The sequence below is a fragment of the Bactrocera tryoni genome, unplaced genomic scaffold (assembly GCF_016617805.1).
Source record: "Bactrocera tryoni isolate S06 unplaced genomic scaffold, CSIRO_BtryS06_freeze2 scaffold_11, whole genome shotgun sequence".
Lineage (NCBI taxonomy): Eukaryota > Metazoa > Arthropoda > Insecta > Diptera > Tephritidae > Bactrocera > Bactrocera tryoni.
In genome coordinates, this window is record NW_024395824.1 from 9,997,836 (window position 1) to 10,069,924 (window position 72,089).

Consider the following 72,089-nt stretch of genomic DNA (forward strand, 5'->3'; position numbering starts at 1 on the left):
TTAGCACATGAGACTAAAAATAATGTATGGTGCAGTCACTCTGGAATCATTGGAAATACTTTTACGGACTCGGTGGCTAAGGAGGTGTGCATCACTCCAACAACTACATCTGCCTTGTTTGTTAAGAGTGATATAAAACGGCTTATTATTCAACAAAGATCCACTAAATTGGCGCTTGATTGGATGAATTACAGACACCACTACTCTAGAATAAATTCAAATCGTATCAAACCATCCTTTCCGTCATCGCTTTCATCTAATTATATCATTCCATATATCAGACTTCGCATTGGCCACTCCATTATCACACGCTCACATACTAAATGGCACTCAAGATCAACCAATGCCCATTTTTGTGATTCAGATTTAAATCTATTGCATCTTCTGCAACATTGTCCAGCACTTCAAACTCATAGACTGTCAAACTTCAATAATACTGATCCAATAATTTTATTGATGGATCCCTCAAGCAACAACATTTCGAAAATCTACAACTTTTTGAAAGACAGCGACCTTCTTCGACGCATATAACATAACCAGTCGGCCGATAGCCCATGATGCTAGTGCTGCGTATTTTCTTAAGTTTGTATAATAATTGTATTATTATGTAAGCTTTTATAAAATAAAAAAAAAAAAAAAATAAAATATATGGGTTTTGGTCTGACATATTTTACACCCATTGCAAATAATTTTCTGCGTGTGTTTGTTGTTTTGCCGGCGCACCAAGAGGAAATATATACAATTCTTGCACCGTGCAAGGGTTTTGCAAGAGCAAGAGAATACTCATTAGAAAGGCAAGAGAGAAAAATAAAGAAAATAAACTGTGTGTGTAATAACATAAATATTTTCATTGCGTTTTAAGGAATGTTGTTGATGCTTGGTAAGTTTTATACATTTCAAAAGTAACTATACTTCAAAATAATAGGGGTATTCGCTTGCTCTTGCAAGATTGCAGATTGCAAAAATACTATACCGAAATGTACAAGGGCACGAGAGCACCCATTGCAGAACCTAGTGATATATGAACGGCTGATTCGGTCAATTTATTGTGAATGACTATTATGCATGGCTATTGCGAATTGGCGCACCTTCTGCATACATTTTTAACAAAAAACACTGTAACAAATCTTTATAATTTAAATAGAAATTATGAAATCTATTTAAAACTTACCTTCCTCAACAATTTAACGACGTAATATGTCTTTATGTAAAATGACAGCTAAAACAGGGTTGCAATTATATTTTTGCGTGACATTGCACTCAAATATACATGGGTTTTGGTCTGACATATTTTACAGCCATTGCAAATAATCGACATACATTGGCAGTCCTAGACACATGCATGAGTACTCCCAGGATGCGATGACTTACGTGCGCAATTATAGACGGCCGGATTTGTTTGTTACATTTACTTGCAATCCAAAAAAATGGCCAGACATTACGAATCTATTGCATCCCGGGCAATCACCAAGCGATCGCCACGACGTTACAGCACGCGTGTTTAAACAAAAACTCAGATGTTTGATGGACTTTATTACGAAACAACTTGTATATGGCACTGTTAGATGCTGGATGTACTCAGTGGAGTGGCAGAAGAGAGGTTTGCCCCACGCACACATTCTTCTTTGGATGGTGGAGAAAATTACACCTGACCAAATTGATGACATCATTTCCACCGAAATTCCTGATGTTGAAATAGATCCAGAGTTGCACGAAGTGGTGATGGCCAATATGGTTCATGGGCAATGTGTGAGAACACGATCCATCTTCGGTTGGTATGTCGGACAGTAAATGCAAAAAGCGCTATTCCCGTGCTTTTATTTCGGAAACTCAAACTGGAAACGACGGATACCCTCTCTATCGGCGTCGCTCACCCGCTGACAATGGCAGAACATTCATCACTCAATTGAAAGGAAAGAATTTCGTGGTTGATAACACATGGATCGTTCCATATTCGCCAATTTTGTCTAAGGCATTCAAAACACATATAAATGTTGAGTATTGCAGTTCAATAAAATCAATTAAGTATGTTTGCAAATATGTCACCAAAGGAAGCGATATGGCGGTTATGGTGTTGAGAACGAGATGAAATTAGCAAATTTCAAATGGGCAGATATGTGAACTGCAATGAAGCAATCTGGAGAATTTTTTCATTTGCAATTCATGAACGCCATCCTACTGTTGTGCATCTGGCAGCTCATTTGGAGAATGGCCAGCGAGTTTATTTCAACGCAGAGAACATAGTACAGCGAACGGAAATACCACCAGCAACCACTTTAACAAGTTTCTTTGCAACTTGCGCCAGTGATCCGTTCGCGAGAACATTGCTTTACTCGGAGATGCCTCGGTATTATACATGGAATGCATCGTCGAAGAAATGGTTGCGCAGAAAGAACGGCCATCCGGTAGATGGTTATCCAGGTGTTCTTTCAACTGATGCATTTGGAAGAATTTACAAAATCCATCCAAAGAACGATGATTGCTTTTACCTACGTTTGCTTTTGATTAATGTACGCGGTTCAACTTCATTTGAATCATTGAGGACTGTAGATGGTACCATTTGTGCAACATTTCGAGAAGCATGTCAACAATTGCAATTGCTTGAACACGACAGTCACTGGAATCAAATGCTAGCGGATGCAATAGCTTCTTCACCAGCCACTGCAGTTCGTACACTTTTCGCTATTATAATTTTGACATGTCAGCCTTCAAGCCCGCGTCTATTATGGGATACGTACAAAGAAGACATGGCAGAAGATATTTTGCATCGCCTGCGATTAGCGACGAGAAATGTCGACTTACAAATGAACGCTGACATCTACAATGAGGCATTAGTCCTTATTGAAGATTTATGTTTGCTTATGAGTGGAAAACTATTGATTGAAGTTCATATGCCGGCACCAAGTCGTCAAACAAGGGATTTAGTGAGTCGCGAATTGGAACGCGAGCGTGCTTACGATATAACTCACTTGCAACAACAAGAACAAACAAATGTTCCACTGTTGAATGAACAGCAAAGCAGTGCGTACAATCAGCTAATAAATGATGTAGATAGTGGAAACGGTGGCATATTTTTCCTCGATGCGCACGGCGGGACTGGCAAAACGTTAGGAACGTCTTTAATACTAGCAGCAATACGTGGTCAAGGTGGTATTGCATTAGCACTTGCATCTACCGGGATTGCTGCAACACTGTTAGAAGATGGAAGAATGGCACATTCAGCATTAAAGCTTCCATTAAACTTGCAAATACACGAAAGTCCTGTTTGCAATATTTCAAAGCAATCAGCAATGGCACAAGTTTTAAAAAAATGTAAGTTAATCATATGGGATGAATGCACAATGGCCCGCAAACGATCATTAGAAGCACTCGACCGAACACTGAGAGATTTGCGCAACAATAATCGTTGCTTTGAAGGAGTGATGATATTGCTGTCGAGCGACTTTAGACAAACACTTCTCGTGATTCCAAAATCAACAGCGGTGGATGAGCTAAACGCATGTCTGAAGTCATCGCATTTGTGGAGGTTTGTTAAAATCATTTCATTGACCATGAATATGCGAGTTTTGTGCAAAACGATAGAACTGCGGAGGTTTTTTCAAAAGAGCTGCTGCGAATCGGAAATGGACAAGTTCCGATAGATCCTTGCAGTGGATTAATATCGATTCCAACTACGATTTTCCAACTCACATCTAATAAATATGAACTAATCAGTGTATATCCAAATATTGCTCAAAATTATGGTAACTACGATTGGTTAAGCACGCGCGCAATTTTAGCATCAAAAAATATGGAAGTCAACGACTTGAATTGGACGATTCAAAATCAAATTCCGGGAGATCTGCGGTCATATAAATCAATCGATCGCGTTGAAAATGAAGACGAGGTAGTAAATTACCCAGTGGAGTTCTTAAACTCTTTGATGCCGCCCGGAATGCCGCCTCATAATTTGCGTCTCAAAATTGGGTCTGTAATTATTATGCTACGGAATCTTCATGCTTCCAAACTGTGCAATGGTACTCGACTGATTGTGACCAAGCTAATGGACAATTTAATAGTGGCAATCATTTTGAAAGGCCTGTTCAAGGGAGAGGAGTGCTTACTTCCCCGAATTCCATTAACTTAAACAGATTTGCCATTCCAATTCAGACGTTTGCAGTTCCCAGTGAAACTTGCATTTGCGATGACAATAAACAAGTCACAAGGGCAGTCGCTGGAAGTATGCGGCATAAATTTAGAAATGTCTTGCTTTTCACATGGCCAGCTCTATGTGGCGTGTTCCCGTGTTGGAAAACCTTCCTCATTGTTTATTTACGCCGCGGAACAGAAAACCAAAAATATCGTGTACCGTGCAGCCCTAAACTAAATATGTACTAAAATTATATATTTTCGAGACTCGATTAAAACTAATAAAATTGAATGAGAATAGTACAAACTTAATTTTATTAAATTGTCAACAAATCCTGGACGCGATGTGTCAGCATTATTGACAAGAGTAGTATTTTTCAAGCAATTAAATTCAAAAAGCATTAATGTACCCTCGAAAAAAATGTTTATCAGGCAGGTTCTGGCAATTCACTTCCGAGCAAAATTTGTAAAAATTTTGTTGAATTAGGTACAGAAGGTATTTTCCACAAAATTTCACTCGGAAGTAAATTGCAGAACCTGCCTGTATATCATGTTTCTTTATTTAAATTTTTTATCAAAAACAGTTCAAAAAACTCAGCAATAATTTTTTCTTCACTATTTTTCAATATTGGGAATTTGTCAAGGACAAAAAAGGCGGTATTTAAAGTATACACAATGAAATTAGGAAAAATCGTTCATATTCTATTAAAACCAATACCGGTGTAATTTTTGAAATGAAAAAAAAATCTATTTTGGGCAGAATGAAGTTTGCCGGGTCAGCTAGTACATACATATAAGTATCTGCTAGACGCTCGGTCACTTCCCTTCTAGCTTCGATAATATTTCGAATTCCCATCTATAACTTTGGGACATATTCTTAGATAATTTTTAAGGAAATTTAAGCAAAAAAAAATCGATTGTTTGAAGCTTCTAAAGCAGGCTCCCCCCTTAATAAAGATTTCGTATCAGAATTTAGTGATCTTATAAAAAATGAATTGGCAATTTGGCAAATGAAAAGTGATAAATATAAAAATAAAATTGAGAAAAATAAAAGTTGGAATAACTTATTAACGATATACAAAGAAATAGATAAAAGTGCTCCATTAGAAATAAATTCGAAGAAATGTTCCGCTTCCCTGTCGCACATGTTAACTCTGTGAAGAACGAACGCAAAATGGATTTGTGTGCCGTGTATGGGCAAATGAATTCATTCCGATCGAACGCACTTGTGAGCTCGTGTATGGGCACTTTTAGACAGCTGATTTTGAAATTTGTTTATTTATTAAAACAAAATTAAATAAAAATGGATAAGAGAAAATTATTAATGGCAATTTTAGTATTTTTTGAAAATCAATACAAATTTAACGAAAAAATTCTTTTATTATTAAATTCGTTAAAAGACAATAAAGTGCAATTAAAAGCAATACTTGATAGTAACTCGAAAAAAGTGTGTGAATAAGTAAAGAATATTAAATATATGGTTAGCAAACTGTGCGTTGTTTATTTTCTGCCATCGAAAAATATTCAAATTTGGTTTTGTTATAGCCCTGACAGACGAGCAAAATTAATGCGCATGAAGAAACGCTAATGCGCAGATGGATAAGAAAAAATTATTAATGGCAATTTTGGTATTTTTGAAAATCAATACGAGTATAAATTTATCGAAAAAATTCGTTTATTATTAAACATGATAAAATATAATAAAGTATAATTAAAAGCAATACTTGAATGTAACTCAAAAAAGGTACGCGAAAAAGTTAAGAATATAGGAAAAATGGATAACAAACTGTGCGTTCTTTATTTTCTGCTATCTAAAAATATTAAAATTTGTTTTTGTTAATATACTTGCACATAATTTAATTAGCAATATAAAACCGCTTACCTCTGATGCTGTAAACACAAAGTAGGCGGCAGACTTCAAGCGACATCTGTCAAACAATAGCAAAAATTTGCCATTTTTAACCAGTGTTGCCCACAAAAATTTGGTAAATTCAGCTAAATGCACGAAATTTTTGTGCATTACTAATTTGCATTAACATGGATCAATTGCGCAAGTTAATGCAAATTAAGCTTTGAGCAACGCTAATACGCATTGAAATTTTATGGTGACAGACGGCAGACTTGTGCATTTGGACAGCTGATAGTGAAATTTTTTTATTTATTAAAACAAAAAGTGAAATGATAGTGTGTGAAAAAGTGAAGAATATTGGAAAAATGGATAGAAAACTGTGCGTTGTTTATTTTCTGCCATCTAAAAATATTAAAATTTGTTTTTGTTAATATACTTGCACATAATTTAATTAGCAATATAAAAACTGTTTACCTCTGAAGCTGTAAACACAAACAAGGCGGCAGATTTCAAGCCACATCTTTCAAACAATTGCAAAAATCTGTCATTTTTAACCAATGTTGCCTACTAAATTCAGCCAAATGCACGAAATTCTTGTGCATTACAAACTTGCATGGGTCAAATGCGAAAATAAATGTAAATTAAGCCCGCTAATGCATATTAGCGCTGTCGTCTTTCAAGGCTATTATTGTAAAATTTCCTGATATTTACGTTTAAGGTTAACATATTTAACTATTTAAAGTATAAGCTATTGTTCGCTTTTATACACTTCACTCATTCGTTTGAATACATTTATTTCACTTTGTATAGTACAAAAATAGCTTTTATTCAATAATAAATTTTTTTTATTTCCATTTACTTACAAAATAACAACCGTTGCAAACTGACAAATAGCCAGTGTTAGCTAATCGACATCTTTGGTAAATGAACTGAAAGAAATGTAGGAAACAGATTATAACCTAATATAAGAAATAAACAAAACATTATTAATTTTTCGCGTGGATTTGATTTCCTCGTTGGCGGACTTCGGCCCCGCTTCAAAAAAATAAGACTGGTCGGATAAACACCAGGTTTTTTCTCGTAGAACACCTTTTTTCGTTGAAGGTCTCCGGCCGTGCTTTAAAAAAAAATTTCCCTGGTCGTACCAATACTATTCATTTTTTAAGCGTAGAACTCTTTTTTGCGTTGGCCGCGCTTCAAAAAAATCTTGGTCGGACGAGCTCCGCTGTGTTTTCATTTTTTTTTCTTTGCATTTAAATTCTTTTTGCGTTGGAGGCCTTCAACTTTAAAATATGAACCCCGTTTCGACCAACACCGGGAAAGAATTTGTCAGTTTGCAACCGTTCCTTTTTGTGTGAATAAATATAATTGAACAATAAGTTAAATATTAAATTAATGTTATTTTTGTTCTATATTTTATGAATTAAATGTGTATGCCATAGATGTCATCAAAAGGCGGTCTCTCATCCGAGGATGCTGGAAATTTTTCATTGGGAGCGTTTTTTACGTGGCGGGTCCCGAACCCAGCACACAACCTTGTGGAGGAGATGTTTCGCCTTCTCAATTTAGCTTGCTTTCAAAGAAATGTTTTTAAGCTACACAGAGGATTGGTCAAAGACCGTAAGTAGTGAACTGCTTGAGCCATATATAAAAGAATCGTTTCTGGCCACCCCAAGTGAATGCCGATCAGAGAACTTCCCTCACTTGTGTGAACTTCTACACATGACCCCATCCTCCAAGAATATATATAAATTTTGAAAAATAAATAGGACAGAGGAATGTTGCAATTACTTGTATTCAAAAAAATTATAAAAACTGAGATTTTTTCAGTTTTCATTTGCTTTAAATTTTCCAATAAATGGGTTACTTCTTGTAAGCAAAATGAATTTTATACTCATAATAAGTATAATTTTGGAATTGTTTTATACTATGTTCAGACCGAAAATTTAAAAGATTAGATTATATTTTAAGCATTTCATAACCCAACAGTGTTCTCACTGCCGTTAGAAAGATCAAAAAACAGCTGTTATTGTCATTCAAGAATTCACATCGCTTAATATTTATCAAAAGAAAAGATTGTCATATAGTAATTTGAAATAAAAAGACGGTTTTTTTTAATATTTTCCATATAATAGAAATAAGGGATGCATTTTTTCATTTGTTAAGTCGATTTTCAGATGAAATTAGATTCATTGCTTTAAAAAAAAATTGTTTGTTTACATTTTCTTCCCTTTGTAGTGTCTAAATCAGCTGTGATAATGTAACAGATTTCCAGTGCTGACAAGTAGATTGCGCAAAATCAGAGTCGCACAGAGAGATTTAGCGTGGATCAGTTTCAAATCATTTCAATGAAGTGATTTGGAACTGTCATTTTTGTATGGCGAAATCTTGATAAATTTTTAAGATTAGTGGGATAATCCATTCAACAGCCGAAATCGTGTGATTAAGTGTCGGTCTGAACATGGTATTACTTTTGTTTATTTGATTACTTCAGAACGATTAAAATTCCGTATCAGTAAAAAATATACATACAGTGTGCACGCATGCTTATGTCAGCAAGGAAGACACGATTGCAACCTTTGTGCTGAATACTTTCTTCGGCCTTTTGGCTTATAGAATTCGTTCGTTCGTTTAAACTACGGAGAGTACACGTCGTGTGCGATTTATTGCAAAAAAACTAAAAACGTGAAAATTCCCTTGGATTTATAAAAGTATGCAATTATTTCTTATTAATTAGATGTAATAAGACTTTGTGATAAGTTAGGTGTTTTATGGTAATTTCTTGATTTTGATTGTGACTACGTGACATTGGTTTCTTATAAATTATTAACATAAATATGGTAATAGCATGGTAGGGAGAGTAAGGAAAAACTAAAATTTCAATTTAAATAAATGTTATGTCTTTGATTATATTATGCGCTAAAACGAATTAAGCAAATAGTTTCTTCAAAATTATGCAAAGGTATGGACATTCACATGGAAAATCTCTCGAATCGTTCATCACCGAGATTGGTTTACGAACGAGTTAAATAAGTGAAGTGACAAAGTTTGGAGTATGCATCCATATTCTTTATGTTGATGATATATGTAAATGAAAGATGGACTATTACAAATATAGAAAATAGGCCCAAATTGTGAAAAATAACTTTTTTCCGTTAAAGCAACAAACGAATTAAAGAAGTACTATAACGAGTTATAATATTTACTCGTTACATATAGTAGTGATGCTTTCCCAAAGGAACCATGGTAAAATAGTAGTGCGAGAAGACAATAGTTAACATAACATAACGGCGAATGTTTACTTTAGTATCCCATTTTGAAGAGGTTTTGCGCAAAGGGTGAGGGAGCTGGTGGCTTGCTACCCCGCTCATTTGAAAGGTAATGAATGGAGCTTTTGAATAATAGCACCTATCCCCCCCTAGGGCCACGGGGGGCTCTACGGCATCCTCCGGGTAAAATTTAGAATAGCATCCCCGGATTTCGGGGATAAAATGGGTATCAGTGGAAAGGTGACGCTCTCCAGATCACGAAAATATATATATATAGTTGCCGCTAACTTATAGTTTTAAAGATATTTGCATTTAAAGTTGAAAAATTGACAACTTTTACATTGATAATTTGTATATTGTGAGTAACATTTTCACTTATATTATGCACTTTTCACTTAGTAACGCTTCACTATAACGTTTCTGTATATTAACTTTTTTAATATTTGTTGTAAATAAAGCTTTATTTTAGTTTCAATTCTTTGCATTTGCACAATAAGAAAAGGGTTGCCATGGTTATTTTTTTTAAGCGCGGCACGGAAAAAAATAACCATGGCAACCCTTTTCTTATTGTGCAAATGCAGAGAATTGTAACTAAAATAAAATAATTAAAATAAAGCTTTATTTACGACAAATATTAAAAAAATTAATATACAGAAACGTTATAGTGAAGTGTTAGTAAGTGAAAAGTGCATAATATAAGTGAAAAAGTAACTCACGATATACAAATTATCAATGTAAAAGTTGTCAATTTTTCAACTTTAAATGGAAATATCTTTACAACTATAAGTCAGCGGCAACTATATATATATATTTTCGTGATCTGGAGAGCCTCACCTTTCCACTGATACCCATTTTATCCCCGAAATCCGGGGATGCTATTCTAAATTTTACGCAAAATATTAGTGTTACCATATTTTGTAATGGAATAAAAATAAAAAAAATAAAGATTATAACGTCATAACTAAATTCATTAGCGTATGATAAGTAACGTAAAATCATTCAGAATTCTCATTATTTTGATAAATCCCGGTGTTGGATCGGACGAAAAGGAGTTCAACGCAAACACAGGTGTTGGTCCGACTGAGGGTTATTTTTTTGAAGCGCGGCCGAAGGCCGCCAACGCAAAAAGGAGTTCAACGCAAAAGAACTGAGCACGTCAAGGTGATGGTCCGACCGAGGGTTATTTTTTTTGAAGCGCGGCCGAAGACCGCCAATACAGAAAGGAATTCTATGCGGAAAACTAATGTGTTATATATTTCCTGTCATTAAGGTATTATTTGTTTTCTTTACTTCTTTTGGTTCTTCTGTTAAATATGAACGTAAGGTAGCACGGATTATTAGCTAGAATGCAACCCTTTTGTTATTGTATGAACAAAAATAAATGAACAAAAGGTAAATGTTGAATAAAAGTTATTTTTGCACTATTTAATATGAAATAAATGGTTAGAAACGAATTAGTGAAGTGCTAGTGGATATAAAAGTTAAAAATATAAGTATAAAATCCATTATAAATGGCATTGTATATAATTGAATTTTTGAACTTTAAATGCAAATATCTCAAAAACCATAAGTCAGCGGCAACTATATGTATATATTTTCATAATCTGGAGGACCTCCTCTATCCGCACATACCCATTTTAACCCCGAATTTCGGGGATGCTATTCTAAAATTTACCCAAAAAATGTTTATAGGTGTTTTGAGTCACCCTAGTATTTGGGTTGGGTTTATTTTAGCAATTTTAATTTTTTTCATGCATTTGAGTTTTTTTTTATTTATTTTTATTGTTTTCAATCATTTGTGATATGGTAACACTTATTATTTGACAACACGGAACACTTATTGTTATTGTGCGTGTAATAATATTTATGTAAAATATAAAATGCTTATTTTAAGCAAACATCTAAAATATTAATAAAAAATAAATATGTAGAAATATTGTAGTGAATTGTAAGTGTATAAAAAGTGCATAATACGGAAGAAAAACTAACCATAATTCGAGAAATTGCAAAATTAAATTTGCAAAATTTTCAACTTTAAATGCAAATATCTCGAAAACTATAAGTTTGCGGCGGCAATAATTATATATATTCTTAATCTGGAGCATCAGCAGTATCCAACCGTACCACTTTTAACCCTGAAATCGTGGGATGTTGTACTAAAGCCGACCCTTTTTTGCATTACTTAATATAAAATAAATGATTAGAAACGAATTAGTGAAGTGTTAGTGGATATAAAAGTATAAAATTTAAATATAAAATGTGGGAAACTTTAGTATACAATCCCACGATTTCAGGGTTAAAAGTGGTATGGTTGGATAGGCCTGATGCAAACTTATAGTTTTCGGGATGTTTGCATTTAAAGTCGAAAATTTTGCAAATTTTATCTTGCAATTCCTCGATTTCTAGCAATTATTTATTTCATATTATGCACTTCACTACATTGTTTCTACATATTTATTTTTCAGAAATTATTTAGTTATTTGCTTAAAATAAGCATTTTATATTTTACACAAATTTCATTCCATGCACAATAACAAAAGTATTCCGTGTTGACAGATAATAAGTGTTGCCATAATTACACATTCATCAAACGAATAAAAATGAATAAAATAACTCAAACGCACGAAACAAATACCATCTGAAATAAATTTTCCATTGTAATAAAAAAAGTGCTTAGGCTTATAAGTAGGTATGTTTAATTGCATCTAATAAATTGACAAAAGGATCATAATAATTATTTGCAATATTTTTCCTCCAAATATACTCAAAAATTAAATTGAATCAATCAAACACGTGTTAGCGCGTGAAATGAGCTTTCCAAAAAGGTATAGTATGACCCGATGCGACGAATAAAACTAGAACTACGCGCTTTCAGCGACAACTAGCGAAAATACCGCAAGACTTTTTTGACAACCTAATATTTTTAATTTGAATACTTCTATATATTTTTGAATTTGTATCCTGGATACAGTCATAAACGCGGAATTCAAATATAATGAATATGAAAATAATTACAAAACGGGAAAAAAATAAACGGTACATTGTTTATTATTAACAATACCCGTTATAGAAAATGTAGTTTAAAAAGGGGAACCGCGGAATTGATAAATGTGAAGATAATGACAAAACGGACAACAAAAAGAATGGTACCTTGTTTAGTTGTAACAATATCCGTTATAGAAAATGTAGTTTAAAGAGGGTGATATACCCTATTTAACATAACTTTTAGATTTCCTTTGTGCATTGACAGCCTTCGGTCGTGCTTAAAAAACACCCTGGCCGATCCCACACCAAAGTAACCATTTGTGCATTGGAGGCCTTCGGCCGCGATTCAAGAAAAAATAACCTAAAACTCCTTTTTGAGTTGGCGCTTCGAAAAAAATAACTCTGGGCGATCCAACAACGGGGTGAGTCAGGTTCCTTTTTGCATTGGCGGTCTTTGGCCGCGCTTCAAAAAAATTATCCTGGCCGATCAAAAATCATGATATATCAAGAAAAGGAGTAATGATTTATGTATTTGGGGTATAATCCTATTTTTTATTCATTTTAATTCGTCTGATAAATCTGTAATTATGGCAACACTTATCATATGTCAACACGGAATACTTATGTTATTGTGCATGGAATGAAATTTGTATAAAATATAAAATGCTTATTTTAAGCAAACAACTAAATAATTAGTGAAAAATAAATATGTAGAAACAATGTAGTGAAGTGTATGTGCATAACATGAAATAAATAATTACTAGAAATCGAGATATTCTTATTCTTAATTGGCGTAGACACCGCTTACGCGATTATAGTCGAGTTAACAACAGCGCGCTAGTCGTTTCTTCTTTTCGCTACGTGGCGCCAATTGGGTATTTCAAGCGAAGCCAGGTCCTTCTCCACTTGATCCTTCCAACGGAGTGGAGGTCTTCCGCAGAACTTTTCTCTCGAAAACTCGTAACGTCAACTCATCGGTTGCTGTCATCGTCCAAGCCTCTGCAACATGTAGCAGGACGGGAATTATGAGTGACTTATAGAGTTTGGTTTTTGTTCGTCGAGAGAGGACTTTACTTTTCAATTGCCTACTCAGTCCGAAGTAGCACCTGTTGGCAAGAGCAATCCTGCGTTGGATTTCCAGGCTGACATTGTTGGTGGTGTTTACGCTGGTTCCAAAATAGACGAAATTATCTACAACTTCAAAGTTATGACTGTCAACAGTGACGTGAGAGCCAAGTCGCGAGTGCGACGACTGTTTGTTTGATGACAGGAGATATTTTGTCTTGCCCTCGTTCACTGCCAGACGCATTTGTTTTTCTTCCCTGTCCAGTCTGGAGAAAGCAGAACTAACGGCGCGGGTGTTGAGGCCGATGATATCAATATCATCGGCATACGCCAGCAGCTGTACACTCTTATAAAAGATTGTACCTGCTCGATTAAGTTCTGCAGCTTGAATTATTTTCTCCAGCAGCAGGTTGAAGAAGTCGCACGATAGGGAGTCGCCTTGCCTGAAACCTCGTTTGGTATCGAACGGCTCGGAGAGGTCCTTCCCGATCCTGACGGAGCTGTTGGTATTACTCAACGTCAGTTTACACAGCCGTATTAGTTTTGCGGGAATACCAAATTCAAACATCACGGCATAAATGCAGCTCCTTTTTGTGCTGTCGACAGCAGCTTTTGAAATCGACGAGAAGGTGGTGTGTGTCGATTCTCCTTTCACTGGTCTTTTCAAGATTTAGCGCATGGTGAATATCTGGTCGGTTGTTGACTTTCCAGGTCTGAAGCCACACTGATAAGGTCAATCAGTTTGTTGACGGTGGGCTTTAATCTTTCACCACAATACGCTCGATAGAACCTTATACGCGATGTTGAGGAGGCTAATCCCACGGTAGTTGGCGCAGATTGTGGGGTCTCCTTTTTTATGGATTGGGCATAGCACACTTAAATTCCAATCGTTGGGCATGCTTTCGTCCCACCATATTTTACAAAGAAGCTGATGCATGCTCCTTATCAGTTCTTCGCCTCCGTGTTTGAACAGCTTGGCCGGCAATCCGTCGGCCCCTGCCGGTTTGTTGTTCTTCAGGCGGGCAATTGCTATTCGAACTTCTTCATGGTCGGGCAATGGAACGTCTGCTTCATCGTCATCGATTGGGGAATCGGGTTCGCCTGCTCCTGGCGTTGTGCATTCACTGCCATTCAGCAGGCTGGAGAAGTGTTCCCTCCATAATTTAAGTATGCTCTGGGCATCGGTCACTAGATCACCTTTGGGGGTTCTACAAAAGTATGCTCCGGTCTTGAAACCTTCTGTAAGCCGCTGCACTTTTTCGTAGAATTATCGAGCATTACTCCTGTCGGCCAGCTTATCAAGCTCTTCGTACTCACGCATTTCGGCCTCTTTCTTCTTCTCTCTACAAATGCGTCTCGCTTCTCTCTTCAACTCTCGGTATCTATCCCATTCCGCACGTGTAGTGGTCGATCGTAAGGTTGCGAGGTAGGCAGCCTGTTTTCTCTCCGCTGCGACACGGCACTCCTCGTCGTACCAGCTGTTCTTTTGCACTTTCCGAAAACCAATGGTTTCGGTTGCAGCTGTGCATAAGAGTTTGAAATGCCGTCCCACAGTTCCCTTTTACCGAGTTGTTGACGAGTGCTCTCAGAGAGCAGGAGTGCAAGCCGAGTAGAAAATCGTTCGGCTGTCTGTTGTGATTGCAGCTTCTCGACGTCGAACCTTCCTTGTGTTTGGTGGCGTGCGTTTTTTGCTTCAAAGAGGCGAGTGCGAATCTTAGCCGCAACAAGATAGTGGTCTGAGTCGACGTAGGACCTCGGAGCGCACGCACATCTAAAACACTGGAGACGCTGGAGACACTATCACAGCATGATCGACCTGGTTGGTAGTTTTTCGATCCGGAGACAGCCAGGTAGCTTGATGAATCTTCTTATGCTGGAATCTAGTACTACAGATAACCATATTTCGGGCCCCGGCGAAGTCGATCAGCCTCAACCCATTTGGGGATGTTTCGTCGTGGAGGCTGAATTTACCGACCGTAGTGCCAAAGATACCTTCTTTACCCACCCTGGCGTTAAAGTCGCCAAGCACGATTTTGACATCATGGCGGGGGCAGCTCTCATAAGTGCGCTCCAAGCACTCATAAAAGACATCTTTGGTCACATCGTCCTTCTCTTCCGTCGGGGCGTGGGCGCAAATCAGCGATATGTTGAAGAACCTCGCTTTGATGCAGATTGTGGCTAGACGTTCATTCACCGGAGTGAATGATAGTACTCGGCGACGGAGTCTCTCTCCCACCACGAATCCAACACCAAACTTGCGCTCCTTTATATGGCCACTGTAGTAAATGTCACAAGGACCTACTCGTCTCTGTCCTTGTCCCGTCCATCGCATTTCTTGTGATCGGTGATGTCAGCCTTTTTTTTGCGAGGGCATCAACCAGCTGGGCAGCGGCACCTTCCCAATTAAGGGACCGGACATTCCAGGTGCATGCCCTCAAATCGTAGTACTTATTTCGTTTGCCGTGGTCGTCATCAAAAGGGGGGTCTCTCATCCGAGGCTGCTTTTTATTTTTCAATGGAGTGTTTTTTTTTACGTGGCGGGTCCCAAATCCAGCGCACAACCCTATGTAGGGGATGTTTCGCCTTCTCACATTAGCTCGCCTTCGAACGGATGTTCTTAGGCTACCCAGAGGATACTTGGTCAAAGACCGGAAGTAGTGAGCTGCTTGAGCCATGTGTAAAAGAATCGTTTCTGGCCACTCTCAACTGAATGGCGATCAGAGAACTTTCACCTTGCGTGAACTTCTACACATGACTCCTGAGTGGTATTAGTTACAGATATTACATGACAGCTTAATATAAGTTACAGTGCTATGGATTCTTCGCAGGGTTGCAATTAAATTGCTTCGTTCTCTCCATAACCTCCCCTCGAAGAATTTTGATTGCATCATAATTTATGAACATTTATTTGTCATGCCCATATTTTCGATGCATTCGTAGTGTTTTCCCGTAGGCAATCCTTTGGTAAGGACATCAGCTGGCATATCTTCTGTTGGCATATTATTCAAATTGATATCGCCGCTTTGATGCTTCTCGCGTATGAAGTGATGACGTACATCTATGTGCTTAGTACGTGAATGAAATGCTATGCTCTGGACTAACTTCTGTGCACTTTGGCTGTCGTTGTAAATAGTTATACTTTCGTGCATAAACCCGATCTCATTCATCATTTCTCGTAAGTACATAGCCTCTTTTGTAGCTTCACTCAAAGCCATGTATTCGGATTCGGTACTTGAAAGTGATACTGTCTTCTGCTTACGGGCTTCCCAGGATATTGCGGCACCAGCCAATATAAAAGCGTAACCGGAATATGAACGTCTATCGGTTAAATTACCACCCCAATCAGCATCGAGGACTGCATACAATTCTTCATCTGTTTGCTTATAAAGTAAGCCATAATTTAAAGTTCCTTTTAAATATCGCAGTTCTCTTTTGGCCGCTTTCCAATGCTCGAAACTATAATTAGAATTTAATTGAATTGGCTTAGAAAATTAACTGCGAATGCTAAATCAGGTAGTGTTGTTACAGCCAAATACAATAGACCGCCAATTAAACTTTGATATGGAATATTCTATATTTCTTTGTTGTCTGACTTAACTGGTTTTTCAAATTTGCAATTGTATTCGAGGGGTGTCTTGACTGGTTTACAGTCTTCCATTTTAAAACGTTTTAAAATATTAATAGCGTAATCTCGTTGATTTAAAAATAATGTATGATTCTTCAAATCTTGTTTAAATTCAATACCCAGACATATTTTAACTGGTCCTAAATCTTTCATTTCAAAACTTTCCGAAAGAGATTTCTTGACTTCTTTTAACCACTTATGATCATTCGTAGCAATGAGTAAATCGTCTACATACACTGTAATTAACATTATCTTTGATTTTTGTTTCAATATAAATAAACATGGATCGCATTTAGATGCACTAAATCCGATTTGTCTTAGTTTATTCGTTAATTTTTGATACCATTGAAAACCAGACTGTCGTAGCCCTTATAAAGATTTGTGTAGTCTACATACCGGATCTTCGCTTTTCGATATTGACTTCTGCCATTTTCTGCTGTACATCGTATTTCTTCAGCTTTAGCCTTATTTATGTTTGTCGGATATCCTGCTGCTACCTTTTTAAGGGTTACATCTAAGTATTCAGGTATTTCCATATATACTGCTTCATCTAGGTCACCGTTCAAATAAGCAGTCATAACATCCATTTGATGTATTTCTGAATGTGTTCTTTTGGGTTGCAATTGCAGCCATCATTCTGATCGAAGTTAATCTCGTAACTGGGGAATAAGTGATATTGAAATCCTCCCCTGGACGTTGCGAGCATCCTTTTGCTACCAGGCGTGCTTTTTTAACATTACCTTCTTTTGTACGAAACACAAAACGATTCCCAATGACTTTTCGTCCTACAGGTCGATCTGTTCCTGTCCCATGTTTTGTTTGAAATTTGAGCCATATATTAATTTTCAACGGCACGCAGCCACATATTACATTCTTCACAGTTTATAGCTTCTTGAAAAGTAGTTGGATCATTTACTAGTGATATATTTGCATATTCACATTCTTCAAAATCTACACTAGATTCAGATTCATTATCAGTTCTCTTAGTTGAGACTTCATGAAATGACTTCTTGGGCCGTCCACGGGTTCCACTTCGAATTAACTTTGGTCTACCTTTGCCCCTTTTCGGAATGATTGATTAATTGTTTATATTTTCATTTTCGCTTGAAGACCCCTCAGATTCAGCTATACTTTCGTCTTTTCGTATATCGAAATCTATCTCCACAGATCCATCTTCAGAGTATTTATCATCATTTCTACCAAATGTTTCATCTAAAAATTTCACATCTCGACTGACTACAACCCTCTTCTTTTGAGGAGACCACAATCGATAAGCATTAGCTTCATTCGAATAACCTACTAGTATACATTCTTCAGACCTGAAATCAAATTTGCCATTGGACTTATCTTTTATTAAAAAGTAACATTTTAAACCAAATGGTCTGAAGTGAATGACTGTGGGAGTTTTACCTGACCACATCTTGATAGGCACTTCATCTTCTAGGACTTTTGTGGGACACCTATTTCGAATATAGTTCGCTGTGTTTACAGCCTCTGTTATTGATTGTGTTAACATGTATCTAGACATTTCTAAAAGAGTTCTATTTTTTCTTTCAGCTATGCCATTTGGCTGTGGAGCGGTCAAACGCCGCTTAATTCCACATTCGTTTAAATAGTTTTGAAATTCGCTACTCATATACTCCAGACCCGTTGTCTGTCTGTAGTGTTTTAACTTTCTTCCCTGTATACGTTTCCTCCAGATTCTTAAATATTTTAAATTTTTCTAAAACTTCTGACTTATTTTTCATAAAATAAACCTCGGAATATCTCGAAAAATCGTCAGTGAATGTCACCAAGTACTTTGCACCTGAATGTGAGCAAACCTTCGTTGGACCGCAAACGTCGCTGTGTACAATCTCTAGTAACTCTGTTGTACGTTGGTCCCTCTGCTTTGAAAATCTTTCTCGTGTTTGCTTTTCGTTTAAACAGATGTCGCAAGTTTGCAGTTTTTCATTTGTATGAAAATGTATACCGTGTACCATACCAATTGCGCGTTTTAAATCTTTTTCGTTTAGATGGCCCATTCGTACGTGCCATGTATTTATGCTATTTGGCTTCATTTGCGAAAACCTCGCAGATTGTTCAAAGCTTTTAACATATTGCAAATCACCGATTCTTATCGCTGTCAGAATAGTTTCCCCATTCTTTGAAATGACAGCTTCATTTCGCCGAAAAATTACTTCATATCCCTTATTCGTTATTTTCGAAACGGAGAGTAAATTCGTTCTTAAATCTTTAACGTACAATACATTTTCGAAATTAATTGAGAGTCTTGCTAATCTCTCTAAAGTTATTGAATTCGCTCTTTTTCGTACTCATATGTGATGAACAGCCGCTGTCTAAGCACCAATATTCACCGGCGTTTGTTATTGTACATGCTGATTCGAATAAGATGGATTTTTCGAAGTTCTCCTTTTTCGTTCCTGTAGTTGTGTTGTAGTTTTTTACCTTTTGATTTGATGGACAATTTGGTGATATGTGACCAACTTCGCCGCACTTGTAGCAAGTTCGTTTTTCTTGCTTTCCTTTTGTTGACTTTTTGTTGTGATTTTTAGTGTTGTTTTGTTGTGATACATCATTTGTGTATCTGATGTTTGTTCTTCGTTGAGCAACTAACACGTTATGCTGCTGCTGCTTCTTTTGCTTGCCTGGATTGTTCTTCTTCCAGTATTTTAACTCTTAAAATATCTGGCTTGGGGAGTTCATCTCTAGTTTCCAGCGCACATCGGAACGTCTCAAACGAATCTGGTAAACTATAAAGAAGTAATATCGTTAATAAATCATCCCCAACAGTAACATTTATTTCCTTCAATTTGTTGACAGCATGGAAAAATTCATTTAGATGTTCGCGAACGTTATCGCCCTCCTTCATGCGGCGAGTGCAACACGTTTCAGTAGGGTGGCTTTTCGCGCAGGACCCTTTGACTGGAACGTAGACTCTAACTTTTTTCACATTTCGTGTGAAGTTACGCATTCAGTTATCAGACCCAATTCTGATGGTGTACTTGAAAGCGCGTTTAGCGGATCAATCCTCACAGTTGAGCTCGCCATTTATGTTATTATAACCATATATAATTCAGTTGATGATGTATTAAACTTTTTAGTCAATGTAGCCAATAAAATATAACTTTAATTTAAAAATCTATGGCCTGGGCCCATAACCTGTTGTTTTTACATGCGTTTATTTCAATCAATTTAACAGAAGTGAGTGATATTATGTACAGATATTACATGACAGCTTAACTTAAGTTACAGTGTTATGGATTCTTCGCAGGGTTGCAATTAAATTGCTTCGTTCTCTCCAACAGTTTTTAATCCACTACGTTTTCCAAATGACTGTTTAGTAATTATGTTTGTTTTTACCACACTTACCACCATTGCTGAAATGAACATACATAGTAGTAACTGGGAAATCCCCTTATACGATAACTCCTACCTACACATTTTGCTCGCATGATATTTACATTGCTGAAATGGATATCTCCAGCGATGATACCGACTTTTGTCCAGTTCGTCGCAAACAATTGCACTTGTTATCAAGTAGCGACGAATAATTATGTAGCAATGTAAATATATTTCTTCCTTATTTCTATTCTTATTTTTCTGTTGTTAGTTCTGGATTAACAGATTTCTTTTATTTTTTGCTTAATCTACCAATTTTTCACCTGTATGAATAATGTACTTTAAGTTGATTGATTGATTGAAAGATGAGGAATGCACCGCGGCCTTTGGTCTATTGTGCCCTCTCATAACTCACATGAACTCACCTAGCCACAGCACATTGATGAAGTCCAATATTCTTCCGGGTGCTAGTGAGGCTATGCGATCCCTATCCGGAAACATGGATCCAAGGGCCTTAGTCCTGCGTCTATAGACTGCTGTGCAGTCGATCAGCAGGTGTTCCGGTGTTTAAGGCTTCCTGTCGCAGAACCGGCAGTTAGCGCAAGGAGATAGGCCCCAGTTATACAAATGCCTATTCAGCTTGCAGTGGACGGTATAAAATGCGACCAGTAGCCAGAGTTTATTTGTGCGGAGGTTAATTACAACTTTGAACCTGCTCACGTTGTACCCTCCAATTAGCAACTCGACATGTCGCATGCCGTGTGTTCGTTGCCAATGCTCTTCCCTGCCAACTCCTTCCTTGCGGAACAGCTCCTTTATGGTATGGGGACCCACCCCAGTAAAGGGTTCGGGTCCTACCATTTTGGTGGAAGCTGCGGAGCGGGCGAGCTCATCAGCCAGTTCGTTCCTCCGTGATCTGGCACCCAGATTAGGTGCGTCTGGTTTCTTTCAGCAAGGCTGTTCAGCCGTTCTCTGCACTTCTGCACTAGTAGCGATTTGATCTCGTAGGAGGAGATGGCTTATAGTGCCGCTTGACTATCGCTGAGTATGGTTATTCGCTCATTGCGATAGTTGCGATGGAGGTTTATCTCTTTGCACCGACTTATGGCAAAGACTTCTGCTTGGAAAATGCTCGGAAACCCTCCCATAGGTATGGAGAGCTTGGTGCTTGGACCCACGATCCCTGCACCGATTCCCTCCGACATTTTCGAGCCATCGGTATTCCACCTCAACGTACTATTCCTCAGCAACATCTCAAGATTGGAGTCGTTCCACTCTTCCTTGCTTCCGAGGGTGACCTTAAACTTCTTAGTGAAGAAAACAGGTAGTGCTGTCCTTCGGGAAGAGGGCTAATGGTATATACTTGACCGATAACCAAGTGAAGCGGTGTAAGTTCAAGTAGGACCTCTAGTGCTGCCGTTGGACAGGTGTGCATTGCGCCCGTCATGCAGACACAGGCTAGCCGCTGTAGCTTCGATAGTTTGATCCCTACCGAAGTCTGCGACGCTATTGAAGCCCAGGCCACCACCCGTACGTGATTATCGGTCGCGCTATCCTGGTGTACAACACCTAACGATCCTTGGCTTACAGCCCCAGGACTTTCCCGCCAGCCGATTGCACACCATTAATGCTTTTGTTGCTTTGACCAAGGTCAGGTCTACATGCTGCATCCACCGCAAAGTAGAATCCAGCGTGAGACCAAAGTATTTGACCTTGTTGGTCATCTCTATCTCTCTGCTCCTAAGTGTGAGATTCCTGAGACTGGGTAGGGACCTGCGTCTCGTATACGGGACTACGGTCGTCTTGGAGGGGTTGATATTCAATTCAACCTCCCTACACCACCCCTTTGCCAAGTTTAGACCTCTTTGTATTAGGTCGCAGAGAGTGTCCTCAATTTTGCCTTTGGTTATAATTACAATATCGTCCGCATACCCTTGGCAGCGGATCCCATTGTCCGTAAGCAGTGCTAACAGATCGTCTACGACAAGACTCCATAGCAGGGGTGATAACACACCCCCCTGTGGGCAGCCTCTTGTTGTAACGAGACGAATTCTTTTATCTCCTACTGTGGTCTCAGCAATTCTGATGCGCAGTACGGCGCCAATTGGAGATTCCTTCTCCACCTGGTCTTTCCAACGAAGTGTAAGTCTTCCTCTGCTTCCCCCGGCGGGTACTGCGTCGAATACTTTCAGAGCTGGAGTGTTTTCGTCCATTTGGACGACATGACCTAGCCAGCGTAGCCGCCATCTTTTTAATTCGGTGAAGTATGTCAAAGTCGTATAACTCATACAGCTCATCGTTTCATCGAATGCAATATTCGCTGACGCCAACGCGTAAAGGGCCATAAATCTTTCGCAGAACTTTTCTCTTGAAATCTCGTAACATCGACTCATCAGATGTTGTCATCCAAATGCCTCTGCATTATACAGCAGGACGGGAATAATGAGTGACTTATAGAGTTTGGTTTTTGTTCGTCGAGAGAAGACTTGGCTTCTCAATTGCCTACTCAGTCCGAAGTAGCACCTGTTGGCTAGAATTATCCTGCGTTGGATTTCTAGGCTGACATTGTTGGTGTTTATGCTGATTCCAAGATAGACGAAATTATCTACGACTTCAAAGTTGTGACTGTCAACAGTGACGTGAGAGCCAAGTCGCGAGTGCGACGACTGTTTGTTTGATGACAGGTGTTCACTGAGAGTTTGAAAATAAATTGGAACTCAAACACTATATTTCCAATATAAAATATTTATTATATTCAAAGTGATGATCGCTTTTCACAAGAAACACAGCTGTCGAATTTGGAATTCACAAAGGTCACTTTTTTTTATACCTCCTGGCTCCCGATTAAAAAAAAACCTTTTGCAAAATGCGGCTTTTTACGGCTGAACAAAAATGAAATATGCGGATGTTGTGGTAGAACGTCTTGCTTCACGTACGAAACGAAAGTTTCGGTGGTGGTTTTGTGGGTTGACTCGTTGGTGATGATGTGGTGGGTGTGTTGTATGATGTTGTGTAGATGAGCGATGTTTGTGCTGTGTTGGGTGGTGTGTAGTGATGTGTGTTGCTTGTTGTACAGGTGATGTGATGTATGTATGATGTGTCGTGTAAGAGCAGGTTGGCATGTGAACATCCAGAGTGCTTACAACAGCATTCAAGCCGGTTGTGCGGCGATACCGATGATGACTGCCATGGTGAAGTGGAGATGTTCGCGAGTGTGCTGTTGCTGTTCAGGATACTTCCGTATGATGTACTCTTCGGCGCTGGGCCGCATCACGATGGAGACTTCGACGGGAGCCGATGTATTGTTTCTCTGCCAATATTGACATGCTCCGTCGGCCCAGCACTCGATGGTAGTGTAGTCATCTGCCAAACAGGTCATGCAATTCCCGTGGACTCTTACAATATGTTGGTGTTGAGCGGACTTCATGCTCTTAAAGATGGTGCATATTTTCAGGGGATGTAGGCGACGACACAGGCTGCAGCGTGGAGGCCCCTGATCCGCACTCGATAGCCGTTCAGCTCTTTCCTCGGCGGGTGCCGGTCTCAGAACTCTGTGCGCCCTTGGGGCAGCGACCGGTGCAGCTGTCGCTCTGGGTGCCACAATTTCGGTCCTTACGGTGTTGGAGGTGGTTTGGGTCTTCTCTACGTCCATTTCTATGGGAATATAAGACTACATTAAATTGGTTTTGTTTATAATGTTATAATGTAGTTATTGTAGCTACATATATGTATGTATATATCGGGTGATTTTTTAAGAGCTTGATAACTTTTTTTAAAAAAAAAAAACGCATAAAATTTGCAAAATCTCATCGGTTCTTTATTTGAAACGTTAGATTGGTTCATGACATTTACTTTTTGAAGATAATTTCATTTAAATGTTGACCGCGGCTGCGTCTTAGGTGGTCCATTCGGAAAGTCCAATTTTGGGCAACTTTTTCGAGCATTTCGGCCGGAATAGCCCGAATTTCTTCGAAATGTTGTCTTCCAAAGCTGGAATAGTTGCTGGCTTATTTCTGTAGACTTTAGACTTGACGTAGCCCCACAAAAATAGTCTAAAGGCGTTAAATCGCATGATCTTGGTGGCCAACTTACGGGTCCATTTCTTGAGATGAATTGTTCTCCGAAGTTTTCCCTCAAAATGGCCATAGAATCGCGAGCTGTGTGGCATGTAGCGCCATCTTGTTGAAACCACATGTCAACCAAGATGCTAACAAACTTTTTGTTGCCAAAAATGGAAGAACTGAACTTGGTTGACATGTGGTTTCAACAAGATGGCGCTACATGCCACACAGCTCGCGATTCTATGGCCATTTTGAGGGAAAACTTCGGAGAGTAATTCATCTCAAGAAATGGACCCGTAAGTTGGCCACCAAGATCATGCGATTTAACGCCTTTAGACTATTTTTTGTGGGGCTACGTCAAGTCTAAAGTCTACAGAAATAAGCCAGCAACTATTCCAGCTTTGGAAGACAACATTTCCGAAAGAAATTCGGGCTATTCCGGCCGAAATGCTCGAAAAAGTTGCCCAAAATTGGACTTTCCGAATGGACCACCTAAGACACGCAGCCGCGGTCAACATTTAAATGAAATTATCTTCAAAAAGTAAATGTCATGAACCAATCTAACGTTTCAAATAAAGAACCGATGAGATTTTGCAAATTTTATGCGTTTTTTTTTTTTAAAAAGTTATCAAGCTCTTAAAAAATCACCCGATACATACAATAAGTTGATCTTCAACGCGCTTGGTTGAGTTTCTTTTTATGTACGAATAATAAAACTGGTTTATTTCGAATTAGCGGAATTGATTTATTAATTTTGCGCTTGGTTTCGATTTTTAGGTGCATTTGGTTCTTCGTTGGATGAAAGAAAACACAGTTTCACGAGGGTTCGAGTTAAGATGCCGGTTTGCGTTCGTACATCGACTACTCCTATATGGCTATCTCATCCTCTATGGACTTTTTCAATGCGGCCTAGTCGCCATTCCGTTGGAGGCAGACATTCGTCCTGTATAATGACGCATTTTCCTGTACAGGGTTCCTTTTGGATCGTTTTCCACCGATGTTTTTATGGATATCTTTGAAATAGTCTTCCTTTCATCTATAGTTGAATTCATGGTGGAGAATCTTGATTCTTTCCCATCGGTTTTTTAATTTGAGTGAGTCACAGGTATGGCGGGAAGTGGAGCTCCTCTGAGAAAATGACCAGGTGTAAATGCTGCGAAAAAGCCGCAGTTGTCAGATCTGAAAAAAGCTCGAGGTGTACTGCCTTTGTCGTACAACATACAAAGACAGCTACATACCCTTTCCTAAATGAGGAAAACCTAAACATCGAGGCCTTTATCTGGAAAGGCCCAGCAAAATCAGCCCCAGTAATGGTAAAGGGTAAATCATAATTGTAGCGTTTAGGTGGTAAAGCTGCCATGATCTGCGCACACATTTTGTGTTTGTACATAGTACATTTACATATGAAAATCGCCTTTTTGATTTGTAGCTTTAGTCGCGGCATATAAAATTCTTGTCGGACCATTTGTTGCATCAAGCGATGCTCACCATGTAATGTAAGCTGATGGAGGTATATTAGAAATAAATAAGTGAAACGGGATTTCTCAATGATAGGATGTCGTTCATTCTAACTTAAAGCGCCCATACACGAGCACACAAGTGCGTTCGATCGGTATGTGTGCGCTTGCGGTTTATCGTGTATGCGCTTGTTCGCGTACCGATCCATGTTCGCGAAAATGTTTGATTTTTTACGATCGGTGCGCGAACATGTTTATCGTGTATGGCGTTGTCGGCGCACAAAATCTCATTTCTCTCGTGTCGCCGAACAGTGAAGATCGCGGACAATGGCAAGTGTTAAGGGGAGAGCCTGCTTTCGAGGCTTCAAACAATCGATTTTTTTGAGGATTTTTTTGGGAGGGAAAGAAACTATTGATTCAAGCGAAATTTCTAGGCTTTATAGTTATATATTTGAACATCTTTCACAAATTTTTTGGATACGAAATCTTTGATATTCTGCCTTTGGGAAGCAATTACCCGATGCATCTCGCATGTACATTTTTCGGACGGCGGGCAGGATGCAGGTCGCAATTTCTATCGGAAACAAAAAATTCAAAGATATTCATATTTTTTATTAATTTATCTTCTAGTTAAACTAAGAATATTCCAAAAAAAAGTGTAAAATTTTATTAAACATTGAATAAATAGTGGCTTTTGATCAAAAGAATTTTACTTTATGCTGTTTAAAAATATGTTAAAACTTGACTTTTCTTAATATTTTTTTTAGTTTAAATATAAGATAATTTTATGTCAATGATAATAAACTTTGCCCTAATTTCATACGACGTTTAGTTTTTTTCTATCCTGCCCACCAATTAAGAATAATCGTAAAAATGAAAAACCGAGAAATCACGCTTCAAAGTTTTCGCTTTTTGCCTAAGAGCTCATACATATACATACATAGTGTAAGAAAAATAAAAGTTTGAATAACTTATTAACGAAATACAAAGATATAGATAAAAATGCTACATTAGAAATAAATTCCAAGAAATGTTCCGCTTGCCTGTCGCACATGTTAACTCTGTGAAGAACGAACGCAAAATGGATTTGTGTGTCGTGTATGGGCAAACGAATTCATACCGATCGAACGCACTTGTGTGCTCGTGTATGGGCACTATAAGGCTGGAGTTCGCTAATCTACCATTTACTCGTATTAATCTTTAGCGTCCAAAAATGGATTTAGGATGAGAAGAGAGCTTCCCCTTTCGAGAGGTCGTTTTTCGAGCAACTTTAATTTCTCTCGACTGAAATAGCGAGTTTTGGTATTGTGATAAGACCGACCTTGGCATGTTGCAAGTCGGAATGCGTTAGTTGTGTATAAGGTTCATTTGGTATTCCTTTAATTTTTTGTTTAAGCCTTTATGTAAATTTAAACATGTAAGCGATTACTCTTAATGCTCTCGGGAATGATGAAAGTCGGTGTAGAATATCATCCGTATCTGGAGTGGTATGAAAATTTTTAATTTTCCGACTTTCAGGAGGTCCTACATTCCGAGCGGGAGACTTTGGCCCATAAAGGAATTGCTCCGCAAGGAAGAAGGAGTAGGCAGAGAAAGGCATTGGCAACAAATGCATGGCATGCGACATGCCAAGTTGCTAATTGGAGGGTACAACCACAGCAGGTTTAAATTTGTAATTAACCCCCTAGGGACAAACTCAGGCTACTGGTCGCATTTTACACCGGCCACTGCAAGCTGAATAGGCATCTATGTAACATGGGCCTATCCTCTAGCGCTAACTGCCGATTCTGTTCAGGGAGCCTGAAACACCGGAACACCTGCTAATCGACTGCACTGCAATCTGTAGACGCAGGATTAAGGCCCTTGGATCCATGTTTCCGAATAGGGATCGCATCGCCTCACTAGCACCCAGTAGAATATTGGACATTTTCAATATGTTGGGGCTAAGTGTGTTTTTGTGATTTAGGAGAGGGCATAATAGACCTAAGGTCGCGGTGTAATCTTATCTTACCTTATTAATTCTTATATGTTTGCATATGTCTATGCTTAATTTATGTATGTTTGTTGTTCCAAATAATTGTTATATTTGTATATATCTACACTAATATTATAAAGCGGAAAGATTTGTACCTATTTTAGTATGTTTGTATGTTTGTAATGAATAGGCTCAAAAAGTGCTGGGCCGATTTAAAAAATTCTTTCACCAATAGAATCCTACATTCTTCCAATTTGACATAGGCTACATTTCATTTTGAAAAAAATTAGGGATCCTTGGTAAAATTTGAATAATGTAACCGAAGGTGTAGAAAAATTAGTCTTAAAATGTTTTTCGTCGAATGCGCTGCCGAAACTATTAGCGATAGAACAAAATAATATACAACAATATTGAAGAACATCATAATGTCTACAAAAAACTCCGCGGTAGCATATGCCCCACTATTGTAGTTATGTCGCTACAACAACTTTTTTCATTTTAAACATTAATGAAAATGCTAACCAAATTCAAACCATGCTATTTATGTGTTTATATTAATCTTTATCCAAATAAATTATTTTATGGTCAAGACCATTTAACTACCTGTAAAATAGTTTTTAAATTATTTAAATTGGACTTTCCATTCAAAAGATATTACGAATTAAAAAATTCAAACAGTAAACAAAACCGCCATAGCACCGTGGCCGTTGTTCGCGATGCAATCTGAATAGCGCGCCGGGCCAGAGAATGTAAAGTATAGAGAAGGTGCAAAATGAATTCTCTATGATGTTCGATTTGGCGGCTAACAGAGCCGATAGAATCAAAGTAAGGAATTCGCCGTTGTCGCTGCTATTTAGCAGAATTGAGCACGTGCAGTGGCAAAAATATATGTAAAACGACTGAATTCATGCCAGAATAAATAAAGAGAAATGCTTTGAAGAAAAATATACAAAGCATTCTCTGAGTCACATATGCGTGATTATTTTGTATTATATGAACCATTGTTTTCTGGAAAATGGTAAAAATTTTAATTATTTTTACAAAATCGGGAAAAATTAGGAAACGTTATTTTAATTTTATTTTTCTTTAATTTAATTTTTTAATTTTTAAATAAATTAATATTTCAAATAAATTATATTTATTTCGACTATTAAAAAGTGAAGAAGAAAATTGATAACCTTCATGAAATATGCATATTCGCATTAATTCGTTATCATTTTCATATTTGTACCAATAGAATTTCTATGACACATGCATATGTACATAAGTATATTATTTCTTCGGCACATTTGTATGTTTACGAAAGCAAATGCGAGCCATATACATATCTACATACATTCATAATAACAAGTGTCGCACGCTTCTTTCGCATCTCCGTTGTCACGGTCAACCAACGGCCGAAACTTGCGTTTTGTCAAAGAGTCAAGTGCTGAACACATTGAGCACGACAGACTGCAAGCGACATCTGTCAAATATTAAAATACACACGTTCTTAGGGACACAGTTATGTAGTTGTGCAGCTGCCTCAATACGTGTGTCCCTAAGAACGTGTGTGTTCTAATATCTTTCGCGCTCATTGGTTCAGCACTTGTGTGATGATAGAAAATCCAAGCTGTACCGAAAAAATAAACGAATGGCCGCCTATTGAACGCTTCCCTTGCCGCTGTAACAGCTTCGCCTACAAACTAGCGTAAATATGTATGCATATGTATGAGCTTGCATACATATCGACGCAGATTTTTGCGAGTCATGGAAAAATATTTTAGAATAGACAAATATTATAAATCGACAACTCCGTTGTTGCCACTTTTCTGAAGCAAGGTCGCTTGTAGAATTTGCGCCTGCGTTTATGAATGAAATCGTTTTTGTTGTAAAATTTACTACATTTGGGCTTCGCCAATTCCGCTGCCAAATTGACTTTTGATGCTTCTGCTATTTGAGCAATTGTTGTTTTTGTAGAACAATGCTTAAATTTTTTGTTGGTGGCATATTCACATGTGTACGCATATGTATGTATGCATGCTTGTGCATTATTTGTTGGGAGTGTATACAAATATATGTATATATGCATGTATGAACAAGCAGACTAATGCGCGCACATGTAATAAAGGGTTGTCAAAAAAGTCTTGCGGTATTTTTATTGAATTTTTTTTTATTATTGAAATTGAAATGAATATTTGATGACTCATGCCAAGCTCTTGACCGATGCTACCGCTGCTACTAAACCGGTCTCTTTCGACCAATTCAGCGATTTTATCGCAATTTTCGACGACAGGCCTTCCGGAGCGTGGCGCATCTTCGACCACCTCTACACCAGAACGAAAACGTTGAAACCATCGTTGTGCGGGGGAAATGGAAACTGTATCGGGTCCATAAATTGCACAAATTTTATTGGCGGCTTGAGATGCATTTTTGCCTTTGTCGTAGTAGTACTGTAAAATATGCCGTATTTTCTCTTTATTTTGCTTCATGTTTGCGGCGCTATAACTCTCGAACGACTTAAAAAACGAAACGACAATCACTCAAACACGTGTTAGCGCGTGAAATGAGCTTTCCAAAAAGGTATAGCATGACCCGATGCGACGAATAAAACTAGAACAACTAGCGAAAATACCGCAAGACTTTTTTGTATAAGTGATAAAATCATGATTTGATTTTCTGAACGCGCACATGCGTATACATATGTGCAAATAATAAGATTAATATGATAGCCGATATATGTGGGTATTTATTATTGTTATGATATATTCAATTTCTATTACTACTATTAGTATAGTATATTATGTAAAAATCAAATAAAATTATTAAATATTCAAGTCCAAATTGACAAAATTATACTCATATCATAACTATTTTTACATGCCAATATGGAAATGCCGACGGCAAAACGCAAAAGCATACATATTTGCATACATTGCGAAAGCAAAAATTGAAGCATGAAAATATCACAATGCTGTTGTTGGGAGTAACATAAGGAGCATGCATACATATATTTATGACTCTTCTTGTCTTTATGTTATCTGTGAGAGAGGTGTGTTTTGTACACATTTTTCGCTGTCAAAAGTGAAACAAAATATAAACAAGCAAAACGAAATTTTTCGTTAGGAGTGTAATCATGGGCACGCATACATATATTTCTGTCTCTTCATATTCTCTGCTTCGGCATATCTTAATAATACTCTTAATCTGCGCACAAATATGAGAGCACATTTAAGTGACAATGACGATAATAATTTCTCACAAAAACTTCTAAAACTTGGAGACGGAAAATTACCGTCTCCGGTTGCAATCAGTCCCCAGGTATTGCTGGATAACGAATTGGGTCAAATCGTTCAGAGTCTAGAAACTCTTGTGGACACAGTATATCCGGAAATACAAAATCTTACGGAGAGAAATTTCAATTGGCTCTGTTCGAGAGCGATAGTGTCCCCGCGAAATGAATCGGTTAATGAGATTAACAAAATTATTATGGAAAAAGTACCCGGTGAATTTAAATCTTACAAATCTATTGACACAGTATGCAACATCGAAGATACAGTGCACTATCCGCAAGAATTTTTAAATTCCCTGAATCCTTCCGGCTTGCCGTCCCACGAACTACAATTAAAGGTAGGCACTCCCGTAATGCTGCTGAGGAACCTATGCCCTCCCAGCATGTGCAATGGCACGAGACTTCTGGTGAAGGAATTGCGGGAGAACGTCATAGTAGCCACTATAATCACCGGGGCCGCGGCCGGACAGCTCGCCCACATACCGCGGATCCCCATGATTCCCACGGACTTGCTTATATCTTTTAAGAGGTTACTCTAAGAACATCATTTGCGCTCACAATAAATAAGTCCCAGTGTGAAACATTTTCGATGGTTGGCATCGACCTAAGAAAAGAATGCTTTTCTCATGGAAAACTATATGTTGCCCTTTCTCGAGTGGGATCTCCTGAAAATCAATATATTTTGTTGCCATCTACAAATACCACTGCCAACGTAGTTTACGGCTTTAAGATAAAAACTGACAAATATAAAAGTAAAAAACGTAAATCTACCTTAATATTATATCTGTAAATAATGTAAAAGTAAACCTGTAAAATAAAAAATACTAAAAATGTAAATTATTAAGTAATAATAAGAATGAAAATGATTAATGACAAACCCGTTTTTATTAAAAAAAAAAACAAAAAAACATAAAAAAATAAATAAAACCAAATAAAAAGCAAAAAACAACAAAACCAAAAAAACATTAATTTTGTAAGGAAAATACTAAATAATGATAGGCAAGCTTCTATCGACACGAACAAAAATTTCTTAGAAATACCTAGATGTATAGGTAGATACATTTTTAGTTGAAAGTTGTCAACGTTTAATTTAGACTGTATATATTTTATTCGACTCTGCTTTTATTCTAATTACTTAAAAAAACATAGTAAAGATGCATATAATATCCTATGTAAATATTACTTATTTAAGTGCCCGCCACTTAAACTATCAAAGAAATTGAACATAAATAAACTTACATACAACTATAACTATGGGGTTTTTTTAAATACAAATAAAAATATTTGTGAAAAAAAGTGTTTTATATCCAAATTTCCAAAAATAAATAATTGTCTACCCCGTGCGAAGCCGGGACGGGCTGCTAGTGTTATATAAATATGTAACGTATAATAATTTGCTAATAGCTCATAAATATATGAAAACGCGGAAAAAATGGTAATAAGTAATACATTTCTATGTTTATATATTTATGTAAATATGTATATGTGTAAATAATAAATTCTTCTTCTTTACTGGCGTAGACACCGCTTACGCGATTATAGCCGAGTTAACAACAGCGCGCCAGTCGTTTCTTCTTTTCGCTACGTGGCGCCAATTGGATATTCCAAACGTATCCAGGTCCTTCTCCACCTCGTCCTTCCAACGGAGTGGAGGTCTTCCTCTCCTCTGCTTCCCCCGGCGGGTACTGCATCGAATACTTTCAGAGCTGGAGTGTTTTCGTCCATTCGGACAACATGACCTAGCCAGCGTAGCCGCTGTCTTTTAATTTGCTGAACAATGTCAATGTCGTCATATATCTCGTACACCTCATCGTTCCATCGAATGCGATATTCGCCGTGGCCAACGCGCAAAGGACCATAAATCTTTCGCAGAACTTCTCTCTCAAAAACTCGCAACGGCGACTCATCAGTTGTTGTCGTCGTCCAAGCCTTTGCACCATATAGCAGGACGGGAATTATAGATGAAAGTATCTACGATTTCGAAGTCATGACTATCAACAGTGATGTGGGTGCCTAGTCGCGAGTGCGACGACTGTTTGTTTGATGACAGGAGATATTTCATCTTGCTCTCGTTCACCACTAGATCTATTTGCTTCGCTGCCTTATCCATTCTGGAGAAAGCAGAACTAACGGCGTGGGTGTTGAGGCCGATGATTTCAATATCATCGGCATACGCCAGTAGCTGTACATTCCATTATAAAACTCCTTATAAAAGATTGTATCTGCTCGATTAAGTTCTGCAATTCGAATTATTTTCTCTAGCAGCAGGTTGAAGAAGTCGCACTATAGGGAGTCGCATTGTCTGAAACCTCGTTTGGTATCGAACGGCTCAAGAGGTCCTTCCCGATCCTGACGGAGCTTTTCGTGTTGCTCATCGTCAGCTTACACAGCCGTATTAGTTTTGCGGGAATACCAAATTCAAACATCACGGCATAAATGCAGCTCCTTTTTGTGCTGTCGACAGCAGCTTTGAAATCGACGAGAAGGTGGTGTGTGTCGATTCTCCTTTCACGGGTTTTTTCTAAAATTTGGCGTATGGTGAATATCTGGTTGGTTGTTGATTTGCCAAGTTTAAAGCGACACTGATAAAGTCCAATCAGTTTGTTGACGGTGGGCTTCAATCTATCACACAATACGCTCAATGGAACCTTATACGCGATGTTGAGCAAGCTTATTCCACGGTAGTTGGCGCAGATTGTGGGGTCTCCCGCTTTGTGAATTGGGCAGTGCACACTTAAATTCCAATCGTTGGGCATGCTTTTATCCGACCATATTTTACATAGAAGCTGATGCATGCTTCTTTGCAGTTCTTCGCCGCCGTGTTGGAATAGCTCAGCCATCGGCCCCCGCTGCTTTGTTCTTCAGACAGGTAATCGCTATTCGAACTTCTTCTTGGTCAGGTAATGGAACGTCTGCTCCATCGTCATCAATTGGGGAATCTGGTTCGCCTTCTCCTGACGTTGTACGTTCACAAGTATGCTCTGGGCATCGGTCACTAAATCACCTTTGGGGGTTCTACAAAAGTATGCTCCGGTCTTGAAACCTTCTGTAAGCCGCTGCACTTTTTCGTAGAATTATCGAGCATTACTCCTGTCGGCCAGCTTATCAAGCTCTTCGTACTCACGCATTTCGGCCTCTTTCTTCTTCTCTCTACAAATGCGTCTCGCTTCTCTCTTCAACTCTCGGTATCTATCCCATCCCGCACGTGTAGTGGTCGATCGTAATGTTGCGAGGTAGGCAGCCTGTTTTCTCTCCGCTGCGACACGGCACTCCTCGTCGTACCAGCTGTTCTTTTGCACTTTCCGAAAACCAATGGTTTCGGTTGCAGCTGTACGTAAGAGTTTGAAATGCCGTCCCACAGTTCCCTTTTACCGAGTTGTTGACGAGTGCTCTCAGAGAGCAGGAGTGCAAGCCGAGTAGAAAATCGTTCGGCTGTCTGTTGTGATTGCAGCTTCCCGACGTCGAACTTTCCTCGTGTTTTTTGGTGTCTTCCGTCTATCACAATATGATCGATCTGGTTGGTGGTGTCTTGATCCGGAGACAGCCAGGTAGCTTGGTGAATTTTTCTATGCTGGAGTCTAGTCCTACAGATATACATATTTCGGGCCCCGGCGAAGCCGATCAACCTCAACGCATTTGGGGATGTTTCCTCGTGGAGGCTGAATTTACCGACTGTTGTGCCAAAAAAACCATCCTTGCCAACCCTGGCGTTAAAGTCGCCAAGCACGATGTTGACGCGGGCAACTCTAATAGTTGCGCTCCAAGCGCTCATTGAAAGCATCTTTAGTCACATCGTCCTTTTCTTCCGTCGGGGCGTGGACGCAAATCAGCGATATGTTGAAGAACTTTGCTTTGATGCGGATTTTGGCTAGACGTTCATCCACCGGTGTGAATGACAGTACTCGGCGACGTAGTCTCTCTCCTACCACGAATCAAACACCAAGTTTGCGCTCCTTTATGTGGCCACTGTAGTAAACGCCGCAAGGACCTACTCGCCTCAGTTCTTGTCCCGTCCATCGCATTTCTTGGACGGTGATGATGTTAGCCTTCACTCTAACGGGGACATCAACCAGCTGGGAAGCGGCACCTTCCCAATTAAGGGACCGCACATTCCAGGTTGTCATCAAAAGTGGGGTCTCTCAACCGAGGCTGTTTTAACTTTTACATTGAGGGCGTTTTTTACGTGGCGGGTCTCAAACTCGGCGCACAACCCTGTGGAGGGAATGTTTCACCTTCATTTCCGTAGACTTCATAAATTTCATTGGTAACTTGTTTGGCATTATTTTTATTTTTTATACCAAAATTTCAAAATATAGAGAATTTGTTCATTATTCTCACTAATTTTTGAACAGCTGTAACTTTTTTCAACTTCCCCGAATTTAATTTTTTTCGCTTAAATGAAGCTTAAGAACTCATTTCAAATCACTATATGGTATGACACAATGTGATTGCTAGCACTGGAAATATACGACTGCAACGACATCTATTGACAAAATATGAAAAGACTTTTTCGACTGCCCAATATCTTAAAAGCATATGTCAACCGAAATCAGGGGATGTTATTCTAAAATTTACCTGATATTTACGTTTAAGGTTAACATATTTAACTATTTAAAGTATAAGCTATTGTTCGCTTTTATACACTTCACTCATTCGTTTAAATACATTTAATTCACTTTATATAGTGCAAAAATAGCTTTTGTTCAATAATTAATTTTTTGTTCATTTCTATTTATTTCCAAAATAATAACGGTTGCAAACTGACAAATAGCCAGTGTTAGCTTATCGACCTCTTTTGTAAATGAACTGAAAAAATATAGGAAACAGATTATACCCCAATGATAGGAAATAAACAAAACATTATTAGTTTTTCGCGTGGATTGGCTTTCCACGTTGGCGGACTGCGGTCCCACTTCAAAAAAATAACACGGGTCGGATAAACACCAGGGTGTTCACAGGTATTTTCTCGCAAAACTCCTTTTTTCATTGGAGGTCTCCGGACGTGGTTTAAAAAAGTAACCCTGGTCGTACCAATACCAAGGTCTTCTCATTTTTCACGCGTAAAACTATTTTTTTGCGTTGGCGGCCTTCAACTTCAAAATAGTAACCCCGGTTCGACCAATACCGGCAGAGAATTTGTCAGTTTGCAACCATTTCTTATTGTGTGAATAAATATAATTGAACAATAAGTTAAATATTAAATAAAAGTGTACAAACGAATTAGCGTTAGAGTGTATAAAAGTGAACAATATAAATGTTAAGTACCTTTTAAATGGAAAAATACGTAATTTTTAACTTTAAACGCAAATATCTTGGAAACTATAAGTTTCCCGCGGCTATGTCTATATATATGTGGCAACACCATAAATAATAATTAATTTTTAATTCTCAATGCAACCATGCGTTTTGACATTTTGTTTATCCTTTATTCTTTTCTATTGTACGTAGTTTTGATATGTCAATAAATCTTTTTTTTTCTACATCAACTGTCAAGCAAGTAGCACGTGCCGATATACGCATTACTACATTGGTGACCCCAGACAAGAAAATTATTTTTAAAAAAAAAAAAAAAAAAACGTTTAAATTGCGAAGATGAGTAAAACGAGATCATCGGCGGATACTAATAGCGACGTGGAGCAGCTTCCACCGCAAAATACTCCACCACGAATTCCACTGCCGGCGATGTCTGAGGATAGCATTGAGGCTTACTTTTACTCGCTGGAGTTTTGGTTTGAAGCCTCACGTGTTTACTCTGATACAGCCAAATTCAACATAGTACTTGCAAGCGTACCTCCGGCAAAATTACTACAGATGCGTACTCTTATTGATGATACACCAGCAACGGACAAATTTAGCTACATTCGTCGTAAAATCATCGAAAATTTCGCCGAGAGTCAACAACGCCGTCTTCAACGTGTTTTGAAAGAGCTTCCACTGGGTGACCGAAGGCCGAGCGATTTGTACAATGAAATGCGACGAACAGCAGGTACCACGCTCAGCGAGAGCATACTACATGATCTCTGGGTCAGCCGCTTGCCACCGTACGCACAAGCAGCTATCATCGCCACTAGCGTTCCAATTAGTGACAAAATTAAAATCGCTGATTCTATCACAGAATGTTTATCATTGAAGGACGGTGGACAAATTTTTGAGGTTAGATCCGAATCGCAACCGCAGGGTGAGTTAAGTGATATACGAAACGAAATTGCTGCTCTTTCGAAAACCGTAGGACAGTTGATGCGGAACGTTAAATCCACCGGACGGCAGCGCAGTAGATCTACGTCACGTGGGAGACCGGTAATTCAACATACGAACAGTTTTTGTTGGTATCATGCAAAATTTGGTGCAAATGCCACTAAATGTCGCCAACCGTGCTCGTTTACTCCAGTATCCAGTTCAAGTCAATAGGTCAGCTCGGCTAATACCATATCAGAGCCCGGCAAACACTCTGATAATCCAACAGGTCGTCGCCTTTGCATTTACGACACTTCAGCGAAAATTAGTTTTTAATAGATTCAGGAGCGGACATATCCGTCATACCAAGGTCGACGAAATTAGCCAGAGCACGTCCATCATCTTTGTCATTGTTTGCCGCAAATGGCTCTCCCGTACAAACATACGGTGAAGTCATACTTAAGTTAAATTTAAACCTACGCCGTGAATTTCTATGGAAATTTATAATCGCCGACGTCTCGCAGGGTATACTTGGTGCGGATTTCTTAAGCCACCATGGCTTGATTGTCGATTTACAAGGTCAACGTCTCGTAGACCGAAACACCCTGGTCAAAACGTCATGTTTAGTAACACAACATAGACATCTAACGAATATATCAACTATAAATTTTACGCAAAATTTTTCGGATATTTTAAAGGAATTTTCTGACATCACATGCCCGTCACGACTTGGCATACGTACAAACACGTCAGTAGTTCATCATATTTCAACTACTGGCCCACCAGTATGCGCACGACCACGACGCTTATCACTGGAGAAACTCGCAGCTGCACGTGCAGAATTTGAACTCCTGATCAAGCTCGGTATTTGTCGTCCTTCGAATAGCAGCTGGGCCAGTCCTTTGCACTTAGTTCGCAAAGCTGACGGATCTTGGAGACCCTGTGGTGATTATAGGGGTTTGAATGCTAACACGATTCCTGACCGTTATCCGATACCATTCCTCCAAGATTTTTCAACAATCCTAGCAAATAAAATTATATTTTCCAAACTAGATTTGCAGAAAGCGTTTCATCAGGTGCCGATTCACCCCGATGATATCTGTAAAACCGCCATTACGACGCCGTTTGGACTTTTGAATTTACTCATATGACGTTCGGATTAAGGAACGCTGCACAGACGTTCCAGCGTTTAATTAACGAAGTACTTCGAGGCTTGGATTTTACATTTGCGTATTTAGATGATGTTTGCATCGCATCAAAATCGATTGATGAACACAAACAACATCTTCATATTGTATTTAACCGTTTTCGAGATTACAATTTAACGATCAATGTTGCCAAATCGCAATTCGGAGTATCTCAACTCGATTTTTAGGTCATTCAATTACGAAAGACGGATTCGCCCATTGCCAAGCCGCGTCGAAGCGCTAACAAACATGAGACCGCCCAAGATTGCAAAAGAGCTTAAACGTTTTTTGGCAATGCTCAACTTTTATCGGAGATTTCTTCCAAACGCCTTAGAGTTACAAGGCCCTCTATTCGCCATGATTCCTGGAAATAAGAAAAACGACAGCAGCGTCTTGAATTGGAATGAAGATACTAAACGCCATTTTGAAGCTGCGAAAGCGCAACTAGCAAACTGTGTTATGTTAGCTCATCCACTACCTGATGCAGAACTTTCATTGTGGGTAGATGCATCCGATTTTTCAGCTGGAGCAGTTTTAAATCAAATGGTAGATGACAAACTTCAACCATTAGGATTTTTCTCAAGAAAGTTTTCATCAGCTGAAATGCGATACAGTACGTATGACCGTGAGTTGACCGCGCTATACAGCGCCGTTCGTCATTTTCGTTACATGTTAGAAGGTCGTAACTGCCACATTTATACCGACCATAAGCCACTTATATTCGCATTCCGACAACAACTGCATAAGGCTTCAGATCGTCAAGTTAGGCAATTGGATTTCATATCGCAAATTACTACTGACATCCGACATGTTCAAGGTAAAAGAAATGTAACCGCTGATCTATTATCTCGAATTCAATCACTTACGACCGCCATTATTGACTACGACGCCGTCGCCGCAGACCAAGAGAACGACGAAGAGCTTCTAGCACACCTAAACGGCAGCATTCGACACTCACTAAAATTAAAATCTTTTATATTACCTCCAAGTACTAAAAAGATTTTTTGTGATATATCCACAGGACGAATTCGACCTTTTGTAACATCAAAATTTCGACAAACTTTTCTCCGGGCTACACACAATCTGTCGCACCCCGGCACGCGCACTACTGTCAAGATGATGGTCGACAGATTCGTTTGGCCAGGCATTGCGAAAGATAGTAGATCCTTTGCTAGATGTTGCATACAGTGCCAACGGTCTAAAGTCATCCGACACAACAAAAGCTTATTCCAACGCAGAATAAATCCCAGTAGCCGATTCGGACATTTGCATATTGACATTGTCGGTCCGTTTCCAATATCGGATGGCAACCGGTATTGCTTAACCATAATCGATCGATTTACACGATGGCCAGATGCCATTCCGATTCCCAACATGACAGCTCCAGTTGTAGCAAAGGCCTTGCTAACCGGCTGGATTTCCCGTTTTGGCGTACCCATCGACATAACGTCGGATCTCGGTCGTCAATTCGAAAGCGCCATATTTAAACAACTGCTAAACTATTTGGGAGTGACCCATTTAAAAACAACGCCGTATCATCCACAATGCAATGGACTAATAGAACGATGGCATCGCACATTAAAGTCTGCCATTTTATGTCATAAAGTGGATCAGTGGACGACCTATTTACCTCTGATACTACTTGGACTGCGTTCAACATATAAAGACGACATCGGGTCCACTCCTTCTGAATTGGTATATGGAACATCATTGCGATTACCTTCAGACCTTTTCATCGAACAACCCAGTAACCAGAGCCAAACAGAAATCTTAGTGGAGCTTCGTCGTATCATGCGAGACCTGCGTCCTGTTAGTACAGCCTGGCACACCAACCAAAAAGTTTTCGTTCATGGCGATCTCAAGTCTTGTGATCATGTCTTCATCCGCGATGATTCAGTCAGACCGTCATTATCAGCACCTTATACGGGACCCTACAAAGTTTTGAGCCGCTCACCTAAGTATTTCGAAGTGGAAATAAAGGAGAATAGAGTTAAAGTTTCCATCGATCGTCTAAAGCCAGGTTTCATCACACCACCTACGACTCTCTAGGAGGAGGGTACTGTGGCAACACCATAAATAATAATTAATTTTTAATTCTCAATGCAACCATGCGTTTTGACATTTTGTTTATCCTTTATTCTTTTCTATTGTACGTAGTTTTGATATGTCAATAAATCTTCCCTTTTCTACATCAACTGTCAAGCAAGTAGCACGTGCCGATATACGCATTACTACATATATATCCCTGATCGGGAGGACCTTCCTATCCGCCCATACCCTTTTTATCTGCTAAATCTATTCTATAAGCGACCAATATTTTATTTTTCAAGGCCATTGTAAATTTGTAGTATTATATTGAACAAGCATAGTAGTAAATGCTTATCGATGAAGTAACATCACATATAATGATCTCAAGAATTACGAATTCCCACGACGGTCAGATCTACATAACCGGAACGAACGCGAATTTTTATCCGGCCAACGACTCTCAATTCGTCACAATTCTGCCACGTAAATATTATTATAAATAGTGTGTGTGGCAACGTTCAGAATCTCTTAATATGTAATACAGTTCTCTTGGTGTTAAAAACGTATGAGCCAAGTTTCATCAAGATATGTAAATTTTTACCACAACTAGTATAAACCCGCGGCTCCGCTCGCTCTTTGTTGTAAAGAATATCATTTATTATGATAACAATATAATGGAATAGTTAAATTGGCAATCTAAATTTTTTATTGACATCGTAAATCACTTAAGGAATAGTACATACATGAATATGTATGATGTAATAACATCTTCACAGTCTCTGCATCTGGATCGTATATCCAGGGATAAAGGGATATTCAACATATTCCAGTGTGAGAACCCTTCAAAATTAGCGTTTTTTTTATAACATTTTCCATTACGGCCAGATTGGACAAAATAATAATTTTTGGGCATTTAATTTAAAACACCCAACCTATAATACGAATAAAAATTAATATATAGTGGTTAATTAATATATAGAGAAACTATTTAAATCTTTTTATGGTATGTTAAAACAACTGACTTTTTACCCAATAAAAGGATTTCACCCAACCTATAATACGAATAAAAATTAATATATAGTGGTTAATTAATATATAGAGAAACTATTTAAATCTTTTTATGGTATGTTAAAACAACTGACTTTTTACCCAATAAAAGGATTTAAGCTTTTTAAATTAAAACACCCAACATTTAATACGAATAAAAATTAATATATAGTGGTTAATTAATATATAGAGAAACTATTTAAATCTTTTTATGGTATGTTAAAACAACTGACTTTTGACCTTTCAATACCCAATAAAAGGATTTAAGCTTTTTAGCTCTAAATCAATAAATGTTTTTAACAATTGGAAATAATACTATGATACTTGACATTACAAAACGTTTCATCAAATACATTTAAATTTAACAAATTCATTTAATTTTCAATGTTTTATATTTTTTATAAGTGGTCTTGAACAATGCAACAAATCCCTCCGTTTACATATTTTTTGGTAAGATTTCAATCTGGCCATCGCTAGTTTTCAATTGCTAAACGTCAAAACTTCCTGAATTTTGATCGCTGATCGAGTTCAGTAGGTTTTGACGTTTAGCAATTGCTCTCTCACTTCCAATAAGAGATCAGTTGGCCATCTCTTTATCTCAGGTATATCGTTACACATGTATGTATATGCATCATCGAATGTAATTGCAAAATCGACGGCTAAAATCCAGATACTACACTTACTGTTCTGTGCAATGCGTCAGGAATATTTGTCAGCTTTATGCAATCTTCTCAAGTTATGTTTCAACCTTTTCTTATTCAGTTACAACTATCACTATATATACATATATATGTATATGTGTATGTAAACAAAAACAACTGTACCCTGCCAGTAGCTGTGTGATTTTATTTTGTATTTTTGAAGAAAAAAATGTTCAAATGATTCTTACATGAATATTGAACACATGCTTATGTTTTGAAATATAATTTTTTTATTTAGAAATTGTTGTGACTTTTAACATAAAACGATAGAAATTACCTTATGCAAGTCCCGAGGTTCCAAGCTACCTCATCACAAATTTTTAGTCATTTTTTTCGGCCGTTCTTGAGTTATAAATATATACATAAATTGTAAAATCGAGGGTGATTTTGCAAAAAAACCGCCGTTAGGTTCTTCTTCAGGACTAAACGAATACCCGTGAAAATTTTCACGTCTTTCCGTGCTATGGTTCGGGCGAAATGCATGGACATACAAAAAAGGCGTTTAATTTTAATATTATATATAAGATTATTGCTTGTGAGGTAAGATCGAAACCGAGTAATTTTGTTAAAACGGATAAGTGAACAAAACTTTTATATACTCAATGTTGAAGAACGTTGAAACTAATGTTCTGTTGCAATGACTTCTGTTTTGACTATTTATTATATTACTCATTGGCCAATAACTATTACTTCCAGCAAACAGTGTGTGCCGTAATTGTCCAGAAGCTTTAACCATATACCTGCTGTTTTACACAAATAATATTAACGAATATTAATTTCCACTTCTGCAAAAATGACAGACTCAATGAAATTTGGTCCTGAATGGCTTCGTAACATGTCTGCGGATAACACAAGTTCTAGTCTATTGTCTAGTGGAAGCACTGCTGGTGGAGGTACCGTGATGTCCACTTCATCCAATTCAAACAACGGTGGTAATGGAAGTGGTCATCAATCATTTGAAATAACTTCAAGTGTGTCATCACCAGTAATTAGTCAATTTTCTTATGCTTTAGCTCCTCGAAATACATTTCCAGAATTCCGTTATGGCCGTGAAGAAATGCTGTCATTATTCGATAAAAACTATAACATGCCTGAAATACTACCAACGTTTAAGAAAATATTTGTTGAAAAGGTGCAGTTACCACTAGCTCTTATACCAAGTACAGATGAGGAACTGCTGCCACAGGTTCCACCGGTTACAGCAGTAAGTATTTGTACATTAATTATTTATTTTTAATATCTTTGAGTAAAACCAGAGTAACCCATAATGTGTTCTATTAAGAGTCTCAAATTTTTTAATTCAAACGTTTTTAATTCGTTAAATTTTCAATGTTAAATTCTGATGTTGGTCAAAATGGTAGAACACGAAGTACGCAAACGCGAAAAATATTATATTTTAAACAGTTTATTTTTTAATTCTTAATTATAAGGTTTCATTACAAATTAAAAATATATTTTATTTTTGGGATTTTATTTTGTAACTCCATATTTGGGGGCCTTCGGGCTCGGACTGGACTTAATGCCAGCATGGATCAGGATCAAAACTTCTTCTAGGTGTTACTCCAATAATGTCAAATTTAACCTCAAACTTACCCATTTAAACAGGATAAGATCGCCGAAATAACAGATCTTGGCTGAATCAAATCTGGTTCAAATCCGAAAACCTATGGAGAAACGGCTATTATGGGGAATTTCATAGTGTTTGATAGTTGCGACGACCACAACTATAATATATGTTAATCTTTAGTGTATGATTTATATCAAAAGTGGTTTCCGTCCATTAGTAATGTTTTTAAATAATTCAATAGCACTTCGTTTAATTTAATTTGCGGTTGGAATACACGAGTATTTTATTTATTTTTTCTATTGAACGTGGAAAGGGTTTATGTTCTTGAAATGATGATTGGTCATATTAGTATAGCTTTTCAATTATGTAAAATATAAATGCTTCGCGGAAACTTCTTTTTTTCTGGCTGTAGCTTATGTAAATTCTTCATACGGTACTATGTTTGCTTTCTACATGATTTCTGATTCGACCGCTTGAGAATGTATAGAATGTCAATTTTAACTATTCGTTTATTTGTAATACGAGCATCTAATTATTTTTGTATCATAGCAACGAGCTTCATGGATGCAACGATCACCAGTTGGTTTCAATACCTCTACAAGAAGCGGGGGAAGAGGGGGTTCTGTAGACCGTGGTCGGATGCGAGGTAAGCCAAATTATCATCAATTATACCAACGACCAATACCTATGTTTGGCGAAGATGATCCACGATCAATAACAGCGAAGGTAGTAACTTGTAGATAAAAAAAAAATACAAAAATAATTAACATATTTTAAATTATGGGGTTTTATTTGAATAGACTGAACGCGGGTGGCCGGAACGGAATGGGGGAGGCGATTCTTTAAGCACAGGGGGCGGCAATATGTGTGGCATCAGCTCAAGTTCAGATTGGAGTGGTACTCCAATTTCAAGTCCGCGAAAAGAATTTTCTAGCCACCCAAGGAACTTGGAAAATTGGCGTCGTAATCGCAACGAGGATGGTTCGGGCGATGCTCCTAGCAGTGGGTTGGGCAGTACTGAAGGTTGGCGCGGTAATAGTGGCACAGGCGGTAATTTCGCAGTAACTCATCGTTGGGGTATATAATAAATAAATCGTTTTTGAATTGAACCAAATATATTTCTAATCAATTAATAGGGCGTTCGGCAAGCTGGCGTGACGAAGATATGGCATCGGCTAATATTGATATGGGGTATAGCGGAAGTGGACATAATTTGACGATGCAACGTTCCTACTCTACCATAACTACTGTGAACGAACGTGGAGGCTATAATAGCAGTTCAGCAAAATCACTACAGAATTCGTCAAACGGTTTTAGCACCAACCAAGCTTCCGGTCGAACTTTCAACATCTTATCTGGTTTAAATACACCGATAACACGCTCTTCTCAATGGAATAATCATAGTGCAAGTATAGGTAACTCTTCAAGTGGAGAGGGAGAAGACAATTTGCCGGAATGGGCTATGGAAAACCCATTGGAGGGCGGTGGAACATTTGATTCAAGTGGAGCATTTCACGGTTCTGTGGACGATACTGAAAATGAAAGTAATGAGAAACAAAGCCGAAAAAAAAGTGATTCCAGTAGTGAAAGCTCTGCACGTAATAATGAAGGGAGTAGCGTGAGAGACAGCAAATCTTTGGAGACTCCAACAGGGAGAACAACAGCATCTCTTGAAAACAAAAGCAATATGTCTGACACTTCTGAACACTCACCTCCATGTACACCTGTAGAAAGTTTAATAGCACTGCCTAGTGAAAAATCGTCACAACCAAAATCGGAGACTATTGCACAAAAACCAAAAACGACAAAACATTTTTCACCCAAAACCCAACAAAATTCGGACATGCGTAGTAGAGATGTAACACCTACAACAGTTACATCTTCAAATTTGTCTTTCTACAGCACTGACAATGCGGCTAATAAAATAAGTACTACTTCTGGCGGTAGTGCCAGTGTTCATCGTGATCTGTCAGATCGTATGAGGGAGGTTACTGATAATATGATTGAAAAGTTGATTATGGAAGATGATACCATCGGCATTAGTGATAATAATAACCGAAATGAAATCAAACAGGATGTTCCACCCTTACCAGTGCAGGTCACCGTAGCACCTCTCACCCCTGCAGCTAATAACTTATGTGCTCCTAATGTTTTTACAACAGTAGCTGCCATGCTTAAGCAACCGCCGCAACAACCGAACGAAGGTCCAGTGTCTATTTCTCCGACTTTAGCACCAGTCCTCATGGATGGTCTTCACAAGGGCATACAACTTTTCGGTGGAGGAATAGTAGTGGATCATGCTACAATGCAGCACCACCACATGCAGCAGCAGCAGCAACTGGCAGCTGCTGCAAAAGCAAATATTTCGGCAGTTGGTCATTCTTCTCATGGTATAAATTCTACAACGTTAACAGCAGGACCATCTGACCTTTGGTATTATAGAGATCCTCAATCAAAAGTTCAAGGTCCATTCACAGCGATCGAAATGACGGAATGGTATCGAGCTGGCTACTTTAATGAGAATTTGTTTGTACGCCGATTTTGTGATACGCATTTTCGTTCTTTGGGGGAGTTGATAAAGATTTGCAATGACAATATGCCTTTTACTCACAGCCATCTAATACCAGATGTAGATAATATGCATTTAGCTAATCCTCCTGTAGTAGGGCAAGACCAAAAGCCCCAAACATCTGGAGATTATAATCTAAAGCAACAGACTCATCAGCAAACTGAACGACATCAACAACAACGTGATCAAATTAAAAGCAATTTGAGTCCTTCAGCTGATTTTTTAAGCGGCAATGTTAAAAATCTTATACCTGTTGACGTTTCCAATATGTACTTCCAGATGTTACGTCACCAAGAGATATTGATATTTAATGAATTATCGGAAAATGAATGTTTCCAACAACTTACACCTTCAGAAAAAGATGCCGTGGTACGACAAAAACTGCAACTGTTTGTAGAATATTTGCCTAATAGGTCTGGTTTAAGTAATTCATTAGCGGCAATAAATCATTCGGGGACGACAAACCAATTGTATGACATAATGGATGGTGCCAAAAAAGACGTAGTGTTTAGTGGCACTGTTACCGCAGGATATTCAAATCTTCCACAGCAGCCGCCACCGAACACATTTTTGGAACATGATGATTTTCTTCTGAATAGACAACAGCGCCCACAACCTATTCAAACTGTATTTAATAATGATCCATTTGCTAATATGTTGCCAAGTGTCGTGGAAAATAGTAGTTCCGTGAAACTAAATCGTGTAATTGAGGACCAGGCGGGAAATGAGTTACTTAATAATTTTAATATGAGAATGTTTTTACCTTCAAGTAATGGTGATCATCCTATACTTTCAAATCCAAAACCTCAAGAGTTTATTGATGCTAATAATGCTGATTTTCTGAATGAAGCACAATTGTTAGTTGCCAGAAATTCTTTGGGTCAAAATAATTCTCTCGCCCATTCATGGCTACCACCGATAGCTAATCGAGCTCCACATCAATCTTCCAATGAATGGCAAAATAATTTATTGGTGGGAATACCTATGACAGTTACGTCGGGTTGTAACACTAACACCGCCAATGCAAATAATATGACACAAGAAATTCAGCAACAGGCGGAACAACGTCCGAAAAAAATAATTCCGGTATCTATGTGGGATTTGTCCACTTTGGCGCACACTCAAGGCGATCAGATAAAAACAGAGCAGCAAGTGAAATGCGAACCCCCAAACTATGAAAATCATAAATCTTCAAATGTACTACCTACGCTTCCTAGGCAAGATCATGCCAGCGCAAATGATGGTCAGCCCAATAAGTCCTCTACTAGTCTTGATAAACATACTGATACACCAACAGAAATTCACCAGCAAAACTCACCAACACTGACACTGCCAACAGCATCATCTGTGACAAAACTGCCAAAAGATGAAACTGTTGGTAAACACCATAATATTAGTACAAAACGTGCGATCAAGCAACAGCTTGTAACCAGTAAGAACTCAAAGGTGTCTGAGGATAGTGCTTGTAGCAAAAAAAATGAAGAGGATCGGCGTCGAGATCAAACTGAAGATAAGCGTCGGCAGAAGGAGGAAAAGAAACGCCAGCAAGCAGATGAGGAAAAACGCCGCCAACAACAATTAGATGATGAAAAGCGTCGACAAATGCTTGAAGAAAAAGAACGGCAGCAGCAGATCCAAGCACAACGGCGACAAGCAATGCTAGGAAATAACGCCAATGTAAATAATTCTTCTGGTTTAGCTGAATCTGGGAATTCAAGTTCTAAACTTCCTAAAGAAAATCAGCGTATACAATCATCGGTTGCACCATGGTCCGCTCAAAGCAATGCAGCATCTTTAAAAGATGGGCCATGTCTAGCTGAAATACAAAAAGCTGAAAGACGGGAACGCCAAATGGAACAGCGTCAAATGGAAATGTTTCTCAAACGAGTTCGTGCTAGTGCCACCGCTGCTGTTGAAGCATTTGATTCTATGTTAAAATGGAACGCACCTGTAAGGGACGTCCCCGTTAAAAGTTTTGCCGAAATACAAGCAGAAGAAGCTAAGCGATTAGCCAACGAACAGACTATGATGCAGCGTCGCAAAGAACAAGAACAGCAGCAAGCGACGGTTGCCATGAGTGCAACAAGTAATGCGGGTGGAGGTCCCAATAATATTTCGGCTATATGGTCAAGCACAAAAGTTTGGGGTTCAACAAGCACAACTGGTTTCTGGGAAGAACCTGTCAAATTTAGTGCTGCGGTTGCTGCTAATAACAATTCTAGTAGAGGGATTCCCTATAGTTCTAAACAATCTTCAACCGGACAACAAAAAGTGTCACCATCTGGTTCTGCCTGTAACACAACCGTTGCTGTTAGTGGGCCAATTGCAAACCAACAACAAAATACCTTACGTAACTTACGTAAAAGTCAAACTGTGTCCATTATGCAAAGTGCTGGAACCCAAAATGATAAAAGTTCTAAGAACAATAACCAACAACCAAGTAACAATGCAGGAAAACCAGGCCCAACTAATAAAACTCAATCACAAAAAGCTAGTGGAAATAATGCTGATGGTGGTAGTGGGGCTGATAAAAGAGCCTTTAATAAAAATTCATCGAACAATGGGTCTAGCCGTGTCACCGCCCCTAACAATAAACGAGATGACTATGAGACCGAGTTTATTGCCTGGTGTACAAAAAGTCTGAACAACATGAATACAAAACTGGATGGTAAATATTTATTTATAATAAATTGTGTTGTTTATTCACTCAATTGGCTCTGTCAAATGTAACAATTTAGTTAGTAATGCGTTTGCGTTTATATAATTATTAATTCCTGCTTTAGAAATGCTTTAACACCCATAAATATTTCAAATGAAAATTTAAGGTACGTTGCGTTTGCGTTGCCATGACCGAATTCAAAGTCCAGGAAGTCATTGAGGACTCCCTCTCCATTTTGATAGAATTCCCTAGTCAACTAGCACAGGACAGTGTTACCTTCATAATTTCCGTCGTATGTTGATTGTGTAGACCTATATTTTTCGCAGTCAATCATTTCATTCTCACTAGACCTATTTTGTTTTGGGGGGAAAGTGAAAAGTTAACTGTAATCGGGAGAAATATCGTGACTTGTTAGTTAGAACGATTTTAATATAAATATCTCCGACTGTAGATTTTGGTGTTGGAACGAAATGAGCTTAAGCTTGTAGTTTAAATTAATAAGATATCCAATATGATTGTAATCGATTCAAGGTTTTAACAAATTGGAAGAGTATACAATTTTGAGTTACATCAGAATTCAGCACTTACCTACTTTATAAAAAACTTTGCAGGTACTTGCAAGCACATGTCATTCTTGCAAATAGCGAAGGTATATAATTTTCCCGTTTGAAAGGGGGAATCTGATCAAAATTTGTAATTATTAGGAATTTAATGATTATTAAAAAATTGGCGGAACTAAACACCTAAAATGTGAAAGTACTTTTATATTATAAATCAATTTTTATAATCTGGTAATTAACGCCTTTAGACTTATTTTATTTAAAATAATACGAACATGATCGTTTTATTTTTTGTCAATTAAAAACAGTTTTTATTAATAAAGTTCTTTCAATTTAATATCCTCGTAATTTGAATGTAATATAATATGACATAATTTTTACTTATTGGCGTGTAGCTATTATATGTTTTATTCCAATTCCAGTTATACTTTGAAATCTACCCTATATTAATATTTTACCGTTCAATTAATTACTTTATATGAAATTTTTTGTTTCAGTGCCTACTTTTGTAACATTTTTACGAGACTTGGAATCACCATATGAAGTTAGAGACTATATACGAATGTATTTAGGTAAGTACATGTTTATTGTAAACTATGTTCAGCAATAAATTTTCTAAATTCTGGTCATCATTTACATTATACACAACGTATAGAAGCTGGGTTTTGCCTAGATAGATAGATAGATAGTATTATGAGGTAATGCACCGCGACCTAGGGTCTATTGTGCCCTCTCCTATATCACATGTCTTCCTAGAGTCCCAGCAGCCTGAATAGTTCCAGGAGTTAGCCGGGCGCTACTGACGTGATGTGATCCCTGCTGATGTAAATGGAATCCAGGGTCTTAAGCCTTTTTTCACAGATTGCTGTGCAATCCAGGATTAGGTGTGCTGGTGTTTCCTGTTCCAGGTCGCAGAACCGGCAGTTAGCACAGGAGACTATGCCCATGTTGGACAAGTGTTTCTTGAACCTGCAGTGCCCTGTGTAGATTGCGACGAGGAGACGGAGTTTGTCACGGGGGAGGTGAATAAGTTCCTTGAACCTGGAGAGATTGTACCCTCCTAGGAGCAGCTTGGCGTGGCGCATACTTGATGCCTGTTGCCAATGCCGTTCTCTCTCCACTCTCTCCTCAGTGCGGAGCAGTTCCTTGAAAGTGTGGGATCCTACCGCTATGTATGTTGCTGATCCTCCCACCTTGGACGCTGCCGTAGCGCGGGCCAGTTCGGCGGCCTTCTCGTTTCCTTCTATTCCCATGTGCCCTGCCACCAAATTAGGTGCACCCGGTTGCACAAGGACAGGCGGTTTAGCCTTTCTATGCATTCCTCGACTAAAAGTGATTTGGTTTCATATGATGAGATCGCCTTTAGTGCCGCTTGACTATCTTGACTGAGTATAGCTATACGCTGGTTGCGATAGTTGCGGCTGAGGTTGACTTCAGCGCACTGACATATGGCAAAAACTTCATCCTGGAAGATACTTGGGAAGAATCCCATCGGTATGGACAGCTTAGTACGCGGTACTATGAAATTCTTTTTGAGGTTTATTTTCTTCGTGGTGCCGTCCTTTGGGAGGAGAACTAGCGATGTGCTTTCCGCTAGTACGTCCATCAGTCTGGAGGACATTATCTTCCCTCTTCCGCAGCTTTCTGCTGACATTAGCAGCATGGTGTGGTTTGCTGCTTGTTTTATTACTTGATGCAGCGGTGTGAGCTTGGTGGCCCAAGCAACCGCTCCATAGGTGACAATGGGCCTTACTATCATGGTATACAGCCATCTAATGATACTTGGCTTGTATCCCCATGATCTGCCGTCCAGGCGTCTGCATACCATAAGTGCTCTAGTTGCTTTGGTCAGCGTTAAGTCCAAATGCCTACTCCACCGTAATGAGTCTAAAGTAAAGCCAAGAAATTTGACCTCCTTCGACATTTCCACCTCTGTGCCTTCTATTGTTAGGGACCTCAGGCCCGGAAAAGATCTCCGCTTAGTGAATGGGACTACGGTATTTTTTGCGGGGTTGATATATAGCCCTACCGTGTTGCACCATCCTTTCGCCAGGTTTAAGCCCCTTTGGACAATGTCACAGAGAGTGTTCTCAAATCTGCCTCTCGCCATTATGACAATGTCGTCCGCGTACCCTTGACAGCGGACTCCATTGCTGGTGAGCAACTCGAGGAGTTCATCCACTACCAAGCTCCATAGCAGAGGGGATATTACTCCACCCTGTGGGCAGCCCCTTGTGGTGCCAAGACGAATCTTGCTTTCTCCCACCGTTGTTTCCGCGACCCTAGTACGCAGAAGGGCTTCTATCCATCTGCATATCGGAGTTACGTTCCTTCTCTCAAGTGCTTTGATCACGCTAGTGTGAGACGCATTATCAAAGGCCCCCTCAATGTCTAGTAAGGCGCAGATCGCAACCTCGCCATTATCCAGCGAATCTTGCAGCTCAGACGTGAGTTGGTACAGAGCAGTGTTTGTGGATCTACCCGCTCTGTACGCATGTTGCCTGGCATGTAGGGGTGCGATCTTCAGCGCTTCCGATCTAATGTGGTTATCTATTAATTTCTCCATCCCCTTTAGCATGAAGGATGTGAGACTTATAGGCCGGAATGATTTAGCTAGCGAATAGTCTCTCCTCCCTACCTTGGGGATGAAGATTACTTTTGCAATTCTCCATGGCTCAGGAATATACGACATCGCCAGGCTGTCTCTCATCAGCCCTAGCAGGTGTGGCAGGAGAGTATCCATACCTTGCTGCAAGAAGGCCGGGAAGATGCCGTCCACTCCCGGTGACTTATAGTTCGAAAAGGAGGCCAGTGCCCACCTCACTGAGTCCACAGTGAACAAATTCCTTGCAGTCAGCCAGTCTGAGCGGTCCGGCCTACGTGTGATCGAAGCTTCCTGTGCGCTTGGCTTTATTAAGCAGCCTTCGCACCCTATGTCTAAGAGCTGAGAGTTTACTAGACCATCAGGGCCAGATTTGTTTACTGGTGGTCGCTTTTAGTGGACAGGCACAATGATAGGCGTCCATTATGGACTGGTTTATGTCACTCAGTCTGCTTTCCAGTCCAACTGTGGTGGATCTACCATCTGCCTGCCCCACTCTCTTTATATTTTCGCTTAGGGTCTCTTTGAAAGTATCCCAGTTCGTATTTCTACGGTTACGTGTCGGAGGTCTGTCCTTGACTTCTACCCTCAGAGCAAAAGGAATGATCCTGTGATCTGACAATGAGGGCTCTTTTGACACCCGCCACTGCGAGATCAGCCCGATCATGTCGTAATTGCTCAGGGTAATGTCCAGGACCTCCCTGCGAAAACTAGTTACAAAAGTGGGCTCACAGCCCACATTCTCTATACTAATATTATTACTAACTATAAATTCCAGAAGTGACTCACCCCTCACGTTGCAGTCCGTGCTACCCCATTCCGCGTGATGCGCATTGGCATCGCATCCCAGGGTCAGGGGAAGTTTGTTGACTCTTGTTTTTTGATGAGAGGGCGAAGTCCGAACCTTCCTTGCCCTTCATCTGTACCGCCACCAGATCTTGCGTTAGACACTCTGAAATACAGAAAAGGTCTATATCGTCTCTAACGACTATACAAGTGCAGATTACCTTGCTTCTTCTCGTGTTGAGGCCTCTTACCTCTCCTCTACCACCCAAGGCTCTTGGATTAAAAGGATGCCCAGGTTATCCGAAATGAACCTTTTCACGATGACAGCCGAGGCTGCCGATGTGTGATGTAGGTTCACCTGAGCAACTTCTATGCCGGCGCTGGAGCTTATAATATTGATTCGATGAGAGACAGGTCCTCGTCCCCGATCTCTTCAGCAACCTGCATCTCCAGCCCTTCCAGGAGCTCTTGGGTGGATGGCAGCATGTCTTCTTGCTCATTGGGGAGCTCGTTACTCCTGCTTTTATCCGCGGCGGTGGTCACAGCCTTCCCAGCCGGGATGGGGTCGTTGGGGGACTCGTGCCGCTCTCCCGCAACCACAGCGGCAGTCGCCTCCTGCACTGCTGAGCTACCTACGGATGGAGCCGGTGCTGCGGTCAACCCCGTCGCAGATTCTTGGCTCGCCGTTGACGTTGCCTTGGGCCTCCATGGCCTCATTACTATCCTGCCGAAGCGGAAGTTCAGCTTGAATCCCTTCTGTCTGATGTATTTATAGGATTCATCGTCTACTGTTATGTTGAGGTTCCACCCTGAACCTACAACACTGCTTGATACGACCTTCCACGCCGTGGTTCTTAAGCCCACGTTTTGGTTTTTCAATAAACCAAGCGCGAAGTCGTAGTTCTTATCCGCATTTCTGGGGAAGAATACCGCCATACTGTGCAGTTGTGGTATATCATCGCCTCTCTTAACACACAGGGCCGGACCCTTCCAGGTGGCCGACTTCTAATCTTGATAGTCGACCAGCAGCATGCCACCCTTGAAGAAGATGCCGTTGAAGGCGCCGGTGTACTCATCGCCCACGAACAAAGCGTTCACTAGGCAGTCCTGGAGAGCCGTCTGCTGTTCGGACCCTAGGGCCTCCTAGGGGAATCTGAAAGGTCCGCCGCGCCAGAACTCCTTGACGCAGTAAGGCCACCGTTACTTCCCAAGGCGGCCCGGTGTTGGGGAAAGCTCCGTTCGAATACAGCCGAAGTTACCTACTGGCTGCAAATCATCCAATAGGCACGGGAGTCACATAACATCCTGGATTAGGAGGTGGTAGCTCTTCGTCGCTGCACACTCTGCCAGCCCCCAGGGGAGATGCTATGTAGCATCACCCCTGATGGTTGGGAGATGCCGTACTGTGGTGCAGTTTAAGCCCCTGCACGGCGACAAGGTGCCTACCATTCGCAAAGGGTTTTGCCTAAATGTTTCTTATTTGCATATTATTCCGAAAAGGTCCAACTATCAGTAGGAATACTATTGCTAAGTAAAATGGAAGCTATAATAGCAGTTCAGCAAAATCACTACAGAATTCGTCAGGTCCAACTATCAGTAGGAATACTATTACTAAGTAAAATGGAAGCTATAATAGCAGTTCAGCAAAATCACTACAGAATTCGTCAAAAGGTTTTAACACCAACGAAGCTTCCGGGCGAAGTTTCAACATCTTATCTATTTTACACAGATAACACGCTCTTCTCTGGGCTGGGTTTTGCCTAAATGTTTCTTATTTGCATATTATTCCGAAAAGGTCCAACTATCAGTAGAAAAACTATTACTAAGTAAAATGAACTTTTTCCATACTGTATTATAAAATCGTGTAATACGAATAGGAGAAATTTGATAATTTATAGAAAACCCTCTTCAAATTCAGCGAGTTCTTTTTTTCTTACAACCTGCTTTGCAATATTAAATAAATAAACTTTCTAGGTGAAAATAAAGAGTCTACCGACTTTGGGAAGCAGTTTCTCGAACGCCGGAGCAAATATAAAAATTTGCAACGTGCACAAAACGCTCATAATGATGACATGTGTAAGCCAGCACCTGCCATAACACCATCTGGCAATGATACTTCCGACAATAAGGTAAGATACGTATAGTCATGTCTTATTAAATGCTTTTGTCAACCTATGACGTGCAAGTATTGTAATAACTTACACGAATCATAATTTGTTGAAGCTATCTTTGATTCTTTTTTCTGCGCTTCGCAGGGAAAACAAAAGAAAGTCAAGAAGAATAAAATGACTAAACTGGATGCGCGCATTTTGGGCTTTTCCGTTACTGCTGCAGAAGGTCGCACGAATGTTGGAGATAGAGTGTACGTAGATGCGCCATAAATGTAGAGCCCGAAAAAATTTTGAAACACTTCAAAACGCGCAAAGAATTTAGCTCTTGGAGATTTTACCCCGAACTGAAACACCAGCTGAGAAACAAGGGCTTATAATATTTTAACGTAATAGCTTTTATGAAATGAAACGAATAACCACATTTATTTTGTTTCCATTTACAATCTTTGCATTCATATATTTTAAACTTTTAACTGATTTATGAGTTATATATATTTTGTTAAATAAATATTCTTTCTTTATTTAAAATTTAATAATAGTTAATAAATTCAGTTCTACGGTAATTAAACGAAATAGACAACAGGGGCGAACCTCAATCGGCCAAACGATAAGAGACCAAATAAAGTATACTTTATTGAATTTATAGCGCGATTCAGTAAGCAGCCTCTAGTCACTATTTGAGACATTTTTAGGTAAAGTCTCAATTTGTGAATAGTTACTATTCACTAAACAGTCTCTAGCTTCTCTTCTTTACTGGCGTAGACACAACACAGAATCAAGAAACGAATATTTTGAAAAATTAAAAGTATACATTTTATTTACGTGCAATTTACATTTCGTTCAAAAAGATCCCTCTCCACCCGAATCAAATTTAATAAATAGTTAACAGATTCAGTTCTACGGTAATTAAACGAATCAAGAAACGAATATTTTGAAAAAGGTAAAGCCTCAATTTGTGAATAGTTACTATTCACTAAACAGTCTCTAGCTTCTCTTCTTTACTGGCGTAGACACAACACAGAATCAAGAAACGCATATTTTGAAAAATGAAACGTATACATTTTATTTACGTGCAATCAGTGAAATCAAGATAACCATATTATTATTATGAAATAATATTTTTTCCCCCCTTTTTCCATGGAAGATGTTATTTTTCTTCTTTGGCACTAGAACCGTGGGTCGGTCTGGGCTGAGAACACGAAACCTCCCCAGTAGACTCTCTCTTTTGCGAGGTCACGCCAGTTGTACATCCCAAGTGCATACAGGTCGCTATGTATTTGGTCTTTCCATTGGGTGCGTGGGCGCCGCTTCCGTTACCTACTCATGGGTCTCAAGTCAAAGGAACTTTCCGCTGGAGCATCATTTTCCATGCCATAGCCAGCGCATTCGACTATATCCATGTCGCCGTGTGGCTTATACGGACCCGAACGGGAATCATGAGAGACTTATAGAGTGTAATTTTTGTTTGTCGAGGGATCTATTTCTGAATGGCCTACCGATCCCTAAGTAGCACCTGGTAGCAAGAGTTAATCTGTGCTAGTTATTCGGGGAATTAAGCTTTCAACAGTGACGTAGTTCCCAAGATACGAGGAATCTTTGCATATGGCCTCCAGGGTCTTTGTCTTGCATTGTTCACCTCAAGACCAACCTCTTTCGCTTATTTTCTTAGGCTTGAAAAAGTTGCGCTGAGGGCTCTTGTTAAGACCTAGGATGTCAATATCATCTGTATACTCCTGTAGCATTATACTTCTAGAGTAGACAGTACTACTGTGGTTCAGGTGAGCGGCACGTATAACTTTTCCAGCATTGTATTGGAAAAGACACACGAGACTGAGTTACCCTGTCTAAACTCTCGTTTAGTATCGAGCGGCTCTGCATAGGCGTTTGAAATTTGCCAGGATGCCAAATTCAGTGCTGTCGAAAGCGGCTTTGAAATAGATAAATGGATAATGGGTGTCGATCCGCGTTTGTCAAGGGTCCTCTCCAAGATTTTACGTATTGTGAAGATCTGGTCTAAAGTGGATTTGCCAAGGTCTAAAGCCACACTGATGAGGTCTAATCAATCTATTAATGGGATTAAGTCTTTCACACAAAACTGTCGAAAGAACCTTATACGTGATATTAAAAAGGCTGATTCCACGTGACTCCTTGCAGATAGGGCAGGAGTCGCATCGTTACATCCGTGCACGAATCGGCTAACATAGGAAAGAAAATTCCGTAATAGGTCAATCGTGTACGGTGATTGGCATTATACTAGCATACGATAGCAAACGGATCGCACTTTGTTTTCAATTCACAATAGTTTTTAAATTCCACCTTGTTTTCAATCGTATTTTTTAGGTCCCAATATATGTATCTGGAACTGTCAAAACTGTTGCAAATTTTCAATAAACTAACAAAAGCTAATTAAATATCATAATGGGTCCTTCTTTGTTTTTTTATTTGAGTTGTATTTCTAGAGAAAGTGACAGGAATGAAAAAATAGTGCGGAGAAAGATAAGAGATCATAGCAATTCTTTGGAACTTTCGTATACAAAGTAGGTATAAAAAACCCTCAAAATGGGGATTCTGATCACACACAAGAAATAGACAACAGGGGCGAACCTCAATCGGCCAAACGATAAGAGACCAAATAAAGTATACTTAATTAAATTCATAGCGCGATTCAGTAAGCAGCCTCTAGCCACTATTTGAGACATTTTTAGGTAAAGTCTCAATTTGTGAATAGTTACTATTCACTAAACAGTCTCTAGCTTCTCTTCTTTACTGGCGTAGACACCGCTTACGCGGTTATAGCCGAGTTAACAACAGTGCGCCAGTCGTTTCTTCTTTTCGCTACGTGGCGTCAATTGGATATTCCAAGCGAAGCCAGGTCCTTCTCCACTTGGTCCTTCCAACGGAGTGGAGATCTTCCTCTTCCTCTGCTTCCCTCGGCGAGAACTGCGTCGAATACTTTCAGAGCTGGAGTGCTCTCGTCCTTTCGGTCTGCTGTCTTTTAATTCGCTGAACTATGTCAATGTCGTCATATATGTATCTCATACAGCTCACCGTTCCATTGAATGCGATATTCGCCGTGGCTAACGCGCAAAGGACCATAAATCTTTCGCAGAACTTTTCTCTCGAAAACTCGCAACGTCGACTCATCAGTTGCCTCTGCACCATATTTGATTAGATTGATGATGAGTGACTTATACAGTTTGGTTTTTGTTCGTCGAAAGAGGACTTTACTTCTCATTTGCCTATTCAGTCCGAAGTAGCGCCTGTTGGCAAGAGTTATCCTGCGTTGGATTTTCAGGCTGACATTGCTGGTGGTGTTTACACTGGTTTCAATATAGACGAAATTATCTACGACTTCGAAGTTATGACTGTCAACAGTGACGTGAGAGCCAAGTCGTGAGTGCGACGACTGTTTGTTTGATGACAGGAGATATTTCGTCTTGTTCTCGCTCACTGCCAGACCCATTTGCTTTGCTTTTTTGTCTAGTCTGAAGAAAGCAGAACTAACGGCGCGGGTGTTGAGGCCGATGATATCAATATCATCTCTCTCATAAAAGATTGTACCTGCTCGATTAACTTCTGCAGCTCGAATTATTTTCTACAACAGCAGATTGAAGAAGTCGCTCGATAGGGAGTCGCTTGTCTGAGACCTCGTTTGGTATCGAACAGCTCGTAGAGGTCCTTCCCGATACTGACGGAACTTTTGGTGTTGCTCAACGTCAGTTTACACAGCCGTATTAGTTTTGCGGGGATACCAATTTCAGACATCGTGGCATAAAGGCAGCTCCTTTTCGTACTGTCGAAAGCAGCTGTGAAATCGACGAAGGGGTGGTGTGTGTCGATGCTCCTTTCACGCGTCTTTTCCAAAATTTGACGCATGGTGAACATCTGGTCGATTGTTGATTTGCCAGGTCTAAAACCACACTGATAAGGTCTAATCAGTTTGTTGACGGTGGGCTTTAATCTTTCACACAATACGCTCGATAGAACCTTATACCCGATATTGAGGAGGCTTATCCCACGGTCGTTGGCGCAAATTGTGGGGTCTCCCTTTTTGTGGATTGGGCATAGCACACTTAATTTTCAATCGTTGGGCATGCTTTCGTCCCACCATATTTTTCAAAGAAGCTGATGCATGCTCCTTGTCAGTTCTTCGCCGCTGTGTTTGAGTAGTTCGGTCGGCAATCCATCGGGCCCCCGTCGCTTTGTTGTTCTTCAGGCGGGTGATTGCTATTCGAACTTCTTCATGGTCAGGCAATGGAACGTCTGCTCCATCGTCATCGATTGGGGAATCGGATTCGCCTTCTCCTGGCGTTGTACTATCACTACCATTCATCAGGCTGGAGAAGTGTTCCCTCCATAATTTAAGTATGCTCTAGGCATCGGTGACTAGATCACCTTATCCTTTTTTCATAGAATTTTCGAGCATTACCCCTGTCGGCCAGCTTATCAAGCTCTTCATATTCACGCATTTCGGCCTCTTTCTTTTTCTGTCTGCAAATGCGTCTCGCTTCCCTCTTCAACTCTCGATATCTATCCCACCCCGCACGTTTTGTGGTCGATCGTAACGTTGCGAAGTAGGCAGTCTGTTTTCTCTCCGCTGCGACACGGCACTCCTCGTCGTTGCATTTTTCGAAAACCAATGTTTTCGGTTGCAGCTGTACGCAAGGAGTTTGAAATGCCGTCCCACAGTTCCCTCATCAGCCTCTAGCGTTAGTCCTAAAATATTGTATCAAATTTGAGACCTCATGGTTAGCAGGTCACAAAACTATAAAGATCTCTTGTTTGCCATTTTGAAAATACTGAATAGAGATCATCATTTACATCTCTTAATAATGAAATGTAATAGATTTTGTGACTGTGTGTACAGAAAGTCGCAAAAATTGTCTCTAACTTAAAATCCCAAATTTAGAGACTTGTGACTGTAGTACAGTACAGAATCGCACGGTTAATTTGAAAATATATGTCTTTAAACTTGTAAACAATGTTTTTTCAATGTAAACTGAAATACAAAAATTTTGATTACATATCATAAATAATTTTGTTTTATTATTTTTAATGAAGTATTCCATTCATTGGTTTCTTGATTTTTTTATTACTAAAAATTATAAAAAAATATATTAAATTTAAAGAAATCTACTCAAATTTTCGTAAACTTGTCTTTAACGATTGGCAGTTTTCATTGGAATGACATTTCGAACTAACGGATACGTTTATATACTCGTTCACATACAGTACCTATCCAATAAATTACGCACGAACAAAAAAATTATCCGGAGTTCTAACTTTAATAATTAATAAAAACATAAATATTTGGCGTATTTAAAAAAAAACAATCATTTATTATATGCTATATACATTAAACTTAAATTATATATATATATTTTTGTATTAAATCATATTCAATATTAAATTATATTAAAAATATTAAATTTTTGTTTTCGTTCGTAATTTATTGGACAAGTACTGTATGTCATCATGCCAGATTACGAGTGATACGTTTATGGATTACACTCATATTTCAATCATTAGGCATGTATTCATCATGTCTCAAAAACCGGACAAAATTATTTAAAGTGATTTTATGATTGAAAATTAATAAAAATACATGATTGAATATAATAATACAATATATTAAAATAAAACGAGTAAAGAAGGGCTAATTTCGGGTGCAACCGAACATTTTATATTGAATATATTTGAGTAGGGAGTAGTATCGACCAGATTTTATCTATTTTTGCTCATCGCACATATTACTAGTATGGCACATACTCAAAAAGTGTTCTCTGGGTTTTATTTAGGTACCTTATGTACAATCACCAATCATATGGAGCAAGATCAAGTGGATGTTCGAAAATCTTGGTAATAGTTATATGGGGGAAGGGTCGAGTTTTCGCCCGATTGTATTTATTTTAGGCGCAAAAATACACTGTTATGAATAAACATGTTCTGCAATTTTCATAGAGTTGTCACCTAAAAGTTCGCAAATCTTTATATTATGTGTATGGGGTCACAGGGAAATATTGGCCCCATTCAACCCATTTTAGATATGCAGAAATACCATTGTCAGGAAAGGATTCTCTCTGAATGACCCTTATTTTCGATCAAAAGTCAACTATAGGTACAGGGGTCCACATATTCGATACCTATGGGCTTGAACATTTTTGGTTGGATTTGGACAATTTTTGGTCAAAAGGTACATACTTAATTTAGTCGAGATCGGTCTGTCGGGTACCGAGATAGGGGATTTCACCAAAAAGTGGGCGGTACCATGCCCATTGTCCAATTTTCACACCGGCTCCGATAGAGCCCCGTTATACCATCTATATACCATCCGTCTAAAATAATTTTGCAGGAATTCAGTATTTAATTAAAAAAATAAATAAATAAAGCAGTACCCTAATTCAACGCGCATTTTTTAAGGGTGGGGGAAGATGGGGAAAATGTTTAAGCTCATACTTTAAGTAGAAACCTTGTAGTTTATAAAACAAATAATTAATAGTCATTGTTATTTGTAGTTTGTAATTCTCACTTTTGTCCGGTTTTTGAAGGAAAATGCTCCTATGTGCGACGGCTTTAAATAGTGGTAAGCCATTGGGCCAGGTTCGAGTAGTGTTACCTCCAAATTTCGAGGGCACTCTGTGTGTTTGTTATCAGGTTTCAAATCCTGTCTTCACAGAAGCTGGCCCTGGACTTGAAACTATTTGCTTGCCGCCTTTACTTCTGATAAAATTCGGGTCATCTCTCTCTTCTTTTTGTTGAAAATACGTCTCTTCCTTTTCTCGCGATACCGTTCTTTTGCAGCCCTCGTGTAGCATTTTTCCCTAAAGTGGCAGCGCAGCATTATCACCATACCAAGTATTTCTGCGTAGTAATCTTTGTCTGTATGTTGTGAATGCAGCTTTTCGACGTCCAGCTTTCGCTGTAACGTCCGAAATACGCCCTTCGCTGCAATGAGGCGGGTGCATACCTTGACTGCAACGAGATAGTGAACCGAGTCGTTGTGAGCACCTTGGAGAGAATGTACGTGTAGTATACTGGAATCGTGCTTTTGCTGTGGTCGTCAACGTGTGTGGAGGTCAATATCCGAGGCTTTCGTGTTCCTTTCATTGAAATTACATTTTTGAGTGGCACAACCCCAGCTGGGGAGAAAGTTTTGTTTATCATTTGGAACTTATTCTTGAACTGAAATGCGAAATATACATATATATATATACAGCCATGGACATAAAAAGCTGTGGTGAATTGTAAAATTTGAATTATAAGCTAAAGTATTAATCCACGAAAAAAATAAAAGTAAGAGTTTACTTGCATTATGAGCTTTTGTATGTTTTCAAAAGGCCAGAATCAAGTGCTTTCTGCTTCTTCGGTTAATGTGAGGCTACCTATTTCCACGCTCCTTGATGCTGAGAAAAAAGTCTACTACTACATAGAGGGACATTTTGTCTCTTTTGTAAATTGTCACGAAAAAACCGGCAATGCTCCTTTAATTGGAAAATTGCCTCATTCCTTTGCAAGAATGCCGTGGCTAGAACTACGGTAATGCTAGTAATATGAAAATCAATATGAAAGAGTGCAAAACGAAAGTATACAGTTCTTTCGCCCTGTGTTGCCCACACGCTGAATTTGGCTGGGTCGACTCGGCTAAATGTACTCGAATAATAACTGTCGTTCAAAACTGTTTCAATATTTTCTGTGACACCACACAACGTTGGGTAATTCTGAAATCTAAATACCCAATTCAGTTCACTATCTTCCAAATACAAGATGGTTTACCAGAATTGATGTCGTCAAGCTATTTGCGAAAAATCTAACCGGATTTAAAAACTTAATCTTACGGCAGAAACTCGTCGGCATGTTGATGCAGTTTTAAAATATTTAGGGATGACCTCCGTACGGGTTAGAATCCTTCAGTAAATTAAAGAAATAAACTAGGTTCTTTAAGAGATCAACGCCACCATCGACGCTGAAATTAGAAATATATAAAGCCTTCGTGTGGAATTGTCGCCTTACTTCATACACCTTATTGAATACCATCAATGTTTAAAAGACTTTTCCCAAATATTAGTATCGCTTTGAGATCGTTCAACCCGTTCGAAAAAGCAAACCGGGCGGTCATCAGTGCCGAAACTGAAAGTTCAGAAAAGCATCACCAGAGAAAAAGAGATGCCCAACTCTCCTGTCACAGGAAATGTGTGTACCGCTCACCTACCAAACTTTGACAGTTAACTGGATCTGGTAGGTTTTGACGTTTTGCAGTCCACATGGCTGGAACGGCCAGATTGAAATTATACCAAAAATATATGTGAACGGAGAGATTTGTTGCCGTCGCTAATAAAAAATATTAAACAATGAAAATCAAGAAAATGCGAAATTTAAATATATTTTACAATGTGATGCATAGTAGAATTCATTTTCAATTACCAATGATTAAAAACCTTTATTAAGGTGGTGGTCTGGTAACTTGGGTTAAAAAAATCGAAATTTTTTTTTGCTTAATTTGAAAGTGCAATGTCTTGAGAATATATTGTGAAAATTTCAGACAGAAATTCGAAATATTTCGGGAGTGATAACGAGTTTCCTAGAGCGCCTCGTAGTCCTCTCTCTCGGAGTTGTTGAACTTTGAACGCGTTTTTTCTTTAAACATTGTTTTTCTGGTCTGCCCGGGTCCTAACTTTTTTTCTACTGAACCGATTGCTTTTTGACAGGCTATTCTACACACTCATAGTTCTCGTCGGTACTAACGAGCATTTTTTTCACCCCTAACTTTTTATTTAACAACCCTTTCTTTGCTAAAATAAAAGTGCTTTTTTTTAAACTCTGCCATTTTGTTATTTACCCTTGAAATTTAACTTCAGTAGTTCCGACCAGAATGACATGTCTATAGATTAAGAAAAATCAAGAATATTTGATTTCAGATAACATCAAGAGCCCAAATCACCTGGGCCACACGTGCATTTTTTTTTTGAGGTTCCTACTTCGAGTGACAATAATAATAGTAATAAAGTATTAAATTTTTTCAAATAATGTTTTTTTTTATTTTCAATACGTAAAAAAACACTCTAAATATTCGAGATAATTCATTTTTATTAACAGGCTTAATTCATCTTATTAAGTATTGAAAGATCAACAGTCAGTTGTTTTAATTTACCATAAAATCATAAAAAAGGTTTAAAGTAGTTTCGCCATATATACATTAGGGCGGGTCGATTTAAAAATCGCCCATTGCTCTATGAAAATCGTATTCTAGGGATCAAAATAAGAAACTTTTCCGAAGGAACCATACCTCTAAAACAAATTTTGATGTCCCCCAATTTGGGTCGAACTTTTGGGTAGGGGCAAATTTTGAAAAATCCCACTTTGACCCATTTAGAGCGCTCCAATCGAGTCCAAATGTATGACCGACCCCCACTAACTTTGGACGGCCGATCCACCCGTGCCAGTGGCACACCCCCTGGAACTTCCCTGGGGGGTTCCCCATACAATCATTTCAAAAAATCACCATTTTTGGCCTTTACATGAAAAAATCAGCTAAATGGCTATTTTTTTCTTTATTTTTATTTATTTATTTATAATAATATCTATCTTTTCTCTTAAGAAATTTATTTAGTCAGAACATATGTAAATGAAAAAATTAATTTAAGTGAGTTATAGAAAAGAAACTAAAAAAAATTATTGTTTGAAGTCTTTTTTACTTTCAAGTCTGGGCAATTTCACACGGCTCTCTAATGTCGTCGCCAAACAGTCTCTAAATTTTCCGGTATAACCGTTTGGAAACGCTAGTTAGCAATTGAACATGTCGTTCCGTTCCTTGTATGTGTGATGGAGTTTTTGGATCATTAAACGGTGGATCATCTTGATTTAAATATTCTTTCAATGTATCGTATGGAATGCTTCGCGTGAATGGTGGTTCAAATACGATATTTATATCATTCAAATTGATCATTTCCGTATAACTTGTGCAATTAAAGTTTATATCTGGTTTTTTATAAACTCTAAGTTCCATTGGCTCGTCAACATCGGTTCGATAGCGTAGAATTTTCTTGATGGCACAGTCGCGCTTTTCTTTCCTATCATCAAACAACATTGATAACAAGATATTTTCCGAATGCGCATAATATGAATTATCTTTAATTACTTGATTGACAATTTTGCGTAAACGAGGTTCTAGAAATCGTGACCAACCAATGAACTTGAAAAATAATGCACTGCCGTACACGACAGAACTGTAATACTTGATATTGAAGTACATTGGCACATAACATTTAATTATAAATTCAACCAGAATTCTTAAATTTGCATCTGGATTTTCCGTTGTCACATATAATCGCAATAATCTAGCGGCCTTGGTGAGCCACCGAGAATGTACAATTTTCCCTGGTTTGATGTTGGCCAGATCCACCGGAACCACGCCGCTAGAAAATGCATGGGCCATGTCGTATAAATACTTCGAATCGGTGGAAAATTCTTTTTTTTCTGGAGCAGGGGGCATATTTTGCAACTCAATTTTCTGGAAGCCGTCCACCACCTAAAAATATATATTAATAAAATAATTAAAATTGGTTGACAATTATAATAAATGAGTGATAGCAATAATTTACCGGAAGAGTTTCACAAGTTTCGATTTGACTGCTCAGTTTTCCGGTTGCCGATCTTGGTCCAGTGCTGGTTGATTTATCCAAAGCTTCAAACAAATGCCGAAACGGAAGTTCGTTGAAGTGTAGAAGGCCAATGCAATGATCTTTTTAACAGCAATTCGAATCGTCGTATAATTCCACCGTGTGGGCCAGTGTTTGTTGGCTCACCGTCAGTGCATATTCCAATTAATGTATCTAGTGATATATTTTTATCGTTGAAAAAACATTTAATTTGGTTGTTTTGTATTCAGCGATTTCATGTTCCAGTCTTACGTAACCAATCAATTCAGAATTGGGTTCTCTTAAAATAACAAGATGAGGTTCTTTTACCATCCTAGTATGATACTTCTCATCAATTTTATCTATCATTAAAGTATCATCTTTTCTGCCATCGAATGAAAACGCTAACAAATTGGTATCATCTAACCGTTTGCGAAGCACTTCTTGTCTGCATTTCTCTTTTTCTCTGCGAACTTTCGATTTATCCATGATGGGAGGTTTCCCATGCTTATCTTTAATTTTAAAATCTTGCAAAAGAGCGGATCCCAATGCTGATGCTACTCTGTCAGGTACACCAAATCTGTCAGGCAAAGTTAAAACAATTGTATCTCTCTGTGTATTGTGAACTTGTGCTTCTATCCATATCTTCTTGAACCGGTGGCGGTGCGTATGTTGAATCATCGGGATCTTGGTATATTGGCATTGATGACATAGACGTTGCTCCTTTCTCTTCAGTTTCCATCATAAATGCATTCATTGTTAGTCTTCTCTGATTATATTGATTGTGCATGAACTCTTTGAGGCGTTCGGAAACCCAGCCGCATGCACATGGAGCTACCTTCAAATCGCATTTACATGCTCCAATGTAAAAAATTGTTTCCAGAGATTTTACATACTCTGTAAATTGTTGGGTGTTGTTTCTTCTCTTGATTTGCTCTTGATACTTGTCAAGCAATTTATTCAATTTATTACATACACTTTTTTTCAGAATTATTTCCATACCAAGTTTTTCCCAAATTCCAATCAACTTATCTTGTACTTGAAGTGAATGATTTATGGGAAAACCTTTTTTTTCTGTTTTAGCACGTTCGCTTAAGTAAGGGGGCACATCTCAAGATATCCAGATAGGCCTAAAATATATTACATCTGGGCTGCTAAGTCGTTTCTACGTATTCTTGAGCTCCTGTTCATACGCAATAACGATCTTGCTAGTTGGTTTGGGTGAACCGATAGTTTCAATGCATATTTCGCGCTTCCGTGCTCTATTTCAGTTCGTACGTCTGGAATTCTTAAGTCGCGTTGGATGTTCTCATTTCGGATAAACCACAGTGCTCCGGTGATTGTACGAAGAATTTTTGATTGCGCACGATGAAGAATTTCGATGTTGCTGCTACTCGCGTTGCCCCTCAGCTCACATCCATAGGTCCAGATTGGTTTTAAAACTGTGTTGTGTATTATGACTTTATACTCCAGAATCAGGGCTGAGCGAGAAATAATAAGCCAGTGCAAAGAACTTGCCTTTAACTTAAGGTAAGTCCTTTTAGCCTCTATGTGGTTTCGCCAAGTGAGTCGCCTATCCAGATGGACCCCTAGGTAAGTAACATGATTGCTTTGGGGTATTTGTACGTTGTTCAGTGTCAAAGGCGAACAGCTCCTCTTGTTGAGGGTAAATGTAACGTGCTTACATTTTTGCTCGTTAACCTTTATCCTCCAGTTTGCGAGCCAGTTGGCCACAGCTTCAATATGATTTCCTAGGAGCGCATTTGCGTGAATTGGGCACTTGGAGCGGCTGATTATTGAAGTGTCATCGGCAAAAGTAGACATTGTCGAGCGATCGTTTACCGGGATATCCGAAGTATATAAAACATTTAACATTGGGCCAAAAACACCGCCTTGTGGTACACCAGATTCAATCGTTTGGGCTACAGATGTAGTGGTGTTACATCGAACTACAAAATTTCGATCATAAAGATAGGACTTAAACAGTTCGTGGGTGTTTTGCGGGAGTAGCGTTTTTATTTTGTACATCAGATCATCTAACCATACTCGATCAAAAGCCTGCGCGACATCAAGAAATATTGTAGAGGGGAATATTGTTTTTCAAAAGCTGTTAGAATTTCAGATGGGATCCTATGTACTTGCTCGATCGTTCCATGCTTTTCCCTGAAGCCAAATTGGTGAGATGGTATTATGTTGTGGGTTTGAAGATGTGGCTTAATGCGGAGCATAAGAAGTCTTTCAAATAATTTCGACATGCAGGATAACAAGCTGATGGGCCTATGGGAGGAGGGCTGCGTTTTGTCCTTTCCAGGCTTAGGTATCATCACTATAGTTGACTTTTTCCATTGTTGAGGAAAGTGGTCTTGTTTTGTGATTGCATTGAAAAACATACAGATACAGATTATAGCACAATTTGGTAGCTCAATAATCATTTTTGGAGTAATTAAGTCGTGCCCAGGAGCTTTTCTTGGTTTCAATTTTTCCATAATTATTTTTGATATCTCTTCAGGTACGAATTTCACTGGCTCAGATTCCATCAAATAGGGTACGGTTGGAAGTGTAAAGTCATTAGTTTCTGGGTTTGGCTGGAAGACATATTTTAGATGAGCAGCGAAGGTTGCTGACTTTTCTGCATCTCTCCGAATCCATTTGCCATTATTGTTATGTATTGGCATTTCACACTCTATTGGCGCACTTAGAGTTTGATGTGCTTTCCACAACGGGTACTTTGTACTAGTCGGTGTCAGCTTTAGAATATACTGGTATTGCGCACGCTGTTCCTCGCTTCTGAGGGCTCTCGTCAGTGCTTTCAAAAGTTTTTGTAAGGCTGGTGATCTATGAACCTGCCACTCTCTTCGCAGGCGTCGTATTTGTAATACTAGTATTTCAATTTCCCTATTAGTTAAGCTATGCTTTTTGTTTTCCATATAACCTTTTTGAGGAGTTGAAATTTTGGCGGCTGTTATAATGGTTGATTCGAATGTTGCGACGGTGTTTTCAATATCTACCGGTGTATCTAAATTTGGTTCAAGTTCTATGTGTGTGCTGATGTATTTTTTATACTTTAACCAGTTTGTAGCTTTTGACGTGAGCATATAGGGTAACTCTTTATAATGTGACTGATGCCGCAAAGTGAATAGAACTGGTGAGTGGTCTGATGAGAGATCTGCTCTTGTTTCTGCAGTAATAAGGCTGTGAGGAATTTTCCTAGTTACTGCGAAGTCTATTAAATCTTGCAGCTTTTCGGGTCTGCCGGCCAATATGTAGGCTTTCCAGGAGACACGTAGTCCAGTTTGTTTCTTTTACATATAAGCGCGTTATATAATTGCTTGCCTTTAGGATTACATAACCGGGAAAACCAGTGAGGGTGTTTCGCAGAAATTACTCCCTCAGCGAGCTGAAGAAATCTATAAATTGCGTTTCTATAATCGTGAAACGTGGGGGACAATAAACGGCGGACAATGTAATGTCACCTTGCTTTGTCTGCACGCATATTGATGTTGCTTGCAGATAATCCCCAGCAGTTCCAGTTAAACAATGGTGTCCAATGCGACTCCTGATTAAGATACCAGTTCTACCATGCGCCTTTCCATCTGGATGATTTGTACAATAGAAGATATTTCCCGGTACATTAAAGCAGTATTTATTAGTTAGGTGAGTTTCTGCAAGGAGCATTATATTAATTTCCTTGTCGTTGAGAAATTTTGCCAGCTCTAGCTTATGGTGAGGTATACCATTTGCATTCTATAAAACTATTTTAAGCGAGCTCATTATTTTGAACTTTGGTTAGCAAGCAGATGCAGCAGTGTGTTTTGATTTCGCATAAGTTCTTGCATTGTGTTCTGCATGAATGTTATGAAGTTCATCACGCTATGTTGCATTGACGCTATCATTGCTTCGATATTCCATTGACTACCGGATTGAACGTGGGGCTGCTGTCCTTGCGGCTCAATAAGACTCGCTGTTATTGTGGTTGTGGGTTTTCCTAGGCCTGATTTTAGGACGTTTGCAAACGATACGCCCTTGACGGTTTTTGATGGAGCTATCAGCGGATTCATATTGGAGGATACAACGTTTGGTACGTTATTATTGCGTTCGGAGATTGCACATTGGTTGATCCGATTTTTTAGCTCCTTGTAGACTGGACATCCTCTGTAGTTTGCTGTGTTTGCTTTTTGGCGTTTGGGTCTTTTTTTGTTTGACATGCAAATGGCAGAATCATGCAACTCTCCTCAAGCTACACACACTGCGCGAAGTGTGCCGTAAGACCTGGGGGCCTATTCTGTAACTCGATTCGAAAATGTATTCTATTCGAAATTCGGATCTACTTTATCATTATGCGAAAGTTGTACCACCCTGTGCCAGAAAGAATACGTACAATATTCGTTTTTGCATTCTACAACTCAAAAGCTAACGAATATTTTATTCGAAAATTGGCTTGAAAAACCGAAAATCGAGTTACAGAATAAAAAAAATCCGAATTCGAGTAAATTGATTTTCGAATCGAGTTACAGAATAGGCCCCCTGGTGTGACCATACTCTTGACAATTGGTGCATTGTACAGGGCCGTTTCTTTTATGCGGTTCCTCCACAGTGATCCTACGATGTAGCAAATATTGAAGTTTGTAAATGGGGTGAACACAATTTTTTCCAAGTTGTTTGTTTTCTGGTTCTAGCTTAACTTTGAATATAGGCTGTGGAGTTTTGTTTTTATTAAAAATATTTGCAACATTTTTGGGGTTAAAGCCGTGATCTTTAAGTGGATTTCCATGGGTTCAACACTTGGCTCAATACCTTTAATAACAACTTGCAGGCCTCTCGCACTTTTAAGTTGATAAGTGTAAAATTTAATCTTTCTCTCATTCAGGTATTTGGACAATGTACGAAAGTTCTGTTCGGAGTATATGTATTTGCACTTTGGTTTCTCGAATGTTTCCCTTCGACAGCGGAACTATATGAAAGTTGTTGATTTTTTGCTTAGCGTTTTCTGGGTTTTGCGGACTAAGTTTACGGTTGATGGTAATGTACCGATCCATTCCGGTCGGTATAGCCACTTTTTGAGGTGTTTGGGTTATCTTATCTTGCGCTTTGCTTTTGTTGCCGGAGTCAGAGCACGCACCGACCTCAACTTGTACAACATCAGCCATAACGAGCTCTGCCGTTAGAATCGTTGACATTGAACAAGATCGGACTTTTAAATTTGGAGGGGGTCGCCATATATTAAAAGTTCAATATATAAGGGGGATTCTCTTGCTCTTGCAAAACCCTTGCGCGGTGCACGAATTTCATAATTTTCCACCTAATGCAACGGCACAACAACAAACACACGCAGAAAATTATTTGCAATGGCTGTAAAATATGTCAGACCAAAACCCAGGTTTATTGTCGTGCAATGACACGTTAAAAAATAATTGCAACCCTGTGGTAGCTGTCATTTTACTTAAATATATATAAATTAAATAGGTTTTATAATTTCTACTTAAATTATAAGGATTTGTTACAGTTTATTTTGTTAAGAATGAATGCAGAAGGTGCGCCAATTCACAATACCCATGCACAAAAGTCATTTACAATAAATTGACCGAATCAGACCTTCATATGCTCTCGTGCCCTTGTATATTTCGGTATAGGATTTTTGCAATCTGCAATCTTGCAAGAGCAAGAGAATCCCCCTCATATGTTATTAGTGCAAACTTTTGAATTTTTAATCAGGAATATTTTAAAAAACATAAATGCTAGCAACATTATTTCCGCATATTCCTCCTCTGGAGTAGCTCCCCTATCCGCACATACCCCATTTATACGGAAATTCGTTTTTTATCTCTCCGCCAAAGTAATCGGAATCGTGCCTAGGCAGAATTTCAGGACTACTTCACTATTCCTGGAGGCAGAATTAACCAAGAAGTTTGATTTCCCCATTATTATGGACGCATTCGCTGTCATTCGAAAAGCTCACTTCTAAGTTCCAAACAATTGAAGGGTAAATGTTCAGCAGAGCGGCTTTTCTGAAAACATAGACCGATTTTGACGGGAAATATCTTAATATTCTTGTTTTAATTCTAATTTAAGAATATACAGAGCACGCGTTTTTGAAAACAATTTTTGTTTTGTTTTTAATAAAAAAAAATCCCATCTTTCGCGGTTGTTAGCGCGCAACAACCATAATTTTATAAAATGTTTAAACTTAAAGAATGTACATTAAAATACAACTCTAAGGATTTATTTATTATTTTTATGGCTGAAGCAGCTCACTACTTCCGGTCTTTGACCAAGTATCCTCTGGGTAGCCTAAGAACATCCGTTCGAAGGCGAGCTAATGTGAGAAGGCGAAACATTCCCTACATAGGGTTGTGCGCTGGGCTTGGGACCCGCCACGTAAAAACAATACCAATGAAAAAGTTTAAACAGCCTCGGATGAGAGACCCCCCTTTTGATGA

The 72,089-nt window shown here is 38.8% G+C and overlaps 1 protein-coding gene across 4 annotated transcripts; it reads left to right on the top strand.

The window, feature by feature from the left end:
• Window positions 1-8,567: 8,567 nt before the first annotated feature.
• On the top strand, window positions 8,568-55,462 carry LOC120779556 (GIGYF family protein CG11148). Of its 4 annotated transcripts, none has more exons than XM_040111899.1 (9): window positions 8,568-8,688; window positions 42,861-43,135; window positions 43,199-43,368; window positions 44,281-44,457; window positions 44,532-44,808; window positions 44,868-48,968; window positions 50,017-50,091; window positions 54,882-55,036; window positions 55,163-55,462. In XM_040111899.1, exons 2-9 carry the CDS (start codon window positions 42,958-42,960, stop codon window positions 55,286-55,288), a joined length of 5,259 nt encoding a protein of 1,752 aa, XP_039967833.1. In that variant the 5' UTR covers window positions 8,568-8,688; window positions 42,861-42,957; the 3' UTR covers window positions 55,289-55,462. The 4 variants fall into 4 exon arrangements, with proteins under 4 accessions (XP_039967833.1, XP_039967831.1, XP_039967832.1 ...); XM_040111900.1 differs by having other exon boundaries at window positions 8,569-8,688; window positions 42,861-43,096; window positions 43,178-43,368; XM_040111897.1 differs by having other exon boundaries at window positions 42,861-43,368.
• Window positions 55,463-72,089: the final 16,627 nt, after the last annotated feature.

Excerpts from the sequence above, each read along its gene's own strand:
- LOC120779556 (XM_040111897.1), top strand. The coding sequence starts at position 42,958 with ATGACAGACTCAATGAAATTTGGTCCTGAATGGCTTCGTAACATGTCT. Across the intron at positions 43,369-44,280 it reads AGGTTCCACCGGTTACAGCA|CAACGAGCTTCATGGATGCA; the intron begins GTAAGTATTTGT and ends TTTGTATCATAG. Across the intron at positions 44,809-44,867 it reads CGCAGTAACTCATCGTTGGG|GGCGTTCGGCAAGCTGGCGT; the intron begins GTATATAATAAA and ends ATCAATTAATAG.